This window comes from Aptenodytes patagonicus, chromosome 2 (genome assembly GCF_965638725.1).
Source record: "Aptenodytes patagonicus chromosome 2, bAptPat1.pri.cur, whole genome shotgun sequence".
NCBI lineage: Eukaryota > Metazoa > Chordata > Aves > Sphenisciformes > Spheniscidae > Aptenodytes > Aptenodytes patagonicus.
Genome location: NC_134950.1, coordinates 125,524,301 through 125,576,089, shown reverse-complemented (window position 1 = coordinate 125,576,089; position 51,789 = coordinate 125,524,301). Strand labels below are relative to the sequence as shown.

At 39.5% G+C, this 51,789-nt stretch overlaps 1 protein-coding gene across 2 annotated transcripts; it reads left to right on the top strand.

Moving 5' to 3' along the window:
* The first annotated feature begins 14,092 nt into the window (after positions 1 to 14,092).
* On the top strand, positions 14,093 to 50,157 carry CNOT10 (CCR4-NOT transcription complex subunit 10). 2 transcript variants are annotated; one of them, XM_076331118.1, is made up of 19 exons: positions 14,093 to 14,210; positions 19,581 to 19,672; positions 22,453 to 22,614; positions 23,731 to 23,881; positions 24,566 to 24,711; positions 25,610 to 25,696; positions 26,403 to 26,486; positions 27,485 to 27,602; positions 29,407 to 29,556; positions 30,735 to 30,937; positions 33,264 to 33,385; positions 34,029 to 34,205; positions 36,836 to 36,916; positions 41,938 to 42,051; positions 43,889 to 44,019; positions 44,814 to 44,849; positions 44,947 to 45,074; positions 48,166 to 48,241; positions 49,860 to 50,157. In XM_076331118.1, the coding sequence occupies exons 1-19, from the start codon at positions 14,189 to 14,191 to the stop codon at positions 50,012 to 50,014; spliced, it is 2,235 nt and encodes a 744-aa protein (XP_076187233.1). In that variant the 5' UTR covers positions 14,093 to 14,188; the 3' UTR covers positions 50,015 to 50,157. The 2 variants fall into 2 exon arrangements, with proteins under 2 accessions (XP_076187233.1, XP_076187234.1); XM_076331119.1 differs by lacking the exon at positions 14,093 to 14,210 and adding an exon at positions 14,929 to 14,991.
* Positions 50,158 to 51,789: the final 1,632 nt, after the last annotated feature.

Genomic DNA, 51,789 nt, shown 5'->3' with positions numbered 1-51,789 from the left:
CTTTAAAGGATTAACTGTATCTGCCTGCTAAGCTTTCCAAGGCAGTTAAAAATAACTGCAGGCTGATTCTACTGACACGCTAAAAATTGGACCTACTCTACATAGTATGTTGTATTTGCTGCTGCTTTGACAAATGTAATACAGTCTGGAGGTACTTAAACCTTCTATGAAGATTCAGGTTGACCAAGTGCTCTCGAAACGCCCGTTATAACTAGCAGCTGTTTTCCCTTACAGCCCACAGAGGATCAGCATTTGCTTTGTCTCATGAAAAATGCCAGGGACCAAGGACATACAAGGTGGAAAAAGAAATTCAGCTTAATACCAATGCATGAAATAAAGGTATCCTTCTCTGTAGAAAAGGCCATGACTTACACAAGGTGGTCTGACTGGTTCCTGCAGTGCAGTCCTTTATGTATGATATGGCTTTTGCTAGCCGCAGTCATTGACTTCAGAAAATGTGGATCATTTCCATGTTTACAGAATTATTGTTATATTCTAATACAGTATGAGCATGTATGCTCGATGCTGCTAGATATTATTAGGAAGGGAGCCAAACAGATGAGATTCACTATAGTGGAAGCCTTAGAAGGAAGGCACAGTTTCTCTTGGTGCTCCAGAGAATGCATGAGACAGCAGTACGTTAAATGTGTATTGACTACCTCTATGCTCTATTATCCGTGCTGGCTATCGGGGAAGAAGAGTTGGCTTTCACCTTCTTCCTTGGTCAAAGAAGTTAAATTGTGGAGTATATAAAATGGAAACTTTGAGACAAGGCTTTTCACTTTTCATTGCCAGATATTTTCTCTCTGAAGTCTTGTACTGGTACAACACAGATTCCAGGTTGCAAAAGTATCATACATTCTGGTATTTTCTTGTTGGCCAAGGAGAGAATACCTGATGTGGATCCTTCTTTGCTACAGTGATTCCCACCTTCCTTAACAGATTCTTTAGGTTCCTGCAAAAAAGCACAAGTTAGAGTGTACATAACAGCTGAAACTGGTTCTAGCAGTTTTAAGAGCTGAAGGAACATAACATGGCACAAAGCTACTTTGCTCCCAAGTGATAGGCCTCAGGCTAAATAATACTTAGGTGGGTGCATGAATCCTGCATTTGTTCTGAGATGATGAAGGAGGAATATTGAAAACCAAATGCAGCGAGATGTAGGTACTCACAGGGGGCGATGCTGTCAGCATTCCTTATAATGAACTCCTGACTGTAAAGCAATACGTACTTGGGTCATGGCTTGCCAGCCACCTGGTCAGAGTGTAAAGCATTGACACAAGTGCAGAAGGAAAATTGGATTCATCAGCGTGGATTCAACCTTTAGTCCCAAAGTAATGTTTTACACCGAAAGGCTGCTAAACTTTTTTACCGTTTAGGTACTCCAAGAGCTAAGTAGTTGCTACTTAATTACTTAATTACTATGCTGTTTGGCAATGGAAGGGCTGTAGATTTTCCTGCTCTTCTAAATATGTAAGCAAACTCTGCACAATGCAAGCCGAAGGTTCTAGCTCGGATGTAATAAGCAATATAACTCCATTAACATTAATATGTGCTACTTTAATCAGTCTCCAAAAGCATTTTAGACATAAAGTTTGTGCTGAGGCTACTTCCTGCTGAGGCTACTTCCTACTGAGCTAAATCAGGAGATCACATTATCCTTTTTACTAGTTCTAGCTGGGGAAGTCAACAAAAACTTGGGAGAGTGATAATATTTTAAACCATTTTTATAGTCAATGTCTGCCCTAGCCTACCTGAGGAAGTGTCGCAGTTAAGCAGATACATTGCTTGTGATATTTCAGCAATGCCTCTTCAAACTAGTTGCAGAATTTCTACAATGCACTGTATTGCACTATGCAGGCTATAGATGAAATGGTCTTACCAGGTAGACTATATGGTTCCACTTATTTCAATGGTAATTTTTCTAATTAGGCATATATTGCTTAATGTGTGTTTTTATCTGAACTTCATGAAAAACTGTCAGGTTAAATTTTACTTGACGTGTATTTTGGAGGGAGAAAATGGACTTTTACAAAATGCGCTTCCTAATACAAACTCTTTAGTACTTTGGTATGAATAGAAACTAGCATTCTTATGTTTTAAATAAGAAATCTTGTGGAACCTAAGCTTGTCAGATTTTTGCCAGAAACTTGCTGGTTCCCTGCCAGCTCATCTACCCATCCACTTGGCAGGTTGCCCAGCCTTCCAAAAGCTGTAGCTGCCTCTGCGTCAAGGATGGGCAGCACTTCCAGGGCTGCAGGCTCCAGAGCGGGTGGCCAGATGGACTTCCTCTCAGGTACTACCCGAAGGGTCCCCATCGTCATGGGGTGATGTGGTGTGCAGACAGCCTCCTGGCAGGGTGGTAGGCTAAGGAACTTTCAGGTCTGGAGGTGTTTTATCTTGTGCTAGCTTTTAGTAGTTTTCTAAGAAATTGTTCTATAAGTGGACATCCTATTCCTGTCGCTAAGGAAGACCTTGTATCTGAAAAGAGGGATGTATGCATCTAACACATCGCTTTGTAGCAGTCCTGCTCCCAAGGTTCATGTAGCAATGACACAAAACGCAACAGCATGCCTAGAGGAATGTTGCTTTTTAAGTTGGAACTCGGCTTCTGACAGAGCGTTAGCTTTTGTTGGGGTTTTGGGTTTTCTTTTTGTCTTAACAGACGCTCTTGTTTCTCCTACAAATATCTAATCTTATTTTAGATTCAACCAGACCTCAGCAATATCTTGTGGACTAACATGCAATTTTTTAATCAGTTAGATACTCATGGTAGGTAATACATTCTTGGTATTAATAATGTATTGTGGAAGGAGCATAATAATAAATAAAAGCTGATAAGCTTTATGTTGATGTGTGTGTACACGGTTGTTGACCTTAACAGTTTTTCTCCTATCTTTTTAGTGCTGAGAACAGTACGATTTAATAGCAGAGAGCAATGCTAGTGAAATTTTGGGGATTGTAACTCTTCATGTTTGTATAAAAGTAAGTGCTAACCATGACTCAAACAGGTTAATAAATAATAAAAGCACACAAAGCAATTTTGCTTTCTTTCTCTGATTATTCTTTAATAGTTCACTGCATTTTAAATAGCTTGTTAGAAAACTTATCCTTCCTAACAGAGTTCTACTCCAAAAATAAATCCGTTCCACAATAGTAGGCACGGTTGGAGAAGAACTTCTTCTTCTGGTCCAGCTATTGCTGGTAGATTGCTACTAGATGCCATATAAATCAATCAATCAATCAATCTCTGTTTTACTGAAGTTAAATAATGATATTGAAAGAGATGTGTTAATGTAATGAAGCAACACATATGAAGCAATACACCAAATATTTTATAGACTGTTGTCTGGAGATGATACTTTTTTTTATAATTACTCTCAAGGAAATTTAATGAAGAATTTTTAATTAACATAATACACTAGAGCATAAGGTAATGAATGCTTCCTATCATTAATTTGTCAAATAGAAACAATGATACTATAAAAGATGACATTCTGATAGATTTTCTCCAGCTTAGTAACTTTTTCAGCAACTTTACTTAGTAACTTTACTTCATACTTTGCCCTACTAAAGTTAGTAAGTCCATTCCTGAAGTTCCTAGTCAGGTAGAATAAGGGTTTCAGAATCTAGGTGGATAATCTTTTTGCTTATACAGTGTTATCTAGCAGTGTAAGAACTGAAGAACCAAACGTTGCCTTCTTTGATTGGACCAGTGGCTCATCAAAATCAGTACAAAGGAAGCACTATAATTATAAAAAAAAAAAAATCCTCTCCTGTTTCTCAGCTAATACAATATGTTGGGGTGGAGAAGGTTGGCCTTGTTGTGCATTTAGCAGATGCTTCCAATGAGCTGTCCAAAATGAAACCAGGCTCAATTGATTTGCCTCTGTGCTACTCCAGCTCTATGTGGATTGAAAGCATTGGAGCTATGCTAATAATAAAATTAGAATGAAATAGAGATAAATCATACACACTGTTTCTTGCTGAAATGATGACAAGTAGTTTCTCTTTGGTTTTATTATTCTTTTGCACCAGTCAATATAAAAATTTTGCTAACATGTTTTTCACAACATTTACAGATTAAAAGTAGTTGCCTAACTCCATTTCTGCTTACAAACTTAATAACAATATGCTTATATAAAATAGACTGATGGTCATATCTTCAGCTACATGCTGGCATAGCTCCAACTGCATAGCTGTTGACTTCATGAGGATTTAGACACAAACTTAAAGTTAAGCCCATGCTTAACTGCTCTGTCAATCTGTCTCTCTCTCCCTCTCTCGTTGCTCTTAATGTCATATAAAAATCTATGAAATTTAGCTCATGCCGATGTACGAATCAATGTTCTATTTCTATACGTTCTTTGTACTCAAAAATGTGGTTGATTTGCTCTTGTTCCAAGCCTGAAGAAAAGACTGTATCCACTGTGACTTCCATAGTGGTATGCTCTGGGTGTGAGCGTGTGTGTGTGTGTATCTATTCTCAAAGGCGATGTATGGGCCTCTTGTCTAACCAAAACTTCCGTAATCATAGAATCATAGAATGGGTTGGTTTGGAAGGGACCTTAAAGATCATCTCATTCCAGATAGACTGCATTTCAGAATAAATCCTTCCTAGTGAATCTGCTCCCAAACTCATGCTTTTTGCAGAAGATGTAAATGAAGTCCTTTTTTGTGGCTTTTGATTTAAGTCACTTAAGGTTTATCACAGTTATCGATACCTGTTTTTCATGGTATTTAAAAATGTTTACACCAAAATATTACATTAGTAATAGTAGCAAAGATTTAGAAAGTAAATTGCACAAGAGCTATTTTATAGCCTGAGACTGTCATCTCATACACTAAGCATAAAAGTTATTACACAAAGGAAAGTATAATAAAATTATGGCTGTAGGCAGTGGCTTTAATAAATGGTATAGGTTTTTCTAATACTTAATAAACTAAGAGATTTTACCAGAAGTGTAACCTCATATTTCTGTGATTTATGTGCATTCTTCCCCAAAATAGCATTCATCTGCCATAAGATTTAGTTGGGCATTTATGCCTGACCAAACTAATAAGTGTGATATTGGACTGTCTAGAAAGCTATGGATATATTTAAATAAAAAGACTGTAAGTAGGTGCTCTAATTATCTTGATAAATCAGGAGCTAAGTGACAATATTGGCATAGATTTGAATTAAAAAAAAATCTTAAGGACACATTTCCTTAAATTTTAGTTCCTAAAAATTTTGACAGCATGTCCATGTATCTCTTCATATTTTTCATATTTGCTAGATGTACTGTAGTTTCCCCTGGAATATGTGTCCTGCAAGGCAGGGGACAACAGAATCAAGAAATAAACATCTGACCATGTCACAAATCCAGTTAACTCTGACAAGGCTAGTAAAGTCAAGTGAATAACAAAACAATGCTGTCTGGAAGCAGCTTTATATTTTAGATTGTACTGGACATGGTAGGACACCAGTTGGACAAAGCAAAAAATACTCCGAGCAGCTGAATTTTCTGCACCCTCTAAGACCATCTTACACCCTGATGAGGTCACAGCACTATAGCATTTTCAAGTGTCAGATCTCATCTCTTCACTGTTTCTAAGCGGCAGAGAGGAGGAGGGAAGCATTCCCCTCACAGAATGTAAAATATGTGCTAATGTCATTACAAGGTAACGCAGTGAAGCAGAAACCACAGTTAATATCACACAGCGTCTCAACCACCACCACCACGTTTGGTTATGATAATAACCTTCAGTAGATTTCAGTGCAACAATCCTCGGGCAGAAATTCTGGTGATTGTGTAATCCCAGGACCTATGCATGTTAAAAGTAGCTTTCCTTTTTCTAGCTCGACACGTGTAGTTACCCTGTGTCCCATTTAATGAAACCAAACGATTAAATGATTGCGTCACTGGTCTGCTGCATTCATTCATGCTTGGGACTCAAAAATGTGGGTGAATTTCTCATCTCAAGTATAGCAGTGTCAATCTAGCAATACTCCTTTGGCAAAATTATTTTGGATTTATCTTGAAAGGAGAAGCCATTCCCTGACCTTCTGACTAGAATTCTAAATTCTTCACTGCATGTTTCCGCATAGAAAGGAAATACATACTCCATTTACTTTATCTGTGTAACTCAAACAACACTGTATTACACTTGAAAGTTCTACAGCTTTGTCTCTCTCCTCACTCAAACCTATTTCACAATCATGGAGTACCCTCAAGTAAAATGCTCACTTTCCATTTACACTTGACTAATGGAAGACATTTTAGATCCATCAAGTGTTACTATTATTACTGTTAACTGTTGACGTTATTTGCAGATCATAATAACCTACTTTTCTAGTTGCCAGAATAGTCAAACATATAGTTTATCAGCTCTAATATGGGCCCTAAAACTGGAACAAACAGCTGTCCTCGACTTTGGGATGGAGGAAGGAATGTTTCTTTGGGAAACAACATGAGAATTGGGGTTAGCTCTTATCTCGCAGCTAGTTTGCAGCTGACTAGCGTTGGAAATTTCCCAGCACTTTTCTAATATTTCTATTTCATTGAAATTAAAATTATATTAACTTCAGCAAAATTTTCCAAAGGAAGATTTCTCAGGTTTAGAATGGGATTTCTGGTCTAGAAACCAGAAACAAATACGCGCAATGACTCAGTGTTAGGTTATTAAATGATTAGGTTTGGAGCAGGGAGCTGAAACTGTTTCTCCTCTCCTAATTCCATGTTTGTATGCACTGCATCATTTTGACTCTTTTTCCCCTGCAACTTGAAGAGATGGGAGTTTTGTTCTCACAGAGGCCAAAAAAAGTAAAAACTTCAGAAAGTCTGTAGTGCCTGTTTTCTAGTTAATCTTAGTGTTGGTCCCATCTTTCCTGACGCTGAGAATTTAACATGGGGTCAGATGGGTAAATTTATTTTAACTGTCAGGATGGTCTCTGAGGTCAGGGAAAGGAGCAAGGAAAGAATAAATAATGTGCAAGATTGCTTCTACAGAAAATTAAAAATTAAACATATCAACATGCTTCTACATTTTTCTAACTGCACTGAAACTTGATTTTCTTGCTACAAGTTTGGACACAAATAGAATTTAGCAAATGGATATATGCTGTAGCTGGAGCACAGGCATATGCTGACATACGATTACCATATGCCAGTGAGACATGTTTCGTTCTTTAAATAGCTTTTCATCTTTTTAACATTTTGGAACATGTGACTATTTTCATTATGCTTTTTTTCTCCTTCCTTTGAAGCCACATGCATTTACAACTGACTTAGATTAGGCAGAAAGGACTGACAGAAAGAAGCTAAAATAGCTTTCGGAGATTACTACTACAGTCAAATATATTTGGCACTTGAAGAGCCACCATGAACTATTGAAACAAAATAAAATCTACGTTGATCTTTATAAGTAAAGAAAACATAATATGGATTGGGATTTTTGTTCTGGATTCATCCAGGATCATATACGATATTTTATTCCTGGTATGTAACACAGCAAGTTAAAATTTAATCCAAAAAACGATAAAACCTTTGTATTTAATCATGTATCATTAAATACTGAGGTTTCGACTTGAACTGGAGACCACCTGAGTCAGAACCTTAGTCTCACACAGAGAACAACGGTACCTGCCAACAGAGTATTTCCTGTTGGTTTTCACAACAAACAAACAAATTTGATATCTTCATATATCTGCCGATGTGCAGTATGAAAGCATTTGGATGCAAGTTTTACAGAGGTCTACTGTTTTAGGCAAATTATAGATCAACAAACCTATCTCTTAAAAAACTAACTCCATCAGAATAGTCTTAACATCTTTCAGCAAATGGTGTGACACATAAAATACACTCAATCTCATGTTCTTAAGTTCCTAAAACTTTTGAAGGAAAAAATGCTTTAAATTTACTTAAATGCCTGTAAGAACTTTTAAAAAAAGGAAGCATAATGAGAACATACACAAAGATTCTACCACCCTGTGTGAAGGTAGAAAAACTGTACTGACCACATTCTTTGGCTTTTGCAACATCTCATATAGGCTTTATCAGTGAAATACTTCATTTGTATCTTTAGTGAAAATTGCGTTATACTTCTCAAGAGAGAAACCATCTCTTTCTGAATGTCTGGAGAAATGCTGAGAATAACAACCGCCATAAACAAGTAATTAGTAAGAATTTACTTATCTTTTCTTTTCCGATTTATAGATTATTCTTGCCTGGAGACATAATTTCTCAATAAACTCCAGCTTCCTAACTGTTGCAATACCAAGGACATCAAGCATTAGACTTCCCTACAAAGTGTATGTATCAGCTTAGGCCGGCACAGGAAGAACTCTTAAGACTGGGCTGAAAGAACCAATGTTTACTCAAAGCCTCTGATTCAACACAGGTGCATTCGCTTTCTATTTCTGCATCTCAGAAAGGGTCAAAGCACCCTGCAATGTAGAAGGGCATAAAGTACTGCTTGACACGTTGGACATAAACACATACGTCATGCAGACATCCTACTGTTATGAATAAATCAGTTCCTGCTTGTGCTAAAAGGCACCGATGTAATCACAAAATGTTTGAGAGACCTCATCCTTTTGCTCTTAACTGTGTAACACTGGAAATTTTGCCCTTCTGCAAATTAAGGATTGGGCCTTAGTAGAATTCTGTTGAAATAAAGGCGTTTCTGTCAATTTGAGCATTTTAAGTGCAAACCAAAGTTCCATAAGCTTTAGGCGAGCCTTCTCTACAGGGAAGTAAACAACACAAAATGCGTGGTGATATGTGTATAGTTTTCCTTCCACGGCTACCTCAATTTCCAGTGTAATTGTAATTGGGTGCGCAGATTTCTTCTGGATGATGCCAGAAGAGAAAAATGACAAAGATTATATAAAACAATTTTTTGTTTCTTATCCTAGGAAAGTCTTAAAACATAGTACAATTTAGGTGGTCCCTGGACTTAAACCCATTAACAGAAAAAGATAATGGAGCTATCATGAGAGCCAAATGGAGAGAAAATGCATAACAATACCATATACAAGCAAAATCAGAGCAGGTGTAGAATGAGGGAAAGGGGAGGTATGTGATGCCATGGAGGAGTTATTTAGCAGGTATTATAATGTGAGGAAAAAATGAGCACCTCTTTTCAAAAGGGGAATTGGAAATTTCCTGAGGATATTGTGGCATCATTCCTCCAAATCCCTTATGCTCCATTGTTCTCTGTTTCTCAGTGGCACCCCCCTGCACCCAGAAGTTTTGCACCCGCTTCTCCTCTTTCCACATCCCAATGTTGATGAGGTCCTGTCTCTCTCCCAGGCTCAGCATCTCTATTTTACTGTGAGCAAAGCTGTCACAGTGGTAAGCACTACCAGAAAGATATTTTGCCTCTCTTTTTTGTCTGTGAAAGCAAGGTGTGAGAAGGGCTTACTCAAGGTATTTTTCTGGCACTGCTACTGTGGCTGCAGGGTGATGGCTAACGTTCCTCCCCTGCGCCACCAAGCAACGCGTGTTCCAGCATCAGAGTGAAGAGCAGGATCTGAAACAAGTAAAACAGTGTCACTCAGAAACTGCAGGAGTAAGAAAAATTAGAGGGCTTCCTTCCACCTGTGAAGTTTTTATGTAGACAGCGGAGGCTGGCGTGAAACATACCTGCATAAGACAGGTGAAAGGGGAACTTGCTGCTTCCTAGAAGTCCCGTGGTTGAGGAAGTAAAGTTTTGAGAGATAGCTTTACTTCAGGGAGTTTCAAAATGTGTAATGGAGATGTGTGGTACTGGGCCAGTCCCTACCTGATGCAAAATAACCTCTGTATAAGAATATACTGGGGATGTGAGGAACCTCAGCATCAGCCGTTTATAGCTGTCAATCTACTCCTGCTGCTCCAAGTGAATTGCTAAAGTAAACACAGCCTATGCTGGTTTATTCACTGCTCACAGACAGAACAAAAACTGTAATAGTTTGTGATGCACCATAATTTTCCAGGAAAATATATTCCATAGCACTCTGAAAGCAAAAATACTGTATTTAAATGAGATTCACGGCAGTATATTTTATTGACTTTGAGAGACAGATTCAGAAAAAGAGGATTACCAAGCTGAGACTAATAGCTGCATTCAACAGACTCAAATTTACACTAGTTTACATTTTAAATAAGAACTCCATCTGTAGGGGGAAAATAGTACTTAAACATGCCTTACTTTATTAGAAAGTGCCACCTAGGGGTTAAAAGCTTTTAAACTTTAGAGTGGCAAAGGATAGGAAGCCCTATGAATAGCAGAGAAAGTATTTCTTACATTTAATCATTTGTATTTTGGAATTTACTAGGCAAACAAGGTGTTGCCGAGATTTCCATACTGTTGTATCCGGCAAAAGAATTGTAACTTTCACAGTTCCCTTTGGAGTTGGCCATACTCTTCTCTCTATTCCATAGTCTGGCAGTGATTGGGGATGTCACAAATCCTGATTTTCTCCTCTACGAGGTCTTGCTCATATGATCAATGGAGAGGTTATCTACATCTACTGCTGCAAGGCCGAGTAGGAAATTGCTGTCTTGCTGGTTTTGAGTCAGCAAGAACTTAAAATAGAGCCTTGAAAAGTTTGCTTTGTGAGGCCGAAATTGGAGAGGAAACCCTGGCCTGCTTCTACTTAATCTAGTCTACCAAAGGAAGGTACTGTACAAGGGAGGAATGAGATGCTGGGACTACTCTCTGTCTGTGAGCAGATATGCTTTATTCCTCCTGAAACTTCCCCCGCCCCCTTGCACATTACAAGTTACAGTTGGCTCCTTTTGGTTTCTTTTGATGTAGCCTAGAAATGGGCAAAAAAACCCTAGAAAAATCTGCCCATCTCTGTACCATGTTTGTTTTTTCAGACTGAGTTTTGGGCTAAAAGCCTGAATTGTGGTCATTTCTTTCCTGAAAAACCAAAACTCCAGGGGAGGTAATATTTTAGGAGAAGTGTTTTTTTCACACACTTTTTATTCTCTTAGATGGTATTTGATTTTATTCTGTATCTTCCACAGCAGATGGCGTAGCTGCCTCACTGAGACCAGAGACTCTTTCTGTGATCTGCTCACTTGGCAAGATCTACTATACCTCAGGCAGAATGCAAATTTTACATACATGTAGTCAAGAAACTCTCTCCCCTGTCCTTAGAGGAAAGTAGTGATGCTATCACAATAGTTTTGAGGAAAAATGTCAACATTTTTGATTGCATGACTGTATGCTTGAACTGTAATAAAGGGCAGGTGTCTTTTCCCTTCCTTCAGTACCCTCCACACACATAAGCAACTAAGATTTGATTATTAGTAAAGGGGAGGGGGGGGAAGACTTGATTTTATTTGTGTTAAGTTCCTTTTTAAAATCATCCATACTGAGAAAAGAAAAAAGGCCAGCTGGCAAAAATTGCTTTGTCTCTCCCTTAGAAATGGAAAAAAAAATTATTTTGGAACTACAAGCCACAAACACGGCAAAATGATGCTGCAAGATATACCAAAGATTGCTGTAAGCACCCCTCAGGTAAACAAGCCCTGCGGTAAAATCATAGCGTGATGGATAAAGCAAACTCTTATGACTGTCCTCTAGATGTCATGATGCAGAAGAGATGAGAAGCTGGATACTAGGGCTGCCATACGTGAAGCTGAATGGGCTTTGACAAGATTGTTAAAGAAAAGCTACATACAGTGGGGAACAGTAAATTCATTGCGGTGCCCATCTTGATGCAGCATGCTCCAGAACATGCAGCAGACTACTGCTTAGATACTGGCAATAAACACTGTACCAAGCCTGAGGGGGAGGGAGACGTACGTTCACATCAGGTCCACATTAGACATTCTTGCTCTGTCGTTCAGGGTGGATTTTTGGTGACTTTCTTGTTTTGATAAAAGTCAGAGAGAATATGCAGTTACACTAGTAGTACAGTGCTTTTGCCTTTATAGGTTCTATTGCTTACCAAAACAGCATGGTTTTTACCTATATATATATGTATGTGTATATAGATACACATATAAATAAATAAAATGCCAGTATAAATAAATAATTGCAGTAGTAAATATATACACATTAGGACTTGCTATTACAATTTTATTGGCAGATATTCTCTAATACAGATACGGCCTAATGGTCTGGGCCAGCACCTATTTCTTGCAAAAGAAGATACAACAAATTCAGAGACTTAGAATAAGATACTTATGAATAAGGATTGCAGGATTCTCTCATATATGTACATATGTGTCTAAAAGAAAGTCTGACGATCAGAGTTTAGTGAAGAGGAACTGGAGAAGTGATTAATAGAAGTCATTAAACATAATTTGGAATATTCAGAATTTCAATTACAAAATAAAAAGAATCATTCCGCTCTTGAAATTCCTGAAATAATGTTTTCAGAATCTTTCATTTTACAGGGCCTGGCTCACCAAAATCTGTGATGGTTTAAAGGTGTTCAGAGCTGGTGTGTCTAAAACCGTGTGTCTTTCTTTCCAACTGTATCCCTCTGTTAAACACAGTATCGCCTTTCCTTACACACCTTACCTCTCCGAGGTGCCCGATAGTGGAGTTAGGGAAAACATTGTAGCTGGAGGCCTACCGCAAGAACACCAGTAAGAAGAAATCCTGCTTCCACTAAACCACTTTTGCCATCGACTTCCCCAAGGACAAATTTCATCCTCAAATCTGGTCTTTCTTGACAAATGTCCGCCTGGCAACAAGGTCAAAATCATGTAATGCAGAATCTGTTAATCAGAATCGGGTGTATCCACACTGGCTGTCAAGTAGAAAAACAAGCTGATGTTTAACAGGAATAAATGAAGAAGGGGGGAAGTCTTGGAAAACCGCATCTGGAGAAATAATAGAAGAAAGTGTTCCCATGTTAACAGATGACAAACTATGGAAGCAGTGTCTTACAGGAGCCCCGCTGTGACACAGAGGAAGCACACAGAGCGCACGATGATGAAAACTCATGTTCAGGGAACAGTGATGAAGGGTAACTGTCCCTGTGTCTCAGGAGCTTGACTCCAAGGGACAGAAACACAGGGAGCCTTTTGGTGCCCGAGACGGGACACCCCTGGGGGCCATTCCTCCTAACCTCATCCCACCTCTCACTGTATATAACAATGGGGGTTCAAAAGAGAAGGTGGCTCCTCTAGACTCATCCACAGAGTCCCCACCCAAGAGTCAGAACAATATATGGCTGCTGAGCCTACAAAGAAATGTCTTGGCAAAGGTGAACACTTAAATACTATATATAGTATATCCCAGTCACAAATATTTAAGAATCTTTAATATTTATAACGCTGCAAATGTCATTTATAAACTCTGGTACTTTAATGACAAAGATAATGACAACAATAGCAAATGCTAATTGGAGTCTTCAGTCTGATGAGGGTCACTGCCTCCCAGAGCACTGAATTCCACAGAACTTCCACAAAACTGGGCTTCCCCGGGTCTCCGGGGGCGGGGGTTGAACTGGTGCTCAAACATCCATTTAGAAAGGAATTCAGGATGCAGACACGGGGCCACCTTACCTGCCTTCCTCACTATGGTGATGAGCACCTTCACAACACTTAAGACAGCCAGGCTGATAATCCACGCAAAACCACATAAACTAGTGAGCATTTTGGAGGTTTCCTCGTCACCAGCTGGTGACACCTGAAGGAAGCCCCCGGGTCACCGCTACCGGCACCGGCTGCTCCGGAGGGGATCCCGGCACGTCTGGACCGGGCAGAAGAGACAAAATACGTTCGAGACAGCGGCCGACGCTTGCCAACCAATTCAGTGCCGCGGAAGAACCGGAAAGCACCTACACAGAAACGGCCCGCGCCCTTGCCACCCAGCTCCCACAAGGCCGGCCGACAGCCGGCAACATGGCGGCCCCGCCCCGACGGCCCCCGGGGCGGGACCCGACGCGCATGCGCCTCGCCGCCCTCTCCCCCCGCCCCGGCGGGAAGGGCCGCGGCGTCCTGACGTCGGGTGCGCCGTCCCCCGGCAACGGCCGGACGTCGCGAGGCCGCCGGGAACCCGGAAGCGGCGGGCGAATAGGAGCGAGTGGCGCAGTCAGCGGGGCGGGCTCGGCGCGCGGAGGGCGGCGGCGGCAAAGTAGTCCCGGGGGGCAGCGGCCGGCTGGCGGCGGTGCGGTCAGCGCTCGGCGCAGCGGGGGGAGCCTCGGCTCTGTCGGCGCGCTCGGACTGCGCGGTCGCACCGCGCGGCAGGGGAGATGGCGGCGGACAAGGCTGCGGGTGAGTGCGAGGGGAGCCGCCGCGACCCGCCGTGTCCGCCTCGGGCCTGGGCCGTCTGGTGCGGACGGATACGCTTCCGCGCGGGGGGCGGTGAGTGCCGGTACGTTCCGGGCGGAAGGAGAAACGGCTACCTGGCCTGCACTGCGCTGTTTCCTTCCGCCGAGGAAGTAGTGCCCTCGCGGCGGCAGGGCTGCGGGCCGCCGGCGGCCGAGGCGGCCGGTGTGAGGTGCCGGCGAGGCCCGCCGCCTGTGGGCCTGTGTCCTGGCAGGTCACCGGCTGGGCCGTGTAGGGACGGGGCCCTCCGTGCCCTCGGCGAGGGGGGCTGAGCTGCTGCGCCCTCCTGGCCTGGAAGGGCTCGGTGGGGAGGGCGTTATGGACGTATTGGAGGGGGTGGGTGTCTCCCAGAGCTTAATAACTGCTAGAGAAGTTGAGCTTCTGGGTTAATTCGTTAAACTGGGGCATTCGGAAAGCGCTGGGGAGAGTTGAATGTTTCGTGTTGCTACTTGATCTCTGGAGTTCAGTCCCATTCCCTCTGAGTTGCCGCTTTGGTTTCAGGGGATGAGTGGGTCTTTCCTAAACTCGGGCCTGAAAAGACACTGTAGAGAGAAATCACTGAGATTAAAAAATAAATCATCTTTTGGTAAACACCCAAAATAAATCTCAAGTACAGTTGCTGTGTGACTCATTAGCATCGATAAGCTACTGCTCGTCCGTCTCCCGTAAGACTACCCTTCATGCAAGAAGTCCTCTTTGTAGGAAAGGTCCTTCCCTCAGATGGCAGGTCAGTGGGGATGGAGAAGAGAGTGATGTGGAGGAAAGCCAAAGGGATCTACTTGTGTTCTTTGTTTTTTTCAGTTGGTTTTATGTGGTGGCAGCATTATTTAAAATCGCCTCAAGCATTTTTTCTCTGGATGCTAAATATGAAACTCCTCAGTATCTGAAAACGGTTATGGGAAAAATTAGTGTACTGTACTGAGTGATTTGTACTAAACTGTCCTGTGTTTGTTTATAAGCACTGTAAGCATCTCCTAAGCTACAAGAAAAAAAATTGGCATTAAGGGTTTTTTTTGTTGTTGTTGTTCTTGGAAGTGTTGAAGGAACTTTTCAGTTGTACTTGCTTAAAAGAAAAGTATGTGCCCAAATGAATCAAAGAGGTGAGCTATGGCAAGATATTCTACATACTGTACTTGTTCATAGCAATAAGTTACAAATAACTTTCCACTGAAAAGTGTTTGCTTTTTATTGTACAGCATTGAAGAAGCCTATTGTATTTATACTAGTAGCGCAGTGCTTCATAGAAAAACGTAGTCTTGGTGCCACAAACTGTCATTATCTTATAAAGGCTGAACACTCTGGCTGGTCTTCATACCCTTCAAAATGCTTTTGGAGCAAGAGTCGTGTGATAGATTCCTCCCCTTCCAAGGAAGAGATTATCCCCCTGCCTGTAGAGTTTGGAAATAAAAAGTAATTCCAGAGTTGTTCTGGTATTCAACAGCACAGTTTGTGCAAGATGTAATTTACAGGGCCTAGGAACGAGAGAGCTCAGGAACAGCAGTCCTTGGAGATATGGAGAACAGGTAGGAGAAGGATAATGATTGCTGTCACTCTCCAGGTGGCTTCGGGTATGTGTATGTGGGAGATACGGCTTCTTGTTGCTTATATGATCTTGTGGCAGCAAGCTGATGAGGAGAGCAATCTCCCTTTTCAGGTGGCAGTATCATGCTTTTCCTTGTTCTCCTCTCGTACAGCCAGTTTCCCAAAGTTCTGCTGTGCACCGTGATGTAACTTCTGGAGTAGGAACAACTGCCTGCTTGTGCAAAGCAAACAAGCCTCCGTGATGTAGTGTTTCTGCTGCTCAGCCCCAGGATTGCTAACTAGGAAGATAATTTCCTGACTTGCTTCTTTAACTTCAAACTCAGTGCAGCAGCTTCCTCCAGATCAAAATCTGAGCAGTTGATTTTTACGTCCTTTTCCAGGTTGCCCCTTTTGCCCCTCATCACTAGCCTGACAAGTATTAGTTTTAGAGTTGCTCTGTACTTGTGAAAGTTGGACAAAGTGTTAAACAAACAGGTCCATGTGTAAATACAATTTACAGAGATAAATCGAGTCCTGTCATTCGTAAAGCAGAGAATCTGCACTGTTTCAGATACTTCATCTGATAATTGTAGCTACTGTATGGGTAGGAGCATGTCGGTAGTGACTGGTGTGCCGTGTGTTACCCACACCACATGCTTCTGCAAGAACGCCGAAGATCCCTGGATCTGAGTAAGCAAGTGGCATGCTGTATGTTTTGCAGGGAACAATGCACCTACCTGTTTCATTTTCAAATGCCTCAAGAAATATGGAAATAATAGTTTTATTTGCAAGCACTTCATAGCCATTTGCAGCCAAGAGAGCAAGGGTACTTTTTTTCTCCCGCCATTTAAGTGGAATTGGAAGGCTCTTTTTGGTGTCTTGGGCCAGCCAGCTTTTAGGTGACTCCTGTCTGTGGGATCCCTCGATAATAAAGATCAACTGAAGCAGCAGAACTTGGTCTAAACAAGAGTGGCAGGATTACAGTGGATTAGGAGGACCTTTAGCTCTTTAACAGGTTTCAAGTGTGTTTGAGCCAAAAGGGTAGAGAGTAGCCAAAGTGTTTTTTTTCAAAGGAAAGAGCTATGCTGTGAGCTACATCAGCTGGACTTCAGTTTTGTTCTTTCTTGATAAGCTTCCAGTTCAGGTTTCGCAAACCTGCTTTGTTTACTGAGTCGTAGTATTAAAGTAGTCCCCAGTTTCATTTTGTTTTTTTAATGTACCAGCAGCCTTAGAGACATAGTGAAATCTGTAGACCTGTCCTGATTTTTCCCTAGGAAATACATCACAGCTATATAAGTGATGCTTTTGTTACACAACTTAGACAACAGTCTCTTTGGTTTATCTTTCACTTAACTGAAGGCATTTTACTTCAGGATTCAGACTTCCACCTTCGTTTGAGATGCTTGTTTTATGAACTTCCATACAATGGCAGTAATCAGTAATGCACTCAGTAGTCGATGGCACTCTGCTAGGTAAACCTGGATGTGAGGAAGCTCTCGACCAGACTGAGCGTTATCAACTTCAAAAGTTTGAGAGTCGCAAGTCTCTGCACTATGGATACTTTTACTAGCATAATCTGAAAGGCATGCTGAGCAAGTAAAGCAGGTAATGTAACTGTTAGCATGAAAGTCTGAGGGGAAAATGGGTTTGCTTATTCGCTGCTGTTCTAGAGATCCTTGGAGGGTGATAGCTTTCCGCTCAGCTGTACAGCCACGAGATTTGGAGTGGGAATCAGATCTATTCTATATTTAGCTTGAAGGAGAGGTGCTTCTTGTTCCTTTCCTCTTTTGCTGCGGAAAACCTTGACACATCAAAAATTTTCTGAGCTTTTTTGTGTTTTAATTTTCTCTCCTGCCTTTCCCTATCAAGGAAAAGGCAGTGCAAGTGGTGCTGATCAATCCCTTATGCACAGTCAGATTTTATAGCAGGTGCATGCGGTTCTGTAGCCCCCTGAGGATCTATCCCTCCACAGTACTGAAATTGCTGAATCCTGAATTTTGTCTAAATCACAGTGGGTTACTATGTAACTTGCGGGTGTATGATTGTTGGGATTTTAAAATCTCAGCTTCATTGGCATCTTGATGCAGGGTGGAAGTCACAACCAAATATTTATAGTTCTTGCTCAATGTGTTATTGCATAGGGCAATGGAAAGGGTCTCGCTATCTTCCCAGCAACAAGCACAAACTATAAATAGATTACTAAGTCTGCTTTATTCCTACTGTGGATGTTAGTTGATGAATCTTCTGAAGTTTGATTGCGCCTTACTGTTGTTGTCTATCTTATCATACTTGTAAATTTTCATAGTCAGTCAGTAGCAGATGATCCAGATAGAATGGTGATGATGAGGAATGGATTTTGCAGGGGAGCTCGCAGATAAATGTTTTCATTTGTTCAAACTGAAAACAAAGTTAGCAGAGTTTGCATTACATCCTTGAATTCTAGGAAGAGAAAGAAGCATTGAATTTACAAAGCCTACCTAACCTATTAAGATAGCAAAATGTAGGTTACAGCAAAGCTTCTACTGTGAAATTCAAAAAATTATCTGCAAAAGTGGAAACTGTTGCTGGTTTATAAAGTCTTTGTTTCAAAAACATAAAATTACTTTTGCATGTTCTAGCACATGGGTTAACGATTTGAGAAATAAGCTGTCTGGTGTGGTGGTTGTGTGGTGTTTTGGGTTGTTTTTTTTTTCCCTCCAGTAGTTTGTGTTTGGTACAAGGAAGGGTTTGGTGGGGTATTTTTCAGCTTCTTTGACATGGAATGTCTGTACTGTAGTTTTTAATGCAACTTCACTGAATTCTTAATTACACGATGACAAAAGGGTTCAGTAGACTCCTTTCTGAAAAATACGCTCAACAGTGACTGAAAGGTAAAATGTTAGGAATTCTATGTAAATGGAATTGAAGACAATTAAAACCTCGTTATATTACTATATAAATGCTCAAAGGGGCCACCATCATAATTGCTACATGCTGTTCTTGTTGTCTTAATCTGGAAAAGGAAATAGTAGAACTGGAGAAGGTCCTGGGGAAAAAAAAAAAAGGTGTGAGGAAGATGCAGAATAAACTGTGCCTGCTCACCTTGGAGGACAGATCTTTCTTTGAAGCATCTCTAAGATCAGGAGTGAGGCTGAAAAAGTGAATAGGCAGCATTTGCTCGTGTCTTGCAGTATAATCACTAGATAGCATTTGATGGAGTATATTGAAGAGTACAAAAGTATAAAGAGTTTTAAAAAAACAAAGTATCAGGTCTGTCAGTGATTATTAACAATGATGGTTTGATTGCAGCCTCTTATTTAGGGAGACTTATTCTTCCAAAGCAGGGAGCTGGGTGGAAGTTCCAGTGTTTGCTCTGTTTTCTGTTGTTCCCAAAAGCATCCCTTGCTTGCTGTTTAGGAAGCAGCATACAGGATGCATGGGTTTTTCATCTAACCCAGCGTGGTACTTACTTTATGATGTGTGGCCTTCACTGCTAATTTTTGTGTAAATAAAGCCAATCCTAGTGTACGGCTGCAGCTTTAAAGAGAAATCTCAAAGGTATGCATTGTCAGTTAACTTACAGGACTTTGATTATTCATTGAGCACGGTAATTTAGCTAGGATTATTACATTTACATTTTATGGAGAGGAATTCACTAGGAGTATAGGCTAAGGAGATTTTTAGTGTAGTAGGGAGTGCTGCAGTTATCTGGAAAGTTGCTTGTACTGGCAGGAGGATCTTGAGAACTGGAAGAAACAAAATTTTTAAGCTGAATAAATTTGCAAACTTTCTTGTAATCTTCTGTCCACTTTACAGATCAAGGTACCGAGAAGCATGAAGGAGCAGGCACTTCTGGGATTACTGATCAGGAAAAGGAATTGTCGAGCAGTGCATTACAAGCTTTTCTGGTAAGACAAAGCCAAACTTTGAGACTTCTAATTTATCACATAGCTGCTAAATGGGCTTATATAATTCTTTTTCCTGTTTTTGTAGCACAGGTGCAAAGGGATATTATACCAAAAGTAACACTGTTTTTTTTATAAAGCCAGCACATGCATTTTCTGTCTGCTGTGATGTGAGAAGACTGAAGGGGATACTTGAATGAAGTGTGCAAGAGCACATTTAATCTCCTTTCTCAAACTTAGTAGCCTTAAAAGCTGTATAATGAGTTAATTAGAAGAAGCAGGCTGCTATTCTGTATGAGTGTTGGAAATGCATGATCTCTCTGAAGAATTAATCGCTTCAAGCTAAAAATGTTGTGTTAAAGGGTTTAAAGGAGCCATGTGTATTACAAAACAGCAACCAAACAAACCTTTTTCATTTTAGCATCTTCCTATATTCTTTCACAAAAAGCATCGTATACTGTTCTGTCACTTTGCATTAAAACACATTCTTCAACACGTAATACCTACAGGCAGTGTTAACTACCTATTTTGTTTTTCTTGGAAGATTTTTTTGTGTGTTAAAATTCAGGTACCGGGTCTTTCAGTTTACTACTCTCTTTGTATTGTCTCCTAATTTTATTTAGTGTAGGAAATGACAGGAAGTATAATTGCTTTTCCTTTCAATTGTTGTATCTCTATCTCCACAATGCTTTGCATAACTTAGTTTTGGATGTGTTAAATAGATCAGGGGAAGAATTTAAATACTGTCTTTGAGATTCCTGTTTGTGTGTTTCACTCATTACTTTTATTTTGTCTGGAATGTTGCTACATGAAGTGCATGCAGTTGGTCCTTAAACTGACTACAGCTGATGTTGTTCACTGATGTCTTCTTGAGTGCTTTCCAGCTCAATTGCTCTTTTTCAATAACTTTTTGTTCATTGACATTTGATCCTGAGAACTGAAGGCATAGGAGAGGGTTGCCTGTTTTCCACCTTTCCCACAGATCTACATGCCTAAAATACTTTCGACCTGTTGACAACTTCATCTTTAGTTTTTACACTGAACCAGTGTATCTTGTTTATCTCTTTTTCTTGCTTTATGAACTCCCTAAGTTTATGATGATGTGAGGGTGGTGACAGATGTCAGCAGAATTAATCTGCTGCCTTGTTTGCCAATTTTGCTTGCTATTGAGTTGCTTTAAATAGCTTTGTGGACTGCCTTGCATACTGCTTTATTACACTGCACTTCCAATTTCTGTCTTGATAGAACTACTATAAAATTGTATATTATATTCTAGATCCTGTCTAATAGAGTAGAGTAAAGGACTGTTGGCTGAGGAAAAACATCACAAAATAAGCTGAGCATGTAAGGGTTCAAAGTTTTTAGTCCAGCCATGGTTAGAAGCCTTGTTGCTGTGATCTGAAAGCTACTCCTGTTGAAGAGAAGCTCTGAGTGTGAACGCATAAAGAAAATCACTGGGAGATGAACTGTCTCAATTAAAGAGCATGCCAGCGGTTGAGTTGCAAGTCCCTGTGTTTATGCACATACTCACTAGGCAATCCACACTGTTGATACTTAGAGTTGTGGAAATACTGCCTGTGAATGTCCTGCTACATCTCTCTGTATGTTGTATAACTGTGCTTTCGCAGGAGACTGAAGGGACTGGGATGGCTCTGTTGAGAGTAGCCACAGAATGGCACCTTTCTCAGGAAGAGCAGGACCACAGAGCCTTTCTCTGTTGTAATTCTTCCCTTATTAGAGGAAGTTAGGCAGGAGCCCAGGAGAAGCTCCATGGAACAGTACTTAAAAAAGGAGGAGGAGGAGGTGGAGAGTGGTCGTGGTACTCAAGAGCATTGCTTTTGATTGTGAAGCATTGACGGAGATGGAAACGAATCTGCTTATCTGACAGACCAGAATAGAAGTAACCCTTATACGGAAGAGGTGGAGGTGGTTATTCCTGTATAGGAATTGAACAGTAGAGTGTGAAGGATCATTTAGGCTTAACATAGTTGAAAGAGTCTGGAGTTCTCTTTCATTCCTCAATGCCACTAAATTCCTCCTGCACAAACACAGAAAAGACTAAAACTGAAAGCAGAAAGGGGTGAGCCATTCTGAAGTCCTTGCCTATTGCTGAGGTCAAAGAAAGGGATTTCTTGATTAAATCACACCTCAGAGGAGCATCATGCTTGGGTCCTAGTTTCTGTTTAGGCATGCCTAGATGATTGAATACTTCATTCAATAGCTAAAACTTGTAAAAATATTATTTAAACCTGTACTGGGAAAGTGACACCCTCTTTTTCCAACCTGTCTTAAGCTGACTTCCACAGACTAAATTGTCACTCACAGTCTCTCCAGATGAAGTGAAGAATGAACATAAAATGATGGGCTGGGACTTAGTAAGCAACTGCAGCTGCTCAGTGTACATGTGATGGGGAAAGATTATGAAAACTGAGGAAATAAAGAATCTTGAAACTCAAAATAATACGATGAAGAGAAATCAGAGTAACACTTTTCATGGAAACATCTGTTTATAATAATCGACTACTCCATTTGTCCTTCCTCCACAAAATTCTTCTTGAAGTTTGGATATGACCTCAACTTTTAGACTTATTCGCGTACATATTAATCTGCATAAATAACGAAGTATGTGTGTAGATGTTTAGGTTGCTTCATTTGCTGTTGATAAAGGAAATACTACTTCGCTCTCTAAACTTATAGAGGATACTTTCATTAAAATTTACTAGTCTGTTAGTTTAAACTTTGTATCTTCTAATGCATGTTTCTGGTCTACCTGCAATTTCCAGGCTGGAAACTATGATGCTTGTTTACAACACCTAAATACCCTTCAAGACATAAACAAAGATGACTACAAAATAACTTTGAATACTGCTGTTGCGGAATTCTGTAAAAGTAACCAGACTACAACAGACAATTTGAGACAAACGCTTAACCAGCTGAAGAACCAGGTAATGCAAACATATTGACATGGTACTTGATTTTGAGTACTGTTAATGGTGATGAGATCTTCCAGTGAAATAGGAAGAAAAATGCTGCCCCATGTCCCCTAGATTTCATAAAGGAATAAGAAAGTAACATTACTTTTAAACCTCTGAGTCTGTTTAATCATTTAGGACGCTGCTTTTATAGTTATATTTTTAGTTATTATTGAAATTGATCCAAAGGTTAAACATTCCAGAGATTATAACTGTAGAAAGATCTGCTATGTTCTTTCAGTAGAAAGTTTCTTAACCTGAAATAGCTTGAAGTAATTTCATATAAAATAAAAAGAGAAAATGTTATTTTACTGCTCAACTGACAGCTTTCTATTTCATTGTAAATTCTTCCCTGGCTTTATGTTGAACAACAATAAAGTTTATTAGCTTATAAGTCTTACTGACCTATCTTTAGGTCTTTAGATTAATACCTTTGGATTATTTTTATAAAATACTTGACACTTTTTAAAATCCTAGTGTTGTGGTTTAACCCGGCAGGCAGCTAAACACCACACAGCTGTTTGCTCACTCCCTCCTCCCCCCCAGTGGGATGGGGGAGAGAATCGGGGGGGGGGGGGGGGGGGGGAAGTAAAATTCGTGGGTTGAGATAAGAGACAGTTTAATAGGACAGAAAAGGAAGGGGAAATAATAATAATGATAAAAGAATATACAAAATAAGTGATGCACAATGCAGTTGCTCAGCACCTTCCGACCGATGCCCAGCCAGTCCCCGAGCAGCAGCCCCCCCGGCCAACTTTCCCCCCGTTTATGTACTGAGCATGACGTCAGATGGTATGGAATGTCCCTTTGGCCAGTTTGGGTCGGCTGTCCTGGCTGTGCCCCCTCCCGGCTTCTTGTGCACCTGCAGCCTTCTCAGTCGGTAGAGCATGGGAAGCTGAAAAGTCCTTGACTTAGTATAAACACTACTTAGCAACAACTAAAACATTGGTGTGTTATCAACATTATTCTCATACTAAATCCAAAACACAGCACTGTACCAGCTACTAGGAAGAAAATTAACTCTATCTCAGCTGAAACCAGGACACCTAGGTATTGAAAGTTTAATGAAATGAGGTGGGTTTTTTTCAGGTTCACTCTGCTGTTGAAGAGATGGATGGTTTAGATGATGTTGAAAATAGTATGCTGTACTACAATCAAGCTGTTATTTTGTATCATCTGCGTCAGTATACTGAAGCTATATCAGTTGGGGAGAAGCTGTACCAGTTTATAGAGCCTTTCGGTATGTAGACAGAAAGAAGAGTTTTGTTCATGCAGTAACTACAGAAAAGATCAGTCTCACTATCAGACAAGTGATTTGTAAATCTGCCTAATATGGTTCTAAAAAAGTAGATAGGCTTAGGAATGAAGAACGTGTTTTACTTATATCGAGGACAACAATTGGATCTGGGGGGAAGGTACTTCAGAGACATTTAGCAGACAAGTATGAAACTGAAATGGATTTTTGACAACTCTAAAAAGCTAATTAACAAGCTAATTAAATGATTTAAAATCTAGTATTTTGAGTATATTTGAGCCAACCAAGCAGAGATGTGTTTGTACGGAATCCTTTCAAATTCTATGGGATTCTACATATGCATATGGCTCCATCTGTCTATTTAGACACTGGAACTTTGGTGCTGATCTGCTTAGACCAATTCTCAAAATCTATAAATACGAAATACATGTTAAGCTGTCCTTAGTCTATGCTTTTATGCTGATGCCATTTGAATGAATTACCTTTTTTTTTCAGTATATGTACTTATCTGCATTGTGTAGATGTCTGCATTTTTTTTTTTCTTCTGTACTATATTTTTCTCATAATGTTGCATAGATGCACTTTATAGTCAATTCTTTTTCTTCAGTCATGTTCGGAAGGATAGGTATTAGAGCTGTAAAATCATTTTTACTTCTTTGCTTTATACAGAAGAGAAGTTTGCCCAGGCTGTGTGCTTCTTGCTTGTAGACTTATACCTGCTAACTTACCAAGCTGAGAAAGCCTTGCATCTGCTTGCTGTTCTGGAAAAAATGATTTCACAGGGCAACAATAACAGCAAGAATGGAAAAAATGAGGTAAGCTTAAAATCATATGAATGCCACTAAGTCTTTAGCAGAAGCATGCTTTAACTCAATTCAAAATTACTCTTTTAAAATACTTTGGAATTATAAAACTATGTTAGATCACCTGTAACTTCAGACAGCAACTTAGACACGTTAGTAACTGAGTTAATTGCATACAGCAGCTGTTTATTTCCCTCTCTTCCACCCTTTTCTCTTACTCACAGGGAGCTAAGAAGTATTTCTTAAGTCAGAGTCTTGCATTGGAAAGACAGTTGTCTTCAGGGTCAAATACACATAATTTTCCTTGTTTGTCTTGGATTATGACCATATGAGACCCTAAGTTTGAAAGGGAAGTTGGTGTCAGAGAGGAATTGCAACTGCGTACTGTAGTATGGGAAATCAAGCATCTTTTTAACATAGTATCTGAAAGTATGAGGCATACTTTCAAATGAAATCTTTTGTACGTGTCTTTTGGAAAAATCAGTAGTAGAATGAGTAGTGGCTTGGAAGTGAAAAGAGGACACTTCTGTCTTTTCCTGTTGATGGAATGTCACACTTAAAATATTTTATCTTTAAGTATTTAGTAATTCTACTGAAGAAAATATTAAAGAGAGACTCTAGAATGTGCGTATCATCTGTCTGGGTAAAAATTCTTAAAATACTCAACTGCAGAGCAACATGGTGTAACACTAATGTTAATGTAGAATTCTGCTCTTTGTAGGCTGGTGTGGTCTTGGATTTTGATTGTTAAGCTCAAGTTATAGTATTTAGTGGGATGTGTATTTCTTGACTATTAAATACTTATTTTTCTTCTTCATGTGAGATTGATAAAAATAGCTTATGAAAGAATCTGTAAACTGAATTTAAAATGTGACTGTTAGTAACACTTTTTTTTTTGTTTGATGCTCAGTCAGGTAATAATACAAATAAAGATTCGTCAAATCAAAAAGCTGAAAGTGGAGCTTTAATAGAAGTTGCTAAATCTAAGATACATCAGGTAAGTGTCTGCATATGATTTATACAGGAACATCAGTTCAAGTTTTTCTTAAAACCAAGTGCCATCTACTTCAAATCTATTTCAGCATGAATTGTGATACTCTGTCTCTCCTTGAATTGTAAAACAAAAGAATGAGTTTACCTAACGCTTCCTTTTTATGAGATCCATGTACAGGAAAAACTGACCTAACACAAAAAATCCTCAATTTCAATCCCTGCAGTTTATCATAATTTTTTTAAACTGCAGTTAGCTGCACTGAGTTTATATCTGTTAGACCTCCAACAGTCTAAATCAGCTGAGGTTCTATTTCATTGTACTGTTCTGTGGGGAAAATACATGAAGAAACAAAATGCTTCTCTATCAGCATTCACTTATCAGTGTTTTCAGTTTAATAGGTAAATGGGATTAAGATCTTAGATTATTTTAATTAGTTTGACATTCTAAGTGCTAGTATCTCAGTGTTTGAATATAGAGTAGCTGTTGACCATTGAACAAAATGTGCATCTGCTTACTGTAAATATGAAGCCTATACATTTGTTGAAAGTCTGAATAGAATTTCTTTTTTAGGAAGGCTTTTTGAACAGCTTTTTACTACCTATTTTTAAGATGTATATAAAATATTCTGTAATAAATCTCTAGGTATGGTTCATCTTGCAAACCTGCACAAGTTATTGTCTTTTATTTAACAAATTTAATTTTTTAACAGTATAAGGTGAGAGCCTATATCCAGATGAAGTCACTAAAAGCATGCAAAAGGGAGATCAAGTCTGTTATGAATACAGCTGGGAATGTAAGTATTCTTAAGGCTATTGTTTTTCTAATCTAGACCTGTTCTCTATCTTAAAACTGCATTTGCTAACTTTCTTTACAAAGAAAGGTCTTATTGAGGATGAGTGTCTGAAATAATGCTTTATGTAGTCAGTTGGATTTGTAATCTCTTTTCTGTAAGTGTAATTAATGTAGAATTTTCTTATTTACGCTGTTTTCAGTTGCTCAGAAAAATGCACTTTATTGTTAATGATACCAAAACAGAGTCAGTTTGCTTCATAATTTAAGCAGCGCAGAACAAGTTTTAGTTTACTGTAAATGTAAAGGGAATTACAAACTTCTGATGTCATTGGTAGTTTAAACCAGTTCATAAAAGATTAATACTGGGGTACTCAGTTTTTTTGTTTGTTTTTTTTTTTTCTTTTTGTTGGAGTTTTTTGGAGGCTTACCTCTTGCTAGAAAGCAGTTTCTTTTTTTATATAGGAGTTCTCAACTCAGAATTACGTCCACCGTCCCAGATAAATTCTACATTAACTGAGGAGCAGGGAATGGGAGGAGAGCACTTCCCTTTTGTTGCCAGTCTCAACAGCTGCTAGTTTGACAGAAATCCTTCTGGATCGTGAGGTCTCTGTTGGCAGACCAGGAAGATCACAGCCCAGGAGGAAGTTGTTGAACTCCACAGGGAGGGAAGCATGGGGAGGAGTGTACTAGAAGACAGGTTGGAGAAAGATCCTCTTAAACAAAAAAGAGGTCCTCTGCGCTTAGCCATTGCCATGACAGAGTTCTCTGGCATAATCTTGGGTTTTAGAGCAGTAACAAAAAGTGTGTATAGTTTTGTAGTTTGGAGGAGGTGAGTGTTAATCATGTGTTCAACAAAGAAATGCTACTTCATGAAAGTATTAAGGCCTAAGCCCATATGCTTTTAAAATGGCAGCAGGGGCAAGCTGTTTGTGGAGTGATTTAACACTAGCAGGAGAAGTCATAAAACGAGATAATTAACTATTGTTTTCTCCTTCACAGTCAGCTCCTTCTCTCTTTCTTAAAAGCAATTTTGAGTATTTGAGGGGCAATTATCGTAAAGCAGTGAAACTTCTAAACAGTGCAAACATTGCTGAACATCCAGGCTTCATGAAAACAGGTAAAATAGAAAATCTTCATCCTGCAAGTACTTAAATGTGTAGTGTAATAAGACTACTCATTGATATTAATTTTAAGCATATTAATGATTACTTAAGGGAGTAGGCCCTGAATGTCATGGATTTATATGCTGTGTATGTTTTCATCTTTCTTATTGTGCTCCTTCACGTAACACTGTTGTGTTTTTCATTGAACGTTCTTCTAGACAATGCAGCAGTTGTCTAAGAAAATGGATTTGTGAAGGTGTAAATGTAATATTTGCAAGGCTTATATTTGGGTCTCTAAATCAAGACATGAAACGAAAGGCAACGTCCTAGATCTAGAAATGAGATTTCAGATTGTACTCAGAGGAGACTATAGCAGTTGTAATGATTATTGTGGGGGAAATGCAAACGTTTCATGAAGTGTTAAGGTTTGACTTCTATTGTATGCCATTTTAAGTTGCTTTTATATCTAGAAAGTGTATATATGTACACATGTACAGAGATATAACAGCACATAAGTATGTAAACTTTTTTAGATATAGAAGTTATTTATATGCTATAAATATATACACTGTGTATATATACACTCACTGTATACGGTATTATTTAAATATATTTGAGATTTTAGTTGACTGTTTAAAACATCAGTTGAAAAATCCAGAGAGAAAGCTGTGTCTTGTGTCAGTAGCGCATTAGGATTTCAAAAAATACTTGTACTGTAAAGCTACTGAATTTCTTTACTACTTTGTTCAATGCTGGTTTTATGGTAGTACTCTTAATTTCTTGTGCTGTAAGATCTTTTATCTAATAGATATTGCTGCATAGATAACAATTAGATGATAGAAGTTGCAGAGTTGGCCCTGCGAAATACCACAAGACTGAGTAAATTTTTTCAACTTCTGTATTTACAGATAAGATTCATAGAAAACATTCAAAATAAGTTTTTATTTTTAATAATTAAATTTAATATAATAATTTATTTATATAAATTATATAATTCGGTTTTATGCTTAAAGTTCTCTTTATAACTTAAATTTTTCTGGAAAGTTTTATTTTCATATAACTTTCTTGCACTAGCTTTTTTGCACAGTAGAATGTTCACTTAATAGTCTTTCTAGGTTATGATTAAAATAATGCTGATTGATTTGCTAATGGTCTGTTTCTTGGTTGTTTGGATTTTTAGGGTGGTGGGGGTTTTTTTTTCCTTTTTTCTTTTTTATCAATGGTAACACTGTAGAGCTTCAATTACCAGCAGATAAGTCAAAAGTTTAATTATCTGTCCTGTATTATTTAGAAAGAACTTCTTACAGTGTTACCTGAACATGATATATTTAGGAAGGAGAGTGCATTTCCTGCTTGTATGGTTAGGTTGACATATTTGGTTTTTTTATAAAACTTAGGCAGGTAACATCATTTGAGAATTTCCTTTTTACAAGAGCCATCTGTTAGAAAACTTGAAGTGCTTGCATGCCAAGTTCTACGAAAACCTCCAAGTGAACTTACTTCAACTTGCAATCTGTCAAACTGGCTTTATACCTGGCTCTCCTAGAATATGGTGCCTAAGAGCTGGAAATCTGTGGCTGCTTATATATAGGTAATTTCAGGTCAACTGCCCAAGAGAACTAGAATGGTATAGAGAAATGCAGGTTATTAAAATGCTTGTGAGGCAGGGACGTAACTGTATAATCCATGAACATCTCGCTGAAGAACATGTTTAATAAACTACCATAATATGCTGACCCATGAGAGAGTGGTGGGAGCATTTTATGGGCTCAGTGGCATTTTTCAGTTTACGAAAGTGGTCTTTTGCTGTTCTCTCAGGTGAATGCTTAAGGTGTATGTTCTGGAACAATCTTGGCTGCATCCACTTCGCAATGGGAAAGCACAATTTAGGAATTTTTTACTTCAAAAAAGCCTTGCAAGAAAATGATAATGCGTGTGCACAGCTAGGAACTGGCAGCTCAGATCCAGGTAAGACTTTTAAGAGATGAAAATAGATGGTGGAAGAGGGGTGGGCGAATCAAGAAAATAGAGGATAGAAGCTTTCAGTAATTATCAGCAAAATTCCTGTTCCATCTCTTTGCAGGGGACAGGATAAGGAGGGTGAGAATTTTGATTGTAACTTGATTTCAGAGTATAGTTGCTCTTGCCAGAAATAGATGATGATGAAATATGTTCTTTTTTTGATGTTTTATTTGACATGCCATGGGGCTGGAGCAATTACTTCTCTCTTGTTTATAGTCTTTGACCATCAGTCAGGGAGATAGGACAAAATAAAGTTTTTGTGGCCTATTACGCATCATTAAAGATGTTATTTATAGTCCTGCTGACAGCAGGTAGAATCATCAGGACTTGAAGGATGTGTAGCGTTTTTTTGTTTTTTTGTCTTTTTTTAACTTGGAAGATGTAGAAAGTGTGGAGTGCAAGACTGTTAAATTAGCATTTGGAAGATGGTGTATTTCTCAAACTCTCTTACTGAACAATTCCCAGACTTGTATGAGAAATGTTCATCTATTGTTTGGTTTTATGGTTAGTTTTATCCATCTACTTCTGTTGTAAGCATACAAAAGACAAGAAAATAAACATTATAATAAGTTTTCTTGCTCTGATTAATAATACTTAAGGTTTTTTTCTCTTCAAAGTAAATGATTTCATGATGAAGTGATAATTTTTTTCACTTGTTTTCTTTAAAATCTATTTACTATCATGCATTTTATTGTTTTTCCTATTCCTCCCCTGGCCCTGTACCTAAGTGCAGTCTTAGGTACTAGTGTGAAGACAGAAAATATTTTTATGCTTGCTAACAGGAAAGTGGTTTTCTTCTGGAATTTATATGAGTAACAAAGATGTGTATTCTTAACAAATTTGGGATTCCATATTATTATACAACATTTAGCTTGAGTGACAAAGAACATAAGTGGTTAGCATTTAATGTACTTCATCCTTTATTAAGAATACAATTAATTTGTCTTTGGTATCAGCTTTGATGTGGAAGGAATTTATTTACAGAGGGAGGCTAGTGAATTTCTGCGATGAAGGGGTTTTTTGGTAGCTTTTGGGTGTTTCCCACAGCCTCCCTCCTCCTCCCAGAGTTATGGTTTCTGCTCTCCTGAGCTGCACATCCGAGATGATGTAATCCTTCTCTGCAGGTAAAAAATTTTCAGGGAGACCCATGTGTACACTACTGACTAACAAACGGTATGAGTTGCTCTACAATTGTGGAATTCAGCTCCTGCATATTGGGAGACCCTTAGCTGCCTTTGAATGCCTGATTGAAGCAGTCCAGGTTTATCACTCAAACCCTCGTCTTTGGCTGAGAATAGCAGAATGCTGCATTGCTGCCAATAAAGGGGTAAGTAGATTTGCAAATTCCTTATTTTGATTGTAGTTATGAAATACATGTGATCACAGAAAGGAAGAAATAATACCTTGAGTTGAACTATGCATTTTAAAGGCCTAATGTTGCAACACTTCTGTGTAAGTCCAGATTAATTATTTTTGTGTCTATGTGTGTTTGCGTGTTTAATTTGAAGCTGCACCAGGTGGAGGAATACCACCATAGAAACAGTGTCTGGAGACCCAGTGTTTAATTGACTTTTCTAAGATCAGAAGAATTTGAGTAGACTATTTGAAAGATTGGCATGAGATGAAACAAAAGCAAGTAAGCGTCTGTTAGAGCTGCTCTTCTGTAAAGTTGCAAGTTTTTTGCTGGAGAGACTGGTTAAGCATGATTTTGTTTTGGCAATTTACCATCACACCCCTTTGGCATTCCAACTCATAATCTGAATGGGTAATCCTGAAGTGGTTTGAAGCACATTAGATTTCTCCAAGTCGTCTGATGGTTTACCTTACTTTGTCTTGAAATAATTTTGGAAATAAACGTAGAGATATTATTTGGAAAGAAACTTGTATTATTATCTAATGATGCATCACTTTATAACAGGAAGCAGTATGTTCTTACTGTAGTGAATGCTCTCTACTTAAAATGTAGACACTAACATTAATAGTTTGACTTACTATTTATGGATATTAATATGGGATTAGTTAAACAAATGGCTATATTGACTCTATTCCCCACCTCTGAATTATCTCTGTTTTCCCTCTCTGGGTGGCCTCTGTGCCTTTATTTACTGCACACTATCCAAATCCTTCCAAATACAAAATATGTAACGTTCCCTTTGGGAATTTCAATGGTACTCATTATTTTGGCATGTCTATTTCAGAAAATTTAAGATAGATATTCACAGCTTTGTAGCTTTATAAGAGAGGTTTGCTTATATCCCCATTTCACAGGCACAGCATTGAAGTTTCAAGAGTGTTGTGTCAAAACGGGACTGACTTTGATTGCGTATGTGCTAGCTGTTGTCAGATAGTTCCGAGTACTTAGTTTTATAAAGCACAGCAAATGCAGGAAGAACAGCTTTCTTCATACTCATTTTGCAGTTTCTGTGTCTATCCTACTGGTTAGAAGTCACACGTAGATAAAGAAGACACAGCTGATTGTCTCTAGTGGAAAGCTGGGTATGGGAGACTGGATTAGGATGGGGTTTGTGGCAAAAAACAAAGCTAGGCTTCTGTTTACAAGGACAGTGTTGTTATAAGATAGATTTGCAACATGACAAGTGAGGCCCTAAAATCGATAGTGTGTTTATTTTGACCTTGTAACTCAATTTGCAATAATATTCCTTGATATCTAAGTATGGATCCATATTTATGTTCTGAGCACCATACAGAAAAGTAATTTCACTGAAGTTAACTTCCATCTGCTTTGGTATTTCAGTTCATAAAATAGAGATGGAAGATGATTCCCTTTCTGCACTTTTTTAAAATGCATTTTTCAAAATATATTCTTCATATCCAAACTAGCTGTATGTAGGGTTTTTTTTTCTATTTGACAGTAAGTGCCATTATAATGTCAATATTCTTCACAATAGATTCCGATAAATTTTCTGAAAAGTGATAGATATTTAAAATACAGATCTAGGATAAATTTTTCCTTACAACTGCAACTCTTCATCACTAACTTAACTTACCAACAAAGTTGTTAAGATGGCTCATGGTAAAACAAACAAACCCCAGTAAACATGGTGTAGAGATAATTCTTGGGACTGACAATTGGGGTGCTTTAAGTTCGTTTGACCCCCACAATGTCTGCATACTCAAAAATCCGTTAAACTGGTTAATTTAATGTAACTTTGCATATGTTGTTGTTCAGCTTTATGCTCCCCAGGGAATGGCTTGAGAGCAGCTTTTTCAGAGAGCGTTTTGAATGCTGTGTAAGCAGGGAGAGAAGATGGCAAGCATTACAGTGCCAATTCTGATTATTATTTGGCTGATCATATGATTTCTTTCTAGATATCCTAGCAGTTCTTTTAATACTACTTGGTTCATTGTTCTCTTGCTTTCAAAACAGAGGAGAAACTAGGTCAGTAGGCTATCAGACAAGCTGTCACAACTAATCTGTGGTTACGCTGTGTGCAGTAAAATCCCTCTGCAACACAAAGACAATAGAAGGTGCCTGGTCCTTCATGGTACTTACGATTTAAAACTGTACCCACATAAACTATTAATTCTTACATTTTAGCAGTGTTCAAAGTCGTCTTCCAGCTTTCACTTATTTTGTCAAGCTCTCATTCAACAGACTTGATATTTTAGCTCTTTTTTTTTTCTCCTTTTAGACATCAGAACAAGAGACTAAAGGTCTTCCCAGCAAAAAGGGAATTGTACAATCTATAGTAGGTCAAGGCTACCACCGTAAGATAGTCCTAGCATCCCAGTCAATACAGAATGTCGTTTATAAGTAAGTATGTTTTCCATGGGCTCTTTATTTTGTTATCATAGCTTTGTTAAGGATGGGTATCTGTTTATCAGGAGTTTTTAAAACTGTCATGGAATAACTGTTCATTTTGGAATTATTAATGTAGTGAAGAAAGAGGCATGCTAAAATGCTTGAGGAGTCTTACTTAAACATCATTTGGATGCCTCTTCTATGATGGCCAGCAGAGGGCTTAACTGTGTATTCATTGTAACTAAGAAGGCCATTAAAGATTAAAATTGATTTATCTGAAATTTTTATTTCCAGTTAGCTAAATCCGTCCTCTTTTTCTCACTTAAAAATATGTATTTTCAGTAATCTACTTCAGAAAAGTGCAGGAAGAATCTAGTTGCTCTGTCGTAAAACTTCAGGGAGTGAAGTCAAGAAAAACAAGAGAACTTCATGTAATTATGTAGTTGAATTTGCCTGCTATTTGGGCATCGTGGTGTACTTTCCATATATAAGACTAGAAAGATACACACGTCTTCATAAATTGTGTTATATTAAAACATGATTTAACTTTTTTAGGATAAAGTTTTCTCTGCATTCAGATTTTTCTGGAGCTCTGCTTTTATTTTTTAATTTAGTAGGATTGCTACTCACTGGCTAACTTCTGTGTCTCTTTAAGTGATGGGCAGTCCTCAGCAATACCTGTAGCCAGTATGGAATTTGCAGCGATTTGTCTAAGAAATGCTTTGCTGCTGCTGCCAGAAGATCAGCAGGAGCCAAAGCAGGAAAATGGATCTAAAACTACTAATCAGCTGGGGGGAAATACAGAAAACAGTGAAAGCAGTGAAGCATGCAGGTAAACGGAATTGCATATAAACCTTTCTTTTTGTCCAAAGTAACTCTGGGCTGACAGTCTGTGTCTGCTACCTATTCTGGTTGGCCAGCAGAAAAAATACCGTATTTGTAAATTCTCTTAGCAGTGTTGGGATATCAAAGGAAATTGTTTAGCTGCTCATTGTTTTAATTGCTGGTATGCTAATTTAAGAATAAAGTACCGAGTTGATTCCTAACAACTTTAATAAATTAGGCAGTGAAATTCTTTTATTTACTGGCCGTCTTTTTTTCTGTGCTGCAAATGTTACGTTTTCCCACACCCTCCCACAGTGCATATCGGTATTTCTCTAATTGTAAATGAAGTTTCACATGTTACAGTGATTTTTGTGTGTGTGTACACGTGTCCTGTGTACTTGATTCAATATATAAATGTCTAGCAACTCAGTTGTAAACACTTCCCCATGATCAGATTTGACATTCATCAGGCCCTAGTATGCTTTGTTGTGTTTGTTTTAGACTAGAAATGGGAAACTAGATTTAGAAGATAAGTAGGAAAGGAGCGTGGAGCTATTGCTTAATAAATTGCATTTTACAAAAAAGATTTTAAGAAAAATCTTTTTTTTTTCTCCTTAAAACTTCAGAAAAAGTAACTTGTAGGCAACATATGTCAAATAGCAAGAAGGTGTTTTAATTTTTTGCGTTGATCCTGATGCATTCCGAACTTCCTTTTGAAGAATAACTCTGTTGGCCATAGCCTGCACTTCCATTAATGACCGTTTTGAGAAGGGAAGAGTTACAATAACTAATTTGGAAAAAGTGGCTATGTCAGAACTTGAACTACTTAGAGAGTAATGAAAAAACGCAATGTTTTTGTCAGACCCAAGTACAGATAAATTTTAAGAAGATAAGATCCGTTTGTCACATGGCAGGATTTACTGCACACGTGCTGTGCTGCGTAGGCACAAGGTACATCTCCGTATATTCTGAGGTTGCCTGGGGATACACTAGGGCTGGGAGTCAGTGGCTGCTACTGCTACAACAATATTTGAAGGCTGTTCTCTGTGACCCTTTTTTCCTAATGACAACCCTTCCTGTGAAGTGACCAAATGATTTATAAACTTCAGCGGGGAGGGAGGTGTGGGTTTTTTTTTTTTTGCTTACTGAGGTTGTGAATTAACTTCCCCTGGCAAGTTGTATGCAGCCCATTGAGCTGAAGCTCCTCTGGTTTAAGTGAGACTTCAATTTTAAGCTTATGGGGCCCACTGAGTGGCAATGATGAAAACAAAACGGTGGCCTATACGCAGGCGAGGCCTCCTTTTTTGTTTTGGTTTTTTTTGTGGGCTTTTTTTTGGTTTTTGTAGGAGTGAGGAAAAGAAAATATGCCCTGTGCAGGAAGACCCTTTACTACCTTCTGCTTTCGAAACCAGATGCTACTTCAGCTTAAAAAAACTAAAAAGACTCCCTCATATCTCCCAGTGGTCATTGCCAATTTCAAAATATCCAGCAACAAAGCAGGCTATTCTTGAATTTGTGTGTCATATTCTGAAAGGTTCTCCAAGGATTTGTTACTTCTGACAAGAGACCCTCTGCAAGAGAACAGTAAAAGACAGGCATTTGAAGAAAATCACACTAATTGAACAGGATGGTTTTGAAGCAAATCCCACTAATTGAGCAGGCTGACTCTGAGACAGATTCTTCTGTTATTCACAAGAAAACAGTGAATACTTTCAGTGGTTAAGGGCATTTTTTTAATCTAATTTTTGGCAAAGGCATGAGGTATATACACTACAACAGTGTTGAGTACAGGTTTTCCTTGGAATCTGTTGCTATCTGTTTCGAAGGTCTAAGTTGGAGTTATGTTACCTGTTCGTAATAAACAGATATGAAACCACATCAATGAAAAAGTTCTTGTTAGGTGGACACACTCAGTTTCAATTCTGATTTTTTTGATCTATTGTTTCTAAACCTTAGTGTCTCTCTCTGCCAAGGTGCAGCTGTTAACCTCCTCCTGGAATGAGAATTGAAGAGAAGGTTGTCTTTCAACTTATTGGAGAGCAAAGTTGCATAGTTTTTGAATAGAGTGAATACTTTGCTCCCCCAAAAAAGCCAAGCATAACTTTCAGAAAGTTTTTTTTTAATTTTTTTTTTAAAGACATTTTGAAATAATAATAAAAATAAAGGGCAGCTAGAAGTCTAAAGGAAGCTGTAGCACTTTGTGGATTATCTTTCTAGAATATTTATGTAATTAGTTTTTTAAGTTGTCTAGGGAGAGAACTAGTTTACTGCTTTTCTTACAGGCTAAAAGAAGAGAGGCTACAAATGCAGCGAGTTCTGCATCTCTCCAGTTTAAAGTTCTTGTCCTACACCAAACTTCAAAAATAGCTTGAGGCTGTGGAGAATGGCGTGGGTTGTTTGGTCTGTCAGTCAAACCCTTCCCAGAAAATGTCCCCCTTCTTCCTTCTCAAAAAGAACGGTTAGGATAAGAGCATGTGCCTCAATTTCTGCATAGCTTCATTTCCCTGTTTTTTAGGCTATAGAACTTTTGCTGACCTTTTAAATGGAGTGAATAAATATCAATGCTTATTACACTGAGAATTTTTAATTAATTATTTATAGTCACTCCCTATGATTAATAAACTGTTTTTATTCTAGCAATAAAAGTCATGAAGGGGATAAATTCATTGCAGCTCCACCTTCTTCGCCTTTGAAGAAACAGGAATTAGAAAATTTAAGGCAAGTAAATAATGTAAAATATTCACCACTAAATGAGCCCCCTCTTAAACTGTGCTATGATTCTGGAGTCATTGCTAGCTTATTTTTTCAGGCACTTGCAACATTGAATTGTAGCTGTTAATCTAAGGATGCCTTTTTTCAAATGCCTGTGCTTCCTTTCTTCTGGGCTTTGAGTCTGAACAAGTAGAAATCATCCAGAATTTCAATTCAGGAGGTAGATCAGTTTGTGTTGGATCCCACTATTATAGGCTTGGCATTATATATTGGGCAAAATGAAAAAGATCAAGTCCCATAAACGACAAAGCTAAAAGCCTGACTATGCTTATTGTGATTGGTGGAAGGGGTGGAAATTACTGTATGATACCTTTTCCCTTTAAGGCCTTGGTAAGGCTAGTTTGGAATTCAGCCCCCACAACATCATATGTTTGTTGGATGGAGAAAAAGAAGAAAGTGGTAAAAGCAGCTATGCTGCTTTCAGATAAGAACGGTGCTCCTTTCAGCAGGAGTAAATCCATAGTTTGCATCAAATAGAAAGCAAAATTGCCTCTTTCCAGGCATTTGACTTCTTCACCATGGAAGAACATAGGTAAAATTTGACTGTAGACTTTTTCGTGTTCTCAAAGATCCTTAAACTACTTGTTCAGCAGTCTGAGTGCTCTCCAGAGTAACTCCCATGTGTCTAAATAAGTATCATGTTATCTGGAACCTCTTTACTTTTCCCCAACAAGATTATTATTTGCTGGCAATGTTAATTATTTCAGGTGGCTGCTAGCCTGTTGAAAATCTCTCTCGCTATAAAGCTTGCACCTGTTTAGAAAAAAGAAATCTGTTTTAAGTTTCCATTATGGACAAAGCATACAGTAGTTTCCCACTTAAACTCTTGGGTAAACACTCTGTTCCACCCTAACCCCAGGTAACCTGTGTTTTTTATAATGACCAGCTTAACCTTTACTTTGTTCCACTATGTGTAGCGAATCTACTTGTATTCGTTTAAAAGCAATTTAGCAGGAATCTGTGAGGAGACATTACTGAGACCTTGATTATTTATTCTGAAGTGGTACAAGAGTATGCTACTCAAAATAGAAAGCACTGGATTAAAAACAGTGATGTGGGTTGGTTATGTTGTTTTGTTTTGGGTTTTTTCCCCTCCTGTCTGAAAATGTGGTTGCCACATGTCAAAATTACATGGTGTCACATTGTGATTTTTTTTAAATTTTTTTTTTAATACATAGTCTTGTCTTTTACAATCGGCTCTTGTTATCTACTGATGAAATCTGACAACATGTTAGGAAAAACTTACCAGTTTAGCAAGAATTACACTGCTTCTGGTAAAGAACATCATATAAGGAAAGGAAAAGCATTAATTTATTTTTTTGCAGTACTTGCTTTGGTGGTTAAATCCAGAGGACTAGACATCCCTAGAGAGTGATTTTGCTAAAACAATTTCTAGGTTTCTGCAGATAGTTGTGAAAAGCAAAATGCGTTGTACTCAAATGTTAGTATATTCCTGTAGTCTTACTAAGGAGCTAAGTGAGAAAATTAAAATACTTGTCTAGTCAGGGAAAATTAAGAAAAAATTCTGAATGTTGGCAAGGATTATCCTGAGGAATAGGTGTCTATTCAATTCAGTTTTTCCCTGTTAAGTCACAAACTTCTATTGCTTCTAGAACTGAAATGGGCAACTTAAATGCTTTTTTTGCATGATTTTGTCCAGTTGCACATCCTAATAAGAGTTTAAAATGACTGACTGAGTTTGCCCCTAAATAGTTCTTAAAAATTAAAAATACCGTCTAGAAAAGGCTTATGTGTCACATGTATTGTTTGGTACTTGTGCACAAATTAGTTGAACAGACTATTCTCATAATAAGCAGTAATTCAGTTGCAAGGTTTTAAAAGCAGAGCAGAAGTCTGAGGACACCAAACATTGCTAAGAATTTATGCATAGGAAGTAAAAACTCCAGATTTTTCTTCTGAGTTTCTTCTAAGCAATTCTGTTCCTTGCTTCTCATCCTCCAAGAAGCCAATTCCTCTGCGCTCAGCCTGTGGTATGTTTCACCATGCCAGAACAACTCAACACTGTTAGGATACATCAAGAGTAAAGGAGTTCTGGTAAACCACAGTGCTATGTTTGGCAAATTTTGTGGATTTTATTGTAAAAGTTGAGATGGATAGCACCAGACCTTGTTGTAGCCTTTTTCTCCCTAGATTGAACAACCCTGTTAATTTTCCCCTTCAAAGCAGCTAGAGATAAAGGAATAGTTTGATCAGCCACTTTGTCCTGAATAGATTTGAACTTCAAGCCCTTGCTATAAGGCATGTGATCCAATTTTACCATTTTTTCTTTCTTTTGACTCTTCCATTGGCCCTCTCCAGTCCATCGTTATGCTTTATTTTTTTTATGTATTTTTGAAGTGTGCATATCCTAGTATTTGCAGGAGCATCACTGACATTGCTAATAATTTCACAGGTAATACTGTAAGGACCACCATTGCCCACCAATATACCTTGTCTCTTTTCCACACCCACCTAGTATTGCCTCATTTGTCCACTTAAAGATTGCGGTGGTCTGTTTGGCCCTGTCACGATACTGCAAGCTTACAGTGATTATCACCCGTAGCTGTTTCACTCTCTTCTTCCTCACTGTCAGCCACTGTGTTGTTCTCCCCATCTCCCCTTTGCTGGTGCTGAATGTCCCCATTGAGTAAGCACAGTCTGCATTCTGTATTTCTTAATATTTTGGATTGTTTTGTCTGCGTTGCCACATGAAAAGTAGATAGCTTATATCCACTTTTGTGCTTAGTTAGCTATTTTAAATTACTTCAGATTAGTGATGTTCTCTAAATGGTTTAGAAGTGCCATTTTTGGTGCCTTGATAGTAAGTTTTGAACAACTGGATTTGCTCTGGCTCGCCCTTTGCCTGAGAAATAAGCCAAGTCAGATGCGGAGTTTGGGTTCTGTAAACTTGCAGTCAGTGTGGGCTGACAAATCTTATTGCCCAGACCTACACAGGAGGCTGTTTGACATAATCTGGCAGTTTAAAAAAACATTTTTCTTTTTCCTATTGCAAAGGCAGTATTATTTAGGGTATGCAGAGGCTCAGTGATGCTGGAAGTCTGCTGTGCTCAAAGGCGACCCGTGGAGTTTTGTCAGAATCCTGACCGGGGTGAAAAACTAGTTTGTCTTTTCCCTTGTGGTGCAATTCTTCTGCTCCGGTTAGCTGTCAGCTCTCTTGAGCGTTTGGTTTAGCCGGCTCAACAATGGATCCAAGTGCTGAAGAACAGTACTGCAGGGAAGAAAATCTGAATATTTTCCTCTTCTTTAAATAGCTGTTGCTGAAGAATCTTGCCAGCTCTTACAAGTCTTAAAGAGTGATGAGTCCTTAGAACAGAGGAGTAGGTTTCAGTTTTGCTGGACTTACCTATTGTGTGATTGGAGTGCGTCTTGTGTTTAAATTTACACTTTCAGAAATAAAAATAGGCTTTAAAAAAAGTTGTGGGAAATAGAAGACACATTGACGTAAAGGGCAGTAGCAACCAACTCTGCAGGCCTTGACTTCTGCATAAGGGTATTTAGCTGGTGACACTTAGCATCTCTGCGGGTTTAAAAGCTGCGCTTCCTTGAGGCAGGGACAAGAAGAGGCTAGTTAGAAGCAGGCTGTTATTACAGAGGTCCCCCGTCCCCCCCCCCGTTCCCTTCCCCTCCCCAGTCACAACCTTTCAGAAATATTTTAGGTTTGGGACTTGAGCTGGGGAAGCTTTCCTCTCCCTTTCTCAAGCTTTTGTACGTGTTCAGATTTGATGTGACATCTGAGCACGGTGGAGAGGAAGTGGGGGGTAGGGAGAAACACTGGAGAAGTTTCTTATCCTGCTTGTGCATAATTAAGGAGCATGCCTCCTGGGAAAGGGGAATAAAGGCACCCCAGGTCCTGCCACGAATTACATGACTTATTGCTGGACCAAAAGTGGGCTTGACGGTTGCCAGAAGGTTGATGCGGTAATAGCCCACCTACTGGCGGGAGAGTCGAAGGCTCTCCTCCCATCACTCCCGATGTGAGAGCCCACTAAGAGGATCCACTCTTGCTCCCTGGGGAAGGACAGGGTCCATGCTCACAGCAAGGTGTCGCGGGCAGAAGCTTGTGCCTGGAGGACAAGGCAGCCTGCACTGAATAATGCCTTACGAAGTAGAAAATATCCCCGAGTGCTGTGTTTGGGGAGGGGGGGAAGTGTGAAGCTTGGCCTAATGATGGCATCCTGACGTGGGGTTATTGTTTGAAGATGGAAAATGCGAGTAGTTCAGATTTCATTACAGGAACTGTCAGAGATTTTGTGGTTTTGGAAAGATAGACTGTGACAGCAACAAAATGCCACGTATCAATCAGAGTCTTGGCAGTGGATTACAGCTCTCAATTGAACACAAAACTGGAAATGCCAAATTCTCCAGCATTTATTGTCTCCCTGTGTGCAAACATTGTACAGTGTAAGAGTGAAATATGTTACAACTTAATTGATTGCTACTATGTGTTTGTAGATTGTATGTTGTAGAAATCTACAAATCTGCTACCCTTTGCTGCAGGAGAAGGGGAGGGCAGGGAAGTACAAATGAGAGTGCAAGGCAAAAAGAATAAAAAGCGGGTGACAAAGGGAGACTGTCCATGACAAAAATGACGCATGTGGTGAGGTCCATCTTTTTTTAATCTGTTATTTATGGTCAAAATTGCAAAATCTTAGTGAGCACACCATGGTGGTCCTTGGTTTATACTGGTAGAACACAATGTATATATCTTCTAATTCAGAGGATGCGATTGAGGCCACAGATAACAAAACACTAGCTCCTTTACTTCATAGTTTGATGCAAAGACATTATTGAAAATTTATGATTTATTTCTTTAGCACTTAACAAGAAGGAAATTTAACAGCTGCATTTGGAATCACAGAATTCTCCATTTTAACATATTGGCTTTCCCCCCCCTCCCTTTTTTCTTTTTTTTTCTTTCCCTTTTTTTTTTTTCTTTTTCCCTCCAGGTGCTCAATACTTGCGTGTAGTGCTTACGTGGCTCTGGCTTTGGGTGATAACCTTATGGCATTGAATCACGCAGATAAACTTCTTCAGCAACCAAAGCTGTCAGGGTCTCTTAAGTAAGTCTGATGTGATCATTTCTTCTTTCTCAGCCCTGCTTTTTGCTGGAGAGTTCTGAGTTGAAGCTTCCAATGTCTGTAGCTGCTTGCCAATTCTGTATCTGATGCAAAGAATTGCTTGGCCCGCTCCTGTTCTTGTTGAAGCCCTGACTAAATGTTCATTGACACGCAGGAACGTGAGTCCCCTCGTTTGTATGTGAATTCCATGTAATTCGGAATCAATCGCTGCTTTTGTTGCTATTTGAATCTCCAGCTATGGGTCCCATGCAGTGGCAGGACCGTCAGGTCTCTGTCCTGATTCACTATGGGGCTGCACGTGCTTGTGTTGGCACAGCACAAGGGGCAGGAATGAGCAGCTGGGGGTAGACAACATCAGCCCAAGCCAGCATGCTGCTGAAAGCTCGCTTATGAAACTACAGCCTCGGAGGGGAAGGTTTGCTCAGTCAGTAGAGTACCAGATCTTGGGTGTGCAGGACTGTCACTTCACCTGCTACTGTTGCTTATATAGGTTCCATTCTTCAGTTTCTCTTTTTCAGTTCTCATTTGGCACTATTTTTTGGAAAGATATTCAAAGCTCATTCTGTTTCTACCCACTAGGTCTCATACATGTGTGCAAATTCAAAAAAGGCAGCTTTAGCCCTGTCCTTCTGACCTTGTTTGTGCATTTAATTCCTATGTCATACACAGGATAAAATATAGCAGAGGTTTTTATGGTAGTAATGATATTTTTAAAAACTGGTAATGTACTTGTGGAAAGCAAGCTAACTTGTGCTTATTTTTATATGCTGGCAGCATACTCTAAAATGGCTCCCATGCTTCAAACTACTGCAGAAGCTTATCTTTTTGCACAGTCATTGTATAAGCAAGATATTAGAGGAGTTTGCAAGGTAACACATAATGGTAACACTGCCTTCACAAAATTATGTGGTGCAAGAAACACTAGATAACAGGTTTTTGCAAAGACAGAGCACCGTGTATCTCGGTCTCAGGAAACTAGGCTTTTGTGCAGATTGGGAATATTGAAGTGTTCTTGTTTTCTTAAGTGAAACAAATTGCATGTAGAAAGTTACATTTGCTGTATCGGATCTAAGTTGCAGAAGTTACTTTGGATGATTGATATTTTACCTTATGTTTTGTAATTCATTACAACCAACTATACAGTCAGTTTGAAGTGTGCTGTATACAGCTGCATAGAACAAGCGTGAACTTTTTTGCTCAACTTTTGTTTCAAATTAAATATTTGCAAGCTAACTATGCTCTCGATCGAGAGGATTCCTTCTGTTCCAAAGCTGAAAAGGAAAGCTGCTGATCAGCTGAGCTGAACTACAAATGTCAAACATCAGACTTGCTTAATTCTTTTGCAAAACCTGCAGTTGGAAAGGTGTTTGTGCCCCATGGACAAGCCTGTAGAGTAGCTGTCCTTAGAAATGCAGCTATCTTACAGAATTAGCTTGATTTTTTTATTGAATGTAAAGTCACTCAACGCCTCAAATTATAGATGTATCCATATCCTGGGGTGTTGTTGTAAGGATTCCTTTTTTAATTCTCTGAGATAAAGCCATACCAAGGTACTGTCTTTCTGGAATGGCAATTCCTGTGCATGAATAAATTGTCATTACTCAGGTGCAGATTTTTTTTCACAATATTAGTGCCTAAAAGCAGTAAATGGCAGAACTGGGTATTATGACAATACTTTATAAGCAATCTAATTTCCATGCAAGTGTTTCAAGTATTAATTTTCATGTGCTCGTGTTAAAAACTGCATTCAGTTTGTTTTACATAACAAATTGTGGGGGTTGTTATGCTGACATTTGTACCTAACCCTTTGCTGTTGTAGGTTTCTTGGGCATTTGTATGCAGCAGAAGCTCTCATCTCGCTAGACAGAATATCTGATGCCATCACTCACTTGAACCCCGAGAATGTCACTGATGTTTCCCTCGGGATCTCTTCAAATGAGCAGGATCAAGGTTAACAAATCCACACTTCATTAGAACGGGTTATGCTTTCAGCTGCCTTCCTGCTGTAACTTTCTATATACAAATATAATGATGATTAAGACATCTTGTTTTAAGACCGTAGGTTGTTTGGGGGTTTTTTGTTTGTGCTTTTGTTGTTGTGGTTTTGTTTTCCTGGCTTTAGTTCCTACTTTGTGTTTGGTTTGTCTTTTGCATGTTTGTCATTCCTTTGAAGTGGTTAATTCTGTAACATAAATAGAACTGTACATTGTAGCATTCTGGCTTGTTTGAAGGTAACCTTTGAATGCTGCTTTTGTTAAATGTGCAATTATAGTTAAGTTTGGGCTTCATACCTTCTCTTCCAGCTTTTTAGTCTCTAAACCAGGCTTTGGAGTACCAGTGAAGTCTACTTACTGCATTTAGTGAGCGATAAGAGTGGGGAGAACTTAGTTAATCTATATCTCAATCTTCTTGCACTGCTTCCAGTTGGGAGTGTGTATTCTGTAACAGAAAAATACTTCAGAGCCCATCTGTATAGTTAACTCTACAGCAGCTCTGATTTCAGTGACGTGTCTGCAGTTTAAACTTCACTGTACTCGTCTGCAAATCTAAAAGCAAAACATTAAAGATAGGAAGTCTTAAGTGGCGTAAACTCTTGAGCAAGCTGATATATTTCCCCTCTTTAATGTCAGACCATGAAGAAAGAAGCAAATTTGTATCTTTTAAAGCTTATTTCAAAATAATACAAAAAGCTCATGGAACATGATGGTTTTTGTGGTTTTGTGTTTTTTTTTTTTTCTTTGTAGGGTCTGACAAAGGAGAGAATGAGGCGATGGAATCTTGTAAGTACCAGCCACCATATTCAGCAGTGTACAGGAACTTACTTGGCCATTTTGGAATAAAAGTGTAAGAACAAAAAATTTTTTTTTTTAATTGCAGCTGGCAAGCAGACCCCACAGTGTTATCCTAGTTCGGTCACATCTGCACGAACAATGATGTTGTTTAACCTTGGAAGTGCTTACTGCTTAAGGAGTGAATATGACAAAGCTCGAAAGTGTCTTCATCAGGTATGGAAAACAATCTCAAGACAGCTTTAGGGACAAATGGTATTCCTTCAAAGTGCCTTTTAGATCATGGCAAATCCTGGTGATTTCATAGCACAGGCTTATTTGTAGACTTTGCTGAGATGGCGGCTCTCTTCTGTCTTTATGAACCAACCTATATTAGTAACATAAAATAAAGGAATTCCAAATTTCTTACTTGTGTAAATAGTTCAGTACCGCTATGTGAAGCATGTTTGGGTTGGTGTGTGTGTCGTCCGTGTCCGTCCCCCCCCCCCCAATCGTATCAAAACAGTGGAATATGACTAGGAAGCCATTTCACTTTTTCTAATTTTTTTTAAAATGGTCCAATAGCAATTGTTATCTTTCAGAGGAGAAAGTTCTCAAGGGCCTTGAGTTTACTTCTTTCTAATCAGTTAATAACTCACCATCTAAGCTATTAACTTTAGGGCTGTGAGAACAAACTACAATTCTGCTGGAGGTATGTTTCTTGCCTGCCTCTTGCCCCAAGAATTCTCAAGTACTGCTTTTGAAACTCTCTGTCTTCACTTGGCCTGTGTCATTTGGTCCTTCTTATGGCTGGGACCGATCTCTTTCAATGATGATGTATTTGTCTCTTTTTGCAGCCATTCCTGTCTGTCAGGAAGACTAATCAAATGCATTGTCAAGCTGCAAACCGAAACAGCAGTCTTCCAAATACTTACTTCATAGTAGTTGTATAGATGAACAGGTTCAACTTCTGTGAAGTTCTTCTCAACTGCTTAAGGCAGTTGTCTTGCACTTTTTCCTCCTGAGGCCTCTTAGGATTGGGCAGGTGTCTGGGCTTGGGCTCTGTAGCACACGTGTAAAGCCCAAAGGAGCGTAAGGCCATCTGTGGATGTGAAGTATAGTAGGTCTCTGCATCTACAATAAACTCAGTGCTTTTGGGAAGCCCCACACATTAATTATTTTGTATGCACACATTAATTATTCTCTGTGTGTGCAGTTACATTGTATGAGGGGAAGCAACGGAGAGCACATATCCTTCACTGAAACGAGATGCGTGGCTCCCATGGCTAGTTGGGCCCCACTGGGCAACAGAATAAAAAAATATTACAAAGTGTTTAACTTACGAGTGAGATTCTAGGTTCTGAAATGCTGGGGCATTTGAGGTAATTGCTGAAAACTGCTTGTTAAGGTAGCTTTAAAATTGGATAATTACCAGTTATCCATTCTGAAGAGCACCTGAGAAAGACTTCCTAAAACAACAAAACTTATGTGGCAGTTCAGAGTTCCTGAGCCAGAGTGGTACAGCAGGTCAGGGCCAGGGTGCTTACAGAGACTAACCTTTGCGTGAAGGGAGAAAGCAGGGATTGATGAACGGGATATTTCCAGAACTTGGCTGGGGCGGGGGTTTTTGGGGCAGGTTTGGGTTTGTTTTTTTTTTTTTTTTTAAGGACTAAGGGAAGTGATTTGCTTTGTCTTTCAGTCTTCGTAATTCTCATGTTCCCTACTTCCTACCATGCCATAAGGAGAGTTCCGATTCCGGATTATGGGGTGCAGATTATAGAGGGATGAGAAGGATCCTCTGTTATTAGTGGTCAAACTGTGTCCCCAGTACGAGCTCCTGGTGAGATCAGGTCTGTCAGGAGCTGCTCACTCCCTCTCTGTCAGAAGACCCCATGTTGCTACTGGGTGTTGAATCTTGAACTGGCAGATGTGAAACACTGTATAGAACAGTTTCTTCACAGTTTAGTGGATGGCCAGATCAGCTTATTTTTATTTAGTTTGTTAACTAAGTGGTTTCTTCTGAGGGAGCATCTCTACCATCTGTTTGTTGTAAAAAGATGCAGACACCAGGTACCACAACCAGGTATCCCTGTAGCAAATCATCTTCTTGCACCCATTTTTGATACAGAATCAGTCCTGTTACCTTGTCATCATTTGTGCAGATGTGTCCTCTCTTTCTCAGGAAATGGATCAATTTACAATTTAATTACACAAATTTATAGAGACAAATGTGTATTTTTCCTGCCCTCTGTACTGGGCACTTATAGAAAAGGTGGACTTACAGGATTCAGTCTTAATGAGATCACGGGAGTCATCCTTGTACTAGGATTATCAAACGTTCACATTTGAAATGTAGTTGAAAATAGTAAGTTTCAGAGGTTGGGACAGAAATTCTTTCTCTCTTGTCATTTTTCTTTCTATTCATGGCTAGGCATTACCATGCAGAACCACTGGTGTGGTACTTAAATACCAGTATGATGATGGTATTCAGTGACCTTGGAAGAAGGAAGGCAAAGGATAAGGAGGAGGGAAACAATATTTTCCTTTCAAAGGCCTGGCAGCCTGCTCTCTCTTTTGTCTTCTCTCCCCCCCCCCCCCCTTACTTTCTCCACCCCTTTCCCACTTAGATTTAAAAGTGCAGAGCGCCCTTCTGTTTGAACTGAAGGGAATGAGAAGCAGAATCTGGTGATACATGGTGACTCTGAGTGTAGAAGCTGGTGAGACAGAAAGCAGGGACCTGTCTGGGACGTCTGGAGGCAGTTCTGCAGAGCTGTGTTGTTCTGGAGGCTCTCAGCTCAGGACGCCTGTCAGGTGGAACACAGGGACCTTCAAGCCAAATTAAGTCAATGGCACGTACCCAGTGTGCTGTAGATCAAGAGTAGGGAGTTGGATCTGGAGCTAATGTAGAAGACAGCTTCATTGACTTCATAGCTGAAAAGTATTTGCATATGGAAAGCTAGTGAATGATCCTTGTTAACTCTGTATTCTGAACTTTGGAGCAGTGGCGGTTACCTTCTTCACCTGACAACTCACCAGGAAAACAGTAGATTGGCCCAAGAATTACAGACTCATATTAACATAAGTACACAGCAGATGGTGCTGCTAATTAGTGTGAAACAATCTTGTGAGGCAGACAATCTTTCAGTCTCTCCTTGTGTGCATAAACCTAATAGAGTGTATTAGTTTGAAAAATCTTATCTTAGGTTATGAATTGTTACTTGTTTTTGTTAGCTAAGATGATGGTGACAGTCTTGTTAAGAGGCACTTTCTTCAAGCTGGATGTTTCTCTTAAGCACTTTCTCTCCCCACTCGTTTCTTTTTCAATAAGGCTGCTTCACTGATCCACCCCAAAGAGATCCCTCCAGAGGCTATTCTGCTGGCTGTATATCTTGAATTACAGAACGGTAAGGAATTGATCCCCCCCCCCCCCTTAAAATTCCTAATTTAACATTTAAGCTGCAGTGTTGAATGTAACTTGGTATTTTTAACATTTTGGATTTTTCCTTGAAGTTTACAGCTAGCCCTCATAGGCAAAATGTTACAACAAATTCTTAAGTTTTGAAATGTTCTGTCGACCTAGATTTGGGATACAAGGGGAGGAGGGTGGTAGTCATCATTCCTAGTCTTTATAGAGTTGTGCCAGTATTTTCAATGACACCCTTTAGGCCCTGTCTCCATTTTACACTGCTATGGATCCATGTATCCACACCTTCATTTCCATTGTTTATTGCAGTTCTGTTCTTACACACTCCAGGCTTCCTAAACATTCATCTTCCGAGCTGAAATCCTCCATACTCTGCACAGAAAGCAGTGGTCTTGGTTAGGCTCAGTAAAACCCTCGGTGAGGTTTATACTATAAAGAGGGCTTGAAAGGCTTTTAATGAAAAGACAACTGCAATCCAAGTTTCCCAAAGAAGCCGTGTCAAGGGCTATGTAGCAAGTACTGTAACAAAGCTTGTAATAGCGATAGCTCTCTTCCAAAATCCTTCCTTTTGAAGGTTCACTGTGTTTGCATGGGAAAAAGAACTCTACATAATGGGAAACTGGAAAGATTGCACTTGAATTCTGCAGTGTGAGCAGATTGGGGCAGCTGCACCATTGAAGCTGTCATGGTTGCGGACCTGTGCCCCTTGGGGCTTAATATCTGTGTTGTGAAATGTTCAGTGTGCTTGTTCCCCTTCAGTTGTCTTGCATTGCAGGCAGGCAGAGGACTTGAGCGTTTGTATTCAGAATTGAGACTTCTACAAAGCTTTTCTCATAAAGGTGTTTCGAAGTTGGAATTTTGGAAACCTTTCTTTCTGCAACAAAGTAGTACAGAGCAGAAGACAGTAGAAAGTGGGATTTACGTCTCTTACCCCCTTCTAAGTATATAACCAAGAGGAGCTAAAAACATTTTTTGTTCTATAAATGGCAACAAAACAGTGCATCTCTTCTGAAAATAAAACTTTAGTGAAAGAAAAGTATTTGATAAGAGGGAGAAATGTTCTTTTCAGAACTTAGCGGGTTTTCTCCTACAACTTTATAGGTTTAATTTTTAACAGAATAATTTTCCGTTTATATTGGTATTTATTTGATAGGCCATGCATACAGTTGAAAATCAGATTTCTTGTTTTAAAAACGTTTTATATACACCCTTGACATTTGCATTACTGTCTGTAATGTCACATTGTGAGGGCATTTTGTGTGAAACTTAGGGTCTCACTGTGCAGATGAGTGAGAGAAGAGGTGCCTTTCAGGAATTCAGAAGGTGCTCTGGCATCTTCCAGCTCCAAGATAAAAGTTCAGTGTCTCCAGCTAATAACAGGTAGAAATCAAGCAATGCTGTTGTTTCACATTTACTTTTATCTAATAAATACTTTTAATGTCCATGTCAGCATTTCACTGAATAGGAAGACTGCTAGTGTACATGGTCTGGGCCCAGGGCTGGCTTGTCAGCTCTGTTCAGAGAACAGCGATTCATAAGTCATACAAAGGTGGGTTTTTTTGTTTTGGTTTTTTTTTTAATTGAAACTTGTCTTATAGGTAACACGCAGCTGGCACTGCAGATCATCAAGAGAAACCAGCTTCTCCCTTCTGTGAAAACACTCTCTGACATGCGGAAGAAGCCTGTTTTTCAGCCAGTCCATTCAATCCAGCCCATCCAGATGCCAGCTTTCACCACTGTTCAAAGGAAGTGAGGTCGTGCTGCAACCTGCTGCTGCCCTGCCCATGAGGGCTTGGGATTTTGTATATTTTTTTAACCTAGGACACCTGCATACCCCAATTGCTGGAGTGTGTTCATTTATGTAAATTTTTAATAAAACATGTAAACGAAAAGGCAGGCCGGGGCTGTTTGTAAAGGTTATTTCATAAAGGAAGAGAGGTTGGTATCCATTTTGAATGTGAGTGGCAGTTTACTTACTTACCAAAAAGTGGTTAACAAAGTGTGTAATTCAGCTCTTTTGGAAGAGACTATAGGGGAGGGAAGTGACTGCAAGGGGAATACAATTAAAGCCCTGCTGAAATAGCAGTTGAGCTGTTGTGCAGTGTAGGGTCTATGGCTGCTGTGTTTTGACACATATAAGCTATAGTTTTGCATTCCTTGAAGAAGAGGCTTTTGCCCAACTTTGCTATGTTGATGTAGCTGCAGTCCCCTACCCTGCAGCAGCTGGGAGTTTGGTCCTTGCTGCAGTTGAAGCTGCCCCTTCAGGCACAGAGATGGTGGGGGGGGTGGGGGGGGGTGGTGGTGTCTCCCTGCCCAAATTTCCTGTTGTTACCTTATTAAGGTTATTTTAAGTGCAACTAGCACAGCTTGTGTTGACAGGGCAAGGCCCTAGTGCCCAGTGTTAGCAGTGTCTTTCAAATAATCTTTCCTTCTTCCTTAAAACTAGCAGCTGTGCTGCTGGCCTGAAAGAGTTAGGTCACAGGATCTAAGAGGTTGTGGTGCAAGGACATACTAAGGCCCCTGACAGCCCTCAACATGGCACTGCAGTATGCTGCCAAGCAGTAGTGACTTGTCATTAGTTTGTATAGTGTTAGTACAAGCCACCCTTGCAAAAAAAGGCAGTCTGTGCCCCTTTTGAATTCGTGTGGTTGAGATGGCAGTTTCAGAGTGAGGGAGAGCGAGCTGGTGGTGAGTCTTGTGACCAGGGTGTATCTGTTGCCTTGTAATACCCTACATGGTGGGTGGGTGTGACAGCAGGTTGGTAAGTGGTCCCTTCTGCTGCTTGCAGGCTGCAGTGCTTCTCTGCTATGAACTAGAGGGGCTCTGCCTGCTTCTCCTGCCTCATGGGCTCAATGGGTGGCAAGAGCCAAAAGGCAGTTTGCCAAAACAGGAAAGGTCTAAGAGCTGCCTGGTCAGCAAGGACAAAACCCAGTACAGCTGCTGAACCTTGGTCAGTGCAGCAAGGTGGGGGTGTAGGGCAATAGTTGCAAGAGGCAGTGGGTGCTCTGACAGGATCAGTGCTGGGAATGCTATTGCTTTAGCTGGATGGAGGTTGGTTTTTTGGTGGTGGTTTTTTTTTTTTTTAACACAGTTTCCACTTTAGAGGAATACCTCTTTCTTTCAAAAAGTTTCTTCAAACCAAGAGGTTTTAAGATAGCAGCGTAAGCAAGGACCCTCTGGTTACTTATTGTGAGCATAGGAGAAGAGGTGAGCCATCCTGCCTTGGGACTTAAGACAGGCATAAGATAATCAGAGCCCAGCATCCAGCCCAGCTCCCCTCACTTCCCCTCCCTGGCGGTTTTGTGTTATTTCAGCTAGTCTGAGACTTTGCCCAGATAATCTCTAGGGTAGAGCTGGGATAACACCTTATCTCCCTGTGCTGCTGGCATTGTACTTTGCCTCCAGTCCCCACCAGGAAGGTCACACTTTCAAGGGGGCACCTGAGATGCAGGTCCTGCTCTCAGTAACTTGAGCATTAGGTAGTGCAGATATCCTGGGTTTGCCCCCAAGATCTTGAACAAACAAGCC

What these genes read in the sequence shown, in the direction of transcription:
- CNOT10 (XM_076331118.1), top strand. Translation starts at nt 14,189, where the DNA reads ATGGCGGCGGACAAGGCTGCGG. An exon ending in GAAAGCAGTGAAGCATGCAG is followed by an intron (nt 34,206 to 36,835) that starts GTAAACGGAATT and finishes TTTTTATTCTAG; the next exon opens with CAATAAAAGTCATGAAGGGG. An exon ending in ATATCTTGAATTACAGAACG is followed by an intron (nt 48,242 to 49,859) that starts GTAAGGAATTGA and finishes CTTGTCTTATAG; the next exon opens with GTAACACGCAGCTGGCACTG.